This window comes from Schistocerca nitens, chromosome 3, assembly GCF_023898315.1.
Source record: "Schistocerca nitens isolate TAMUIC-IGC-003100 chromosome 3, iqSchNite1.1, whole genome shotgun sequence".
Classification (NCBI taxonomy): Eukaryota; Metazoa; Arthropoda; class Insecta; order Orthoptera; family Acrididae; genus Schistocerca; species Schistocerca nitens.
In genome coordinates this window covers 789382297-789454385 of record NC_064616.1, presented here as the reverse complement: position 1 = coordinate 789454385, position 72089 = coordinate 789382297, and positions in this window count along the sequence as shown.

Below are 72089 nucleotides of genomic sequence, written 5' to 3'. Positions count from 1 at the left end.
TAGAAAAAAAACAGAATATATTTACGCATAGGCATACATATTTACGCGAACATCCACACTCAAACGCACTCACAAGCATACACAAAGACACACATAAGCACTCACACATGCAGGCACGCCATACATCACACATGCAATATTTAAACTATAATAAAAGAGCCATATTATTAGGTACAAGCTCTCTCTCAGCCAGTTACTCACTCACTCTCTCTCATTCACACTGTTGGAGTCTCCCCCCCCCCCCCCCCTGGCGTTTCAAGTAAATAGGGTGAGTATGGGGGGCTTCGATCCTGTCATTACAAATGGCTCTTCTATCGTCATGAAGTGACTATCGGACTTTAGATTTCAGCACAGTGTGCACCTTGTGACCTCACGATAGAATACGAGTTTCCTGTACCAAATGCGGAGGCTGCGGTGGAGCCTGCAAACGCCACCGTACAGGCACTGCGAGTGGTCTTCAACCGTGAGGCCATGTGATGCCGTAAGTAGCACACCCTTAACCAGCCTCTGGAAGGCTCCATGTATTGTATGACATGCATACATTTTGGTTCTTAGACCCAAAAACTCCAAAATCAGCAATCCATCCGCCTCATCTTTCATTAAGAGGAACAATACTGTAAGGATTATTGTCTCCCTATCCTGATGTGTCAAATTCAATACCTTGACATCTAATTACTTCATATGGATCGCAGTTCTTCACCCAGTAGATGAAGCTATCTGTATACATATAAAGTAACTCTGCCTCCACGAAATGATTTTTAGCAAACTCATAGTGGAAGTGGTACATGTGGAGTTTCGAGATGTCCATACCCAAATAGATTGGTTTCGTAAACTCTACTAAGGCCTTCGACAGCTCCACAGCAACAAAGTTCTTGTTGAAAATAGTGACCCACTTAAAATTTGATCTGATGATGCAGTTTCTTATGCCACAACGCCACCCCATTTGGTCCTAACCAAAATATCGCGTTCATTTCTTACATTCTACATGTTTACCAAAAATGGAATTATTCATCAATTTGTAAAAACCTTTTTCGAAATCACTAGTCTCACCAACTGTCTTTTCGGTATTTAATTCAATATACTTCTTCAACCAGGGGAACTGATCGAAGGAGAGCCCAGGTGATTCTACCTAGTTCCATCCTTAACCTGCGACACTGCTGGATATTACAATAATCAATCGCACACCTCTGCTTGTGTCCTACAGTGGTTATCATTTTAGGAAGAGTGCTTCCTCGCAGAACTTGTTGCTATGGACATAGCGCGCAAGTCGCTTGTCATTTCATGCAAACTCTATCACACATCCTAAATCAGAATCAGCCGCCAGACCCAATATTTTTCCACCTAATCCCTCTAATTCATTTTCGGGCACCCACTGAAACCCACCAACCGGCAGTGGCTGCATTATGGTGTGACCGTGTAAGTTATTCACATCGAAATATACAACATAACTTGAATCGAGGGATGCATTGAACCCAGTACCCATATGTGGATTATTTGCCTTGGCGTGTCTATGGACACACTGCAAAGTGCTCCACGGATCCCACATTCAAAGAAAAGAAGCATATCGGCATCAGTCTAAAGTTCGATGCTAAGCCTCGTTTTCTTGAGCATTGCATCCCAGGACAACCCAGGTGCCGTGTAATAAAAGGCGGGGTCCAGAGAGTATGTGGGCACACATACACTACAGAACTTTTCAAAAACATCCGCAAGCAAGCGCGCATCGGTGTCCATGTATAGTCTTGCGTATTCACCTAAATCTGGAATGCTGAATTGCTGCCAGACATTTGCGGCATGCTCATAATCTGCACTGGTTATGGCATCACCTGTGAGAGTACCGGTAAATACAGATATGTCAGGTAGCCTGGTTTCATCGAGTTTCACCTTACTATCTAGATACTCATAAGGGAAAACTCCTTTCCTAGTCACAAACTGAAACTTTTCCTCATCGAAGATCAGGTGATATGCATATCCTCCCTAGGCAGAGTTACAACGAGTTTCTCGAGTGATGCCTGCATAAAACATAGAGTGTCAAGGAAGCGGAGAGTAATTTTTGGCGTCATCCATTTGGAGAATGAAATATACTTCTCAACAAGCTCAGGAAGGACATTGACCTGATTTTTCAGGTCGTTGAAGAAGTGTTCATGGCGTATGATTAGCTTATCATGTTCCACTGGGTGAGATATATTGAGCAAAGACGTCAATGCTTGATTTCAACCCTACTAATTTAAGAAACTCGTAGTTCGCGCGTGTTGTCACCTTGCAGCTCTGGTGCGAAGTGCTGTGTCGTGCGCTGTGAGCGCTGGTTTTATACCTTATGTAGTCGTACAGCCGGCCGGAGTGGCCGTGCGGTTCTAGGCGCTACAGTCTGGAGCCGAGCGACCGCTACGGTCGCAGGTTCGAATCCTGCCACGGGCATGGATGTGTGTGATGTCCTTAGGTTAGTTAGGTTTAATTAGTTCTAAGTTCTAGGCGACTGATGACCTCAGAAGTTAAGTCGCATAGTGCTCAGAGCCATTTGTAGTCGTACAATGATTTCCTCAGCACGAAAGTCAACAAGTTTATTATTCTGATCCACAATAGGCAGCTCCAGATAGTCCAATGTCTGAACTGTCGCTGGAAGGTATATAATGTTGGTATGAGTCTCAACAATCTTATGCTCTGTTCCAACTGATGAGGAGAATCCGTAAATTGAATGAACCAATCTGTCGTTGAGATATGAGTTCGTTGCAATGTTAGACTCAACATGGACTGTACTGACAGGAAGAATATACACTGTCTGATCAGATTTGTAAAATTTATTGGGATCTGTCTTCAAAACCTGTCTCTTTGTGGAACCCAGTAATGCGCCTATTGAACATTTCTGCTTAAAGTCAATCGATGCATTCACCGTCCTCATATCAAATTTGAGTCTACTGATGTTTAGACGGAGCTAGAGCCACACTGTTTTAAAACCTCGTTTACAGTCATCAATATATTATGCACCATATGAAACTTCCTGGCAGATTAAAACAGTGTGTCGCACCCAGACTCGAACCCGGGACCTTTGCCTTTTGCGGGCAAGTGTTCTACCAACTGAATTATCCAAGCACGATATTCCTGCCAGATGTGGACGTGCCTGTGAGGATAGGCCGTGAATCGTGCGTGGGTAGCTCAGTTGGAGCTGGCACGGTATCCCAGCGTGTTCGGTCAGAGAGGCGGTGGCCCTCTGCAATAATAATAATAAAAAAAGAACCGAGTAAAGGAATCAACGATCAACTTGAACGGATGTCATGTGACGCCCGCCCAAACGAAACGCAACGAACAAGACCGAACAAAATAAAGAAAAAAAAAGATGGTAGAGCACTTGCCCGCGGAAGGCAAAGGTCCCGAGTTCGAGTCTCGGTGCGGCACACAGTTTTAATCTTCCAGGAAGTTTCATATCAGCGCACACTCCACTGCAGTGTGAAAATCTCATTCTGCCATTATGCACCAGGTTCAATTTCTACAATTTTTGTTTCTACCATAAATTTCCAGATGCAGATAATTGATAGCCTCTGTGATATTTGGGATGGTGTTGTATGTCTCCAGCCCAATCTGCGCAATGCTCCAATCTCCAGCGCTTTAATCAACTGCTGGGAAGTAATTCGCATATACACTGCTGGCCACCGTAAATGCAACACCAAGAAAGACAAGAGGTAGCACAACAACAATTTTTTTGTAGATAACATGTTGACCAAGTATCAACTGATTACGTTTACAGACGTCTGTGACATGTGGTTCCTGCCAGAATCAGTAGCCAGAGTAGCCGCAATTGTTGGAGATCACCGCTGCCACACGTCTCGGCATTGAGTCAAAGAGACGTTGGATGTGTTCCTGGGGTACAGCAGCCCAAGCAGCTTCCACACGTTGCCAAAGATCATCTGGTGTGGCAGCTGGGGATGTAATCTGGGTCACTCGTTGAGCAACCATGGACCACATGTTTTCTATCGGCGAAAGATCCGGAGAGCGAGCCGGCCAGGGAAGCAATTCAATCTGGTTATTGACGAAGAAACTTTGGACAATGCGTGCCACGTGTGGTCGCGCATTATCCTGTTGAAATATGGCTATGGCCGAGCCCTGAAGGTAAGGAAGGACAACTGGCTCCAGCACCTCGGATATGTAGCGCCGGCTATTTAAAGTATCGGCAATGCGTACCAGAGGCGTGCGAGAGTAATATCCAATACCGCCCCATACCATAATACCCGGTGCAAGACCAGTGTGGCGGTGCATAATGCAGCTGTCCAGCATCCTCTCTCCACGGTGTCTCCACACTCGAATCCGACCATCGTGGTGCTGCAGACAGAAGCGTGCCTCGTCAGTAAAGACAACGTCATTCCATTCTGCCGTCCACATCAGTCTGTCATCACACCATTGGCGACGGAGACGTCTGTGGTTCTGCGTCAATGGTAGACGAAGCAATGGACGTCTTGCGGACAGACCACTCTGCTGTAAACGGCGTCGAATGGTACGCGCAGACACTGGATGATGCGTTACAGACGCAATGTGCTGTGCTATGGTTCAGGATGTCACTGAGCGATCCGTCACTGCCATGCGCACAATTTGCCTATCAGCATGTGCAGTGGTGCACCGAGGTGAATCCGATCGACCACGTCGGTCCGTCGTACCCTCCTGCATCCAACGGTCACATATCCGCATTACAGTTGTTTGGTTTCGTCCAACACGACTAGCGATTTCTCTGTATGATAATCCACAATCTCGGTAAACCACTATCCTTCCTCTGTCGAACTCGGATACTTGATCAAACGATGTTCGCTGTTGTCTACGAGGCATAACTGATCGTCTTGTGAAACAACCACAAGGGAAACACACGTGCCGAACGTACACTCGTCGAAATCGCCAAGCCTTAAATGGCGCTATGAGGTGGCGCCACAGGCGCGCGTGATGTGCGTCTGCGCTGAAATTCTAATCAGTTGCATATCTCATCGCTGCAAACCCATGGTGTAAATTTCACTTGATTCGGATGCTTCCTTCAGGGTGTTGCATTTACGGTGGCCAGCAGTGTAGTACAGACGATCGTTCTTTTAATATCGGAGTATACGACATTCCATCTAAACATCGACTGGTGAATAGGTTGGTTCAAATGGCTCTGAGCACTATGGGACTCAACTTCTGAGGTCATTAGTCCCCTAGAACTTAGAACTAGTTAAACCTAACTAACCTATGGACATCACAAACACCCATGCCCGAGGCAGGATTCGAACCTGCGACCGTAGCGGTCATGCGGTTCCAGACTGCAGCGCCTTTAACCGCACGGCCACTTCGGCCGGCTCGTGAATAGGTGCTTAATACCCGGCCTTATATATAATTGCTAAACGTCAGGAGGAACATGATGCATAGATGACCAGATAGGAATGTGTTAAAGTCTTGGTAGCGTCGAAAATTGTACGAGACTGCCTGTGAAACATCGTCGTAATTCTTCTGTAGGTTGTAGGTCTCCAAATGAGTCGAAATAGTAGACGTTATTGGTATTTCTTTTATTAAGATATGCTACTCAGTGAGTTCCAGGTCCTCCTCTACATCCAGATTCAGAATTCCACATTCTTCTGATTTCCACATAGTCCTCGGTAATACATACCGCATAAACACACCTCGGAATCTTAGAATATTGAATTTCTTCGTAACAAACTTAAGTAGATCTGTATTTGTAAGCGTCCTGTCTGGTAGGACTGCAATGGGGCTTTTTTTTGTTTATGAAGGGCCCTAGTCCTTTCTTGTATGGTTTCAAGTATAGCCCTTTTCCGATGGCTGCTGCCTCCATCATGCAGTTACGTCTAAGTGCCTCCTGCAGATGCTCCTGAGAGCTTTGTGTATTCTTGACTGTCCTGGCAACAGCCGCAGAACCCCCAGCCAGTGAACCCGCCGCTGAGAGTCCGGCTGCATCAGGTATGAGAAAGGGAATAATTCACCCGACGTCTTGGGTATTGGTAGAACCCTGGGTGGTTTAATCGATCTTTTTTTCTCACTCCTTTCTGCCTCAGGGTGCTTTCAGTTGCATAAAACGCTGTCAGGATACAGTTTTTCATGTTCCCTTTGGTTTTCATCTTCTTTCTTAGCGCCCTACGTGCAGCGCTCATAACTTGGGTGATCTTCAGACCCAAGCCCAACTTAATTTTACCACAGATAATTTTTTCAACTGCAAATACAGCAATGCGTTGACATATACCAATATCCCTTCTCGCACGTATAGCCTTAGCTTCATCAGCTAAAATTCGATCGGCGGTGTGACGATCTTTATTTGCTGTGTAAGCGATGTCGTGTCCCATATACGCTTCGTCGAGTAGATTTATCCCCTTATCGCCGTGTGCCGATCGTTTTTGAAGTTTTGTTACAGGTCCACAGTAGTTATATCCAGGAATGTGTAATTAGAGCGGTAGTTTGTCGAGAATACCGCTTTCTCCTCTATTGCGTCTCCTGTCACGCATATTATGCTACTGAGGTGCTTGTGGTCTGCACTCCCTATTATACAACAAATCGTAAGCGTCGATCCAGCAGTTTTGTGATGTGGGAAAACCAGGCCATTTAGCTAACGCACTATTCCCTCGACGCCGTATGACCCTCTCTACTAGATATACATCTGGTTCCGAGCTCTTCTGTAACTCTTGTGTGTAAAAGCATCCTGCAATATCGGCACCACTGCCGTCCTTCAAGAGGTAGTTTCTAGGATTCGTTCTCTGCACTTTGGAAACTGTGAATATCTCGGTTGACCAGTTCGGCATGTATGACTTCTGAAATGCTGTCTTGTGTTTCGAAATACATATGCAGGAGTTCATTGGGGTCGTCGTAATATACTGCGGGAGTCGATTTCTGTCTCTTTTATGCTGAATGTCAGTACCACCAACACAGCTATTTTTTTTTTCACCATCCAAAATATGTCTAATAGTGGATTTACATTTCACATTGTTTCGACTTTTTGCATTCTTATGCAGATCAATTAAAAGGCATATTTCAAGATACATTTCCAGATCTTTAGGTGAATAATTTACAGTTTTTGTGGTCTTAAGAAAATAAGGTTCAAAATGGTTCTTAGCACTATGGGACTTAACATCTATGGCCATCAGTCCCCTAGAACTAAGAACTACTTAAACCTAACTAAGCTAAGGACATCACACAACACCCAGTCATCACGAGGCAGAGAAAATCCCTGTCCCCGCCGGGAATCGAACCCGGGCGCGGGAAGCGAGAACGCTACCGCACGACCACGAGATGCGGACAAGAAAATAAGGCTCTGTAGGCCGGGTGTTCTTTGAAACTGTTTATCGCCGATCTGTATCGATTTTTCATTTAAAGTTAAAGGCTGTGTGCCCAACATGTATGATTTCTCACCACTGACACCGAATATTTTGTCTATCCTAGCGTCGCTGTGACGGTTAATGAAATCGACAATAGCGTCATCGTCGTCGTTGCGGAATTTCGCTGAGAGTTCATCGAGAGATTCAGTAACTGGCTTAAAGGTTTCTCGCAGTGTCTGCTACCACTTCAAATGCCCTAACCTCAGCAACCGTAATTTCTTGCGAGCGGCCTTCCGTGCCTCGATGACTTTATGCTTAGTTGACATGTCGGTGTATAACGATCGGACTTCCGAGCAGTGTGACGTTTTATATATCCGCTCTTCTTCTTCTTATGCTGCTCTCCCTTCTCGGTAACAGCTATTTCCCCTTCAGTTCAGTTGCCTATTTTCTTTTCAATCGTGTTAACCCGTTCCTGCAATGTCCCGTTCTCAATAACAGCCATCCGCCCTTCAGTTAAGCCGTTTACTTTCTTCTCGACTGCATTAACTCGATCAGTCAGTGTATTGTTCAGTCTCAGAAGGGTCTGAAAATACACTCCTGGAAATTGAAATAAGAACACCATGAATTCATTGTCCCAGGAAGGGGAAACTTTATTGACACATTCCTGGGGTCAGATACATCACATGATCACACTGACAGAACCACAGGCACATAGACACAGGCAACAGAGCATGCACTAGTACAGTGTATATCCACCTTTCGCAGCAATGCAGGCTGCTATTCTCCCATGGAGACGATCGTAGAGATGCTGGATGTAGTCCTGTGGAACGGCTTGCCATGCCATTTCCACCTGGCGCCTCAGTTGGACCAGCGTTCGTGCTGGACGTGCAGACCGCGTGAGACGACGCTTCATCCAGTCCCAAACATGCTCAATGGAGGACAGATCCGGAGATCTTGCTGGCAAGGGTAGTTGACTTACACCTTCTAGAGCACGTTGGGTGGCACGGGATACATGCGGACGTGCATTGTCCTGTTGGAACAGCAAGTTCCCTTGCCGGTCTAGGAATGGTAGAACGATGGGTTCGATGACGGTTTGGATGTACCGTGCACTATTCAGTGTCCCCTCGACGATCACCAGTGGTGTACGGCCAGTGTAGGAGATCGCTCCCCACACCCTGATGCCGGGTGTTGGCCCTGTGTGCCTCGGTCGTATGCAGTCCTGATTGTGGCGCTCACCTGCACGGCGCCAAACACGCAAACGACCATCATTGGCACCAAGGAAGAAGCGACTCTCATCGCTGAAGACGACACGTCTCCATTCGTCCCTCCATTCACGCCTGTCGCGACACCACTGGAGGCGGGCTGCACGATGTTGGGGCGTGAGCGGAAGACGGCCTAACGGTGTGCGGGACCGTAGCCCAGCTTCATGGAGACGGTTGCGAATGGTTCTCGCCGATACCCCAGGAGCAACAGTGTCCCTAATTTGCTGGGAAGTGGCGGTGCGGTCCCCTACGGCACTGCGTAGGATCCTACGGTCTTGGCGTGCATCCGTGCGTCGCTGCGGTCCGGTCCCAGGTCGACGGGCACGTGCACCTTCCGCCGACCACTGGCGACAACATCGATGTACTGTGGAGACCTCACGCCCCACGTGTTGAGCAATTCGGCGGTACGTCCACCCGGCCTCCCGCATGCCCACTATACGCCCTCGCTCAAAGTCCGTCAACTGCACATACGGTTCACGTCCACGCTGTCGCGGCATGCTACCAGTGTTAAAGACTGCGATGGAGCTCCGTATGCCACGGCAAACTGGCTGACACGGACGGCGGCGGTGCACAAATGCTGCGCAGCTAGCGCCATTCGACGGCCAACACCGCGGTTCCTGGTGTGTCCGCTGTGCCGTGCGTGTGATCATTGCTTGTACAGCCCTCTCGCAGTGTCAGGAGCAAGTATGGTGGGTCTGACACACCGGTGTCAATGTGTTCTTTTTCCATTTCCAGGAGTGTACATATCTAGTTCCTTGTGTATGCCTTCAACTTTATGTTCGAGAGTTTGAATTTTCGCGTCCACGTACAAGCGAATGTTCTGTCTATGCACACCGATCCTATCAAACTGAGTTCCCGGCATGCGTGCGAATTTATCCATGGTGATGCGTATACTGATGCACTCATCTCTTTGCATGATTAAATATATAGGAACTTCTGGAAGTTTCGTCTATATCTGCCATCGTTCAGTTTTCTTGTTTTATCAATAACGAGAAACCCATACTGTGATTGATTCCAGCGATCTGCACATATCTTTAGAAAATCGGTGAATGACATGTCGGTTCCTACATGAGCTGGTAAATGTGTTTCAATTCAGATTGTACTTTTTGAATGCTATAATTGGGTATGTATTATCCCTCACCAGCTGTTTTGGGATTCTGGAATATGTCCGACTCAGACAAAATGTATCAACATCCATATGGCGACCGAAACAGAAATATCGCCTAATTTTATTTTGGTTTTCCACAGCAACATCGTCAAATATGAACACTGTGTTTGGATTTACTTTTTCCAGTGGAGGGATATCACTGCTCTCACTGAATGTCGTCTATGTCACACCATCTACATCCTACAGTATCTCATGTAATAGTTGGTATCTGGACTGAAACAGTGTTTTTGAAAATACACATACATGCTCAAAGTGGACTCCATCCGGATATGTTAACAGCAGCCAGTCGCTGTGGCAGAGCGGTTCTAGGCGTTCCAGTCCGGAACCGCGCTTCTGCTGCGGTCGCAGGTTCGGATCCGCCCTTGGGCATGGATGTGTGTGATGTCCTTAGGTTAGTTAGGTTTAAGTAGTTCTAAGTATAGGGTACTAATGACCTCAGATGTTAAGTCCCAAAGTGCTTAGAGCCATTTGAACCATTTTTTTTTGTTAGCAGCGACATGAGATCATTTGTCTTGCCGCAATTCGATGCACCTACAATTATTGCACGTATGTAGTCGGGAAGGAGTACGCCATTCCTCTTCTTCCGATGTTCTTGCACACCGTCACAGCTCTAGTCGCTTCCAACAAAGTCTTGATGCTTCACCCACCTTGCCGTGACACCTGCTACGTCAGGTACTGGCGTGCGCAGGGTTTTTATGGAAAATAATGAACATTTTGCCTTTCCATGATATCGACCATTTCACGTACTGGCGTGCAATGGGCTTTTACGGAGTATTTAGTTAAATGGCATAATTTCTGCAGTTGCATGTTTCCAGTTGAAATACTGAGACAATAGCTTTAGTACTTGCGATATAATAAGAGGTAAGAAATAAAACACATACATGGTTATATACTCGTTTTTTATTCAGTAATCATACACAGGATGCACTACATCAACTGGTTCTTTCTTTATCTTAACCCCAGTACAGAATATAGAAAATAAAGCCTTCTTGTAAGCACAGAATTCAGCATGAATTTCTCTCAAACTTATTGGCAGTACATTAATTTTCGCCGGCACCATACTTACCCACTGCTCGAAGACGTCTACCTGCACACTGTTCATACTTGGATACTCTGCAATATATCTACACACAGCTTTAACACAAGGCAGCCATCTGTTCAGTCTTTCCAACGCTATGGAGAGCACCATCTGTAGATCGAAAAAGTTTTGAATGGTGGAGTGCCGTAGATAAATGGATGTGTCATCTGATTTCACATGGAATGCGTACATTTGCTGTAATGGATAAGGTTAGAGCAGCACAGTAAATTTCCAGAGGAGCACGGCTCGGATGATACACGGAAGTCAACTGCTGCTTGATATACGCTTTTGCATGACACAGTTTATCCCATACCACCTCCGAAAACCGCACTTGAACACTTTTAGCGGCATTCTCGATCTCTGTCACTATACGCCACTCTCTGTCTGTGGTTGCCTCTATACCAATATGTAAGCGCTTCGAAGCACTAGCAGTTAAATGATACGCTGAAGAGAAGAGTAGTGGTGGACAGGTCTTAATTGGTATCTTCTCATCCACTACATCCCCACGTTGTCCATGCAGTGTCACTGGAATATTCTGTGATGGCGCATATGAAGGAGGCCAGTACCGATCTGCTTCATGCTGATTAGGACTCCTGGTGCACTTCAGAGAGTCAGGGGCTGGCTGTGTGTCTTCATTCGACAATAACAACTGATTGTCCTGCTCCATCAAGATCACCAGGTGCGCGACAAGATCCCAGAATGCTGCCGCTGCTGCGGGTTCCGACGGGCTGGGACATGTAGCTGGTGCAGACCCCTACAGGCTGGAGGACGTCGTATCCGCTGATGAGCAAAGAAGAAAAACCATTACAAGCGATGACAGAAGCACAAAGACCCTCACACTTCAGTAAACACAGACTCTTTCGTGGCTTCTTCCTATTCTGTTGCTGCTGCAGCTGGACGGCACTGGGCGATCTTCACTAGCGCTTCATTCTGAGTGACTGACTGACCGCAGCTGAAGCTGTAGAGTTGCTAGGCCCACCTTACATCCCCGTTGTGATCGGATGCTGTGTTCCTATGTCAAGTGCGTCTGGTGGTATACTTGTGTTATGGGCAGTGCACTTGGGCTTTCCGTCTGGAAGGACCAGTGTTCGAGTCCCAGAAAGGATACTGTCAATTTTAATTTTACGCCAATTTCTGGGTGCGGGTGTGGAATGGGAGGTCAGCAAAGCCCTGGGACAAACAAATTCCCACGAAAATTCGAAATTCCCACCAGTAGGGTAGGTTGGGGAAGGGGGAGGGTGGGGAGGGGAATGGGGCTGGGGCCCACGTGCATGCTTAGAAAAACACATGACTTCATCCGGCGGTGGGGGTGGGCATGTTTGGGGTTGGGGTGGGAGATGATTAATTGATCAATTTAATTAATTTGCATATCAATTCGCTATTAAAATTGGTGTGGTGAACCCACTGCCCCACTACTAAGGTGTTTTGTACAGTAACAAACACTTCAGTCCATGTGGAACGAAATTCGACAGAAAATATGTCCATCATGGGCAAAAGGAGTGGCTGAACTGCTGTTGCAGTTTTGGGATGCATACCAGTAAGTGGTTGCGGTGCTATGTGGTAACTGGATCGTCCGTTTTCGAGTCATTACTACTGCGAAATACTGGAGAACGTAATACTTCCTTCAGTTTGTCTGAGATTTTCGAGAGGCAGAATAATCTTCCAACCTGACCATTCACCTGTCCACACAACAAACTGTGTCAAGCACTCGTTTCAAATGAGCACAGACACTGAACTCTTGGGCTGGCCTCCCAAATGTGCTGACCATAGTCTCATAGAGCACATATGGTCAGAGAGAGTGAAAATTATCAGGTATAGAAGACCAGCACCGATAAACAATCCAGCACTGTCCGAAGCAGTTCATGATGCCTCCTTCTTATGACCAATAACTCCTATTAAGCTCTACCTTTATCATCCTGCCCCGTAAGCTAGCATACACTATGCACAGATGTGTAACTATGAACATGTGTACTGACATACTACCTCATGTTACACTGAAAACAAGCAATTAGTGGAACCAAAAAATCAGAAGAGAAACACTTTTTAATCTGCTGAATCAAATATATGTAATAACTATATCATTAGCACCAAGGAGACACAGAATTCATTCTTCTGGTAAACATATAAATTCCGCGGATATTTGCTTAACAAATAACTGTCTCTTGTGCAAGTGGAATGACAGCCACTGCACGGGTTCTCTACGTAACAGTTAAGTAATCATCTTGCTGCGATGTTGCTTCTACAGTTCTGAAATATACTGACCATTGGTTATTTGAATTAACAGTCACTATACTCTAGGTCACATGTGTTTGACGTGCTGTTCAAAATGGCTCTGAGCACTATGGGACTCAACTACTGAGGTCATCAGTCCCCTAGAACTCAGAACTACTTAAACCTAACCAACCTAAGAACATCACACACATCCATGCCCGAGGCAGGATTCGAACCTGCGACCGTAGCGGTCGCGCGGTTCCAGACTGTAGCGCCTAGAACCGCTCGGCCACCAGCGACCGGCTGACGTGCTGTAGCCCCCTCACAGAACAATGACTAAGCAAAGGATGCTGTTAGAACGCCATTACACAGATAGCAAAACAAATGTTCACAAATCACTTTTTTTTCTCAGAAAACAGTTACTAATCAAATGCCATCTGAAAAATGTTCAGCCACTCCGTGACAGTCGACGGACTTCTAGTACTGGAACTAAATTATCCTACTCAGTTCACTGGATAGTTACATGTAATTTTGATGAAATTTTCTGAACAATTGGAGTGTAATACGCAACATACGTTGCAAATATTAAGTTTTGGACAGCAAGAAGGTTATTTAATGGGAAAATTACGTCTCTCATCAGTTAATTTGTAGAAACCTGCTTCTTTCTTCATTAATTGTTGGCATGCTTAATAAGTTTAGGAACCGGGATTCTGTGGATATTAAAATCAATGTCAGATTAAGCAGCGGAACAGTATAATGTTAAAACACAGCGGTAGAGGGACAACGTGGGTTCTGGGCCATGTATGACATCAACTTAGTTGTACAAATTAATTAATCGATTAATTAATTGCCCTCACCTCCTGACGATGTCATGTCTTTTCCCCAGCTGACCTCTGGGTCCCCCTCAGGGAGTTCCAGTACCCTCCCCTCCCATGATGTAGTTCAAGATGGCGGCTTGGAATATAATGGAGGGAATTTTAAATTTTAACGAGAAACTCAAATGTATTGGTGGGAATATCAAATTTTGTGTGTTCACCTTGAGGTTCGGAAACCAACTGATCTAGTTCGCAACACCACCACCACCGGAGCACACTGTTGGCCATTCTCTCAGTCCCTTCCTCTACACTCACCATCTTCAAATTGGTAAGGAAAAGGACTCAGTTTGTGCTGGGCTGTTGGGGAGGATGGACATAAGTCTTTATTATTTTCTATGCACTTTAGAATATTGTTTATTTCAACGATTTTAGTTGCCATTGATCGACCACTAGACAGTAGCCACATCCAGTTTTGTCACTAACTGCTTGGTGTGTAGTGGATATTTTCGCTCTTAGTCTAGCAGTAGACATCTGCTCCAGCCAGCCTAGCCAATAGTCCCACAAGGGAAATAATTATAGGACAGTAAGGTATCACTGAAGTACAGTTGAGTAGTCTTCTGCTGATCTATAAGTGAATAGCTGCTGCTGGGAGGAACGGAAGGACAGGTAATAACGATATTAACACAGTGACCCACTGCCCCACTACGCCTCTACCATCTTGCACCTCTATACACTTATCCTGCAGCAACATAATTTGAGAATTGAGACACACTTATACCTATTTACAAGTTGCAAGTCACATCTCAGACAACAGAAATATGGGAAATAACAAAAATATGGGAAATATACTTTTTACGAATGTAGTGCTCAGTATCTTCCCTGAACACAATGTCTCAAGACGAAAAAGAAACTGATCAATCATCTCCAGTCTAGTCCAGCGCCTTCTACCAAATGTATTGTGTTCCTGAAGAGCCCGCCAGCTGTGGTACATTGCGGTCTGACTCAGGCTAACTGCAGCCCCATCCCTGATACAGAAGCCTCAGTTTAAAAAATAAAAAACGGGGATGTTGCTTTGTCAGTACACCTCGAATTTCTCACATGAAATATAAATTACTCCAGTTTATACGAGTTATTTTCTAAGATAGAAGAAATCGGAGCGCACACACGTTTCCACGTCGCTGAAGTACCGTTACTTGTTGTGAAAATCCTGTACAACACTACGACATATTTCCTCTATGTATTCTCTCAACAGGTAGAAAAATATCATTCTTATCTGTTACGTCCTGCATCAGATGACTAGAATATTAAACTCATTTTGGTTCATGACAGTGCGCTAAGAGCATGTTCTACCGCTGTCATGGGATGCCTTCTCACTTTCGAACTCTCTCTCAAAGTAACCGAATGTCTCACCACATTTGAAGTCTGTCAAGGGAACAGCACAGAGAAGTTGGAAATATCTGGTTTATACTACATGTCACTTTACAAATTCGATGATATATGTGATTTCATTATGATGATCATCTTGCCCTGTGTAGGTTCCTTTAAAACATCTCACTACAACAACAAAACGCCTGATTAACGCTCCAACTATCCAATCATATCCATGGGACTCTCGCCCTCGCATCCATCCGTCCAGTGGCATGTCATCACATCAAATTGATAGGCTAATTAATTAATATGATCATGAGAGCCCCTTCACATGGTGAATTTTTTTTTTTTCATGCAACTGGATTACACTTGACAGGTAACTATTATGGACGCTACCCTGACGTCTCTGGAGGCTTCCCACAGGATAGGTAAACACCTCCTCTGATGCAAAATGGGTAGTAACTGTCGCCAAATAGCTGAATACATCCAGTGTTATTTGCGTTCTGTCACTTGGTTGTCTTGTCATGTTGGTGGAAGTAAGTCACTTATAATTGTGGTATACTGCTCATGAACTAATTCTGCTGAGACACCTGTCGCTCTGTGGGGCAGCAAGATGTTTCACTCTCTTCTCCACCTACAGCTTGCATTTCGACAGCTGTCCCTAGGATGTGAACCTCCACCCATGCGACAGCGCTGTAACGCTCAGACTTCTAAGTCTACATCTACATGATTACTCTATTATTCACAATAAAGTACCTGACAGAGGGTTCAATGAACCACGTTCAAGCTGTCTCTTTACCGTCCTCCAACGGCGAGCGGGAAAAACTAGCACTTCTGTGTGAGCCCTGATTTCTCTTATTTTATCGTGATGATCATTTCTCCCTATGTACGTTGGTGTCAACAGAATGTTTTCGCAATCGGAGGAGAAAACTGGAGATTTAAATTTCATGAGAAGATCCCGACGCAAAGAAAAACACTTTTGTTTTAATGATTGCCACTCCAAGTCACATATCATGTCTGTGTCACTATCTCCCCTATTTCACGATAATACAAAACGAGCCGCCCTTCTTTGTACTTTTTCGATGTCACCCGTCAGTCCCACCTGATGCGAATCCCACACCGCACAGCAATATTCCAGAATAGAGCGGACAAGTGTGGTGCAAGCAGTCTCTTTAGTAGACCTGTTGCACCTTTTAAGTGTTCTGCCAATGATTCGCAGTCTTTCGTTTGCTCTACCCGCAACATCATCTATGTGATCGTTCCAGTTTAGGTAAAACGATCCAATTAATAGTTGAGACCGCTTGTTAAGTGTAACCTCTACCCATACTACACTCCTGGAAATTGAAATAAGAACACCGTGAATTCATTGTCCCAGGAAGGGGAAACTTTATTGACACATTCCTGGGGTCAGATACACCACATGATCACACTGACAGAACCACAGGCACATAGACACAGGCAACAGAGCATGCACAATGTCGGCACTAGTACAGTGTATATCCACATTTCGCAGCAATGCAGGCTGCTATTCTCCCATGGAGACGATCGTAGAGATGCTGGATGTAGTCCTGTGGAACGGCTTGCCATGCCATTTCCACCTGGCGCCTCAGTTGGACCAGCGTTCGTGCTGGACGTGCAGACCGCGTGAGACGACGCTTCATCCAGTCCCAAACATGCTCAATGGGGGACAGATCCGGAGATCTTGCTGGCCAGGGTAGTTGACTTACACCTTCTAGAGCACGTTGGGTGGCACGGGATACATGCGGACGTGCATTGTCCTGTTGGAACAGCAAGTTCCCTTGCCGGTCTAGGAATGGTAGAACGATGGGTTCGATGACGGTTTGGATGTACCGTGCACTATTCAGTGTCCCCTCGACGATCACCAGTGGTGTACGGCCAGTGTAGGAGATCGCTCCCCACACCATGATGCCGGGTGTTGGCCCTGTGTGCCTCGGTCGTATGCAGTCCTGATTGTGGCGCTCACCTGCACGGCGCCAAACACGCATACGACCATCATTGGCACCAAGGCAGAAGCGACTCTCATCACTGAAGACGACAAGCCTCCATTCGTCCCTCCATTCACGCCTGTCGCGACACCACTGGAGGCGGGCTGCACGATGTTGGGGCGTGAGCGGAAGACGGCCTAACGGTGTGCGGGACCGTAGCCCAGCTTCATGGAGACGGTTGCGAATGGTCCTCGCCGATACCCCAGGAGCAACAGTGTCCCTAATTTGCTGGGAAGTGGCGGTGCGGTCCCCTACGGCACTGCGTAGGATCCTACGGTCTTGGCATGCATCCGTGCGTCGCTGCGGTCCGGTCCCAGGTCGACGGGCACGTGCACCTTCCGCCGACCACTGGCGACAACATCGATGTACTGTGGAGACCTCACGCCCCACGTGTTGAGCAATTCGGCGGTACGTCCACCCGGCCTCCCGCATGCCCACTATACGCCCTCGCTCAAAGTCCGTCAACTGCACATACGGTTCACGTCCACGCTGTCGCGGCATGCTACCAGTGTTAAAGACTGCGATGGAGCTCCGTATGCCACGGCAAACTGGCTGACACTGACGGCGGCGGTGCACAAATGCTGCGCAGCTAGCGCCATTCGACGGCCAACACCGCGGTTCCTGGTGTGTCCGCTGTGCCGTGCGTGTGATCATTGCTTGTACAGCCCTCTCGCAGTGTCCGGAGCAAGTATGGTGGGTCTGACACACCGGTGTCAATGTGTTCTTTTTTCCATTTCCAAGAGTGTATTTTGCAGGAATTATCTACTTCAATTTCACTAGAAAGTAAACTGGTTCTGACAGCAATAAACACTCAACCACCAACTGTATTTAATCTATCCTATCTGAACACTGTTAGATCGTTAGAAAAAATTTCGGCTGAACTTATTTCCGTCTTTAGCCAGCTTTCTGTACCTATAACTATTTGAGCTTTAGTGCTTTCTATTAGGGCTTGGAATTTTGGTTCTTTCCCAACACAGCTACGACAATTTACAACTACAATACCGATTCTTTCTACAACGAACTTACTGTGTTTTACCTGTCCCGTTTTAGACGGACGCCCTTTCTGTGGTTCCCTGAGACCCTCTAACCTAAATAACCGCCCAGTCCCTTCCACACAGCCCCCGCTACCCGTGTAGCCGCTTCCTGTGTGTAGTGGACTCCTGATCTACTAAGCAGAACCTGGAAACCCAACACTCGATGGCGCAAGTCGATGAATCTGCAGCCTACACAGTCACAGAACCGCATGAGCCTCTGATTCACACCCTCCACCTGGCTCTGCACCAAAGGACCACAGCCAGTTCTATCGACGATGCTGCAGATGGTGAGCTCCGCCTTAATCTCACAAGCAACCATTTCCGCAAGCCGCCTGAAACCAGAGAGAATCTCCTCCGATCCAAAGTGACACATGTCATTGGTACCGACATGAGCCACCACCTGCAATTGGCTGCTCCTAGTACTCTTCATGGCATCCGGAAGCAGCACCCTTTCCACATCTGGAATGTCTCCCCTCGGCATGCACATGGAGTGCACAATGGCTTCCTTACCCACCTTGGCAGCCATGTGCCTAAGGGACCACATTATGCGTCTACCAGCAAACCCACCCTCTGTGAATAACGCCTGACACCTATTCGTCAAACAAACCAGGGAGGCCCTACAATCGGCCCCTCAGAAAATTTTTCACTGCCTGGAATGATCTCCCACTCGACCACAGGTGAGTGGTCAACCCCAGTGCAGGCAGTACCCGGGGTGGCCACAGCAGTTGACCAATAGGGGGACATGGACCTGCTCAATATCCCTCGCATCCCTGAGTCTGACCCCCCACAGTGATGCCCCTTGGCAGCAACCTCAAACTGCGTGATGGAAGTCAATGCAGCCTGGAGCTGTGAGCGAAGAGCCGCCAACTGAGCTCGCATCTGTACACAGCAATCACAGTTCCTGTCCATTACTGCATTTGCTCCTGTTTGAAGCTCGTAAAAATGTGTAACAAACGAATGGTGTTCTCGGTTTATTAGCAGCAGGAATTCGAAGTGCTCTCTTACTAACGGTCTAAACAACACTAAGCTACACTAACCAAAACAAACAATAGCCTGTATGATACGAGGGTTGATAACAACAGCGGTACTGTATGCTATGCTCTTATTAAAATAAAAACTTGTGCCTAGTATGAACTCGAACGTGCAAGAAATTACGAAAACAGTCTAGTAACTACACCAACAATCTAATAACTACACCAACGATTGCTGACGCACTGCAATATTGAAGGTTATTAACTACACAGGTATCTGTAAATACTGTAAGTCACTCCTGTTGGAAGCTCGTTAATGATATACAACTGCAGAATGGATCGCTTCTTTGACCCTGTGCAAAACTGTTGAGATGTTTTTAACCCTAAGATGATTTATTTATAATGAGCTTCTCTGTACTCTCGACCAACCACAGCCATGTGCTGTGAGGTAACGAATACCTTACAGAAAAGTTGCTGTATGGTTTTTTAACAATATTCTACTGTTGCCTATTGAGGTAATAGTGATACATGCAAGTTGACTGCTGTCTTTGATGCTTTCCTGCAAAAGAGAATCATCTCCCGCTAAATGGACTTGCATCCGCGTTAAAGGAATGTAGAAAGTGGATCGAGTGATCGGTTGAGATGGGTTTGTAAACCGGTGTGACTTAATGGCAGACTGATGATGCATTCTAGAGAGAAGGAGATGTTGATGCAAGTCATTTATCGTGCATGTAACAATTTTTTTCCATTGTTGATTTGGGGTGTACCAGATGTTTGGCATAACCTGTGTTCAACTCATATACAGCTGCATCTTCTGTGTGTGACTTAGAGCACTATCTGTCTGTGATCGTAAACAGCAAACCTCGTCGTACCACAGTCAGCAGAGGATTTTCAACGCATTTGTGATGAAATGTGTCCATTGATGGAAAACATGTTTCGTCACTCTCCTCTAGACGAATGAAGATTTATGTGATGTACTCCATTCCCCTGCCACATCTTGGACGGAAATCGAGTCTTAAGTTTCAGAACTATGGTGATTCTACGTTAGTGACAGGTGTTTGTGAGGTACTGCAATCCACGTATATAATTTGCTTGACAGATGTTGTGTGTGGAAGAGGTAGTGTTCTGTTCCCAGGGTTAGAGCAGCATTGCATGTAATTTCACATGTCAAACACCACTGTTATGTGTTTGTCTGTTTCCTTGTAAGAGACATTCTCCATTGCTGATGCTAATTTTATAGGATGGATGTGAGCATAGTGCAGTGTCTGAACCATGATCGGATGTGAACGGTGGGCGCTATACACCTACGCAAAGCTATATTGTGCCTGTATCACAGAGACTCTATATTTTTGTTTGGTGTAGAAGGAAGTAGTTTTATCATCTTAAAGTTTGTCACTGTAGTGAATGGGATACAAAACTTGCAGGGTGGATGTATGTCAGATGTTAGACATATATCTCGTGCTTTAGAGTATTAAGAGCTTAGCAGACCACAAGAGTTGCATTTTGGAAACTACATGGCTCCAACATTATAGTGTCTTTAAGTGCAGAATCGTGTAGCCCTATTAGTGCATGCGTTTATCTTCTACAGTCATTTCTCTCTTACCAATATTTTTCTTGGTACTGACCCCAGACGATACTTTGGAACTGACCGCACAGCTGATTTACATAAAGTGCTTAAATCTTAGTCCGTCTGGAGCTCCATCATTCATAAACCACATGTTTCTTCTTAACCATCTATTATATCATCAGAACACCCTCATACCTGCTATGTACCGATCAAGGGTGTTAACCTCCTCGACATGCGCGCATCTGGAGAGATCATGTACACTTGGATGGATGCCATGCGTAAAATTGCTATGGAACAGTCTTCACTCAATAGTAGTTTCAGAACCGGCTTGCTCAGTTCCTTCACGAGACATGGAATATGACAGTTGTAATACCCTTCTACTTCTTGTCAGCTGGAAATTAAATTGGTGACAGTGTTGCGGGGAGGCTTGGTCAGAGACAATGTGGGGAAATCTTTCAATCTCCAGCTTCATCTAATGAATGCCAGAATTCTCGGTGACTCCCATCCACACAGGAAAGATGGGCAATCATAATCATTTATTAGCCGCTGTCGTCAAAATGGTAGCAATATATAGATAACCTAACAGTATCGGTACAGGACTTCGTCTAGCATACTTTGGTGTATATGTTCGAAAATTAGCCGTGAGTGGACGTGCTGCACATCTATCTACATTTACAATCTAGTATACGGTACACGCAAAGTAGTGGAGGGGTTGTTTAGCGATGATACAGAAATTGGAAAGCATGCTGTCATGTCACTGGTCGGCGTTTAAATTACGGGAAAAACGTGAAATTGCCAAAATTGATCACCCTACTCAACTGTGATGCTCATTACAGTGCATTGTCCCACACTGACAGTGTGTTTTCCATTCCATCCTTCCACTGGAACACTGTTGATTATCACATAATGATTGACTGATACCACTTGTTTGAGATGTAGAGAGTCTTGGTCGAAGCAACCGCTTCTGAGGTTGACCAGTACTGAAAGAGTGATCATGTACATAGCTGCAATATAAGGAATCAATCGAAATAGAACTCCGAGACATCTGCTACCCATCACTTTGGAAGATGAGATTAAATGTAGAGGTCATCACTTTCAGACAGCTGTTTGGAAACAATACAAAATGCCACAAATTATTCTATTTTCCATAGGTTGCAATGTCTACCACATTTCTTGTCAATACGAAACACCACCTCAGTCTTTCATTTCAACAATCCTGTGTCTTGTGGGTGCAGCATAGTTTACACCATGCAACGTCCAGTTTTCTGTGAGAGTCAATGGATCGAAATGGGTTAAGTTGGTTTACCACGTGACACAGACCTCGAAGTCATGCTGGAAAAACTAAGCGTATGGCAGTGTACAAAGCTGCACTGATGCACTGTTTGGATGTGGTACAGCAGAAGAAACGATGTATCAAACTGCTTATGACAGAACAATACAGAGACCCTCTCTTGTGATTGATAGTCTGTGGGATATGGTCCTCCTACAGTATGTGTGACGAAACTTGACACTGGCCTATGCAAATGACTTTGATCGCTGGCCCCGCCCACTGGCACGTTGATTACAGCGTTAATTTTTCTCTCGTCTGTCCACGATTCAGGCAATACCCTTTCGCAATTTTTAATGAAGTCGGTAGTGTGCAGTGTACCCTGTTTATTGAGGGTATCGAAACGCTCCAATGGGGCAATACTTGTCTGTTTAACAGGACCACAAGCTGTGTTCGATGTTAGCTCCCAGATTTTTTTTATTATTATTATTATTATTTTTTTTTTTTTTTTTTTTTTTTGTATATCAGAAAAGAGGGACACAGTAATATCTTATTGAGTTCTGCCCCAGGCGATGTTAGTAGAGTTTTTATAGTTCGTAGTTTTTGTCTGTTGGATGGAACAAAATAACGAGAATAGAGACAAGGTTTGGGTGACAGACATGAATTCATTCTAAAGGATGCAAATCCCCATTAGACTGTACTACCTATATATAGTTTGGAGATGCAGAGCAAGGAATTATCAAAATATTTGTCCTCCTCCAAGTTTCCGTATGGTGTCGAGTCTTCCCAGTTTTGGAAATAATAAACACCACCATAACCACTTGTACTGCCTGATCTGCTACCTTGTGCTGCAGGGGAAAGCTTTGTCTGGCGCTGGCCTTACACATATACGCAGCTGGTGACGCTATGACATGTTCTCATTTCCATCTGCAACTGTCCTTTCCTAATCGGCCTACTAGATTAAGATATAACTGACCATGATCGCGTATATGTAATGAAATTTTACAATGAGTAAGGCAATCGTTAAGAAGGAAAATAACACTGGTTAGTTGGAGGAAAGTGTACAATAGTCCATTCTGAAGGAAGAATCTATTCTAAACTTAATCTAAATGCTGATGATAATTTTAAATGGGTGGAATATATTGCAATCACTCACAAACCACACAGGGGGGAAAAGTGTACCACGTAATATTTACTACAAAAATTACTCATAATAGAAAGAAAACACTGATTAGCTAGAAAGGGGATAATTAAATGGTCACCAGCCGGCTAGGGCAATGAATCTCCAGAATCTTGACAGAAGTAATGGCAAAGAAATTTAAGCAAATAATCACTAGCATCTCAACAGAATACTGTCACACTTCTTCACAACACAACAGTTCACAAGAAAATAAATGAATCAGAAAGCGATGAGTTTGCAGTTTCTTATTCTGAAATACTAAATTTTGAAAGTAAAATTAAATGGAGTCACTGGCTAAATAAATGTAACTACAACTTTGTTATGTAAAAAAAATTACTTTCAGTATCCTCAGTGTAACGTAATGCAAAATTTAGAAAAAAAGCGCAATCTGTTTACTTCTGATTATTGAAGGATTGAATTAAATTTACTTTAAGCTAATGAACAATGGAAGTTTTATACGATATCGGCTTCTTTAATTCCGCCAGTGGACACACTGCAGCACCATTGTTGTCTTAAAAAAAGCGGCGGCCTCTTCCACACTGACAGGTACTCAGTTTTCATCGCTTTGTCGACTGCCTTTTTATCTTTAATTATTGTTACTGCAGGTGCATTACTCAGTCTGTCTTCTTTCCACCGCCGATTTATCCACCTGAATCTATCATAGCGACGTTCCCTAAGCTTTCTTCTGGGCAGCCAAGGTCTTCCCTCATCCGGTCGGCCCCAAACCATAGCGGTTAATGGTTTCTGTGATTAAGTACAACAGGCCCGTTTCTATCTGGCTGTCACAATTGCTGATTTTGTTCCTGCCTACAATCATTCTGCTGAGAACCACATACCACATTCACATGATACTGACCTCTGTCATTCCTGCTATTGTTGTTCCGACTATGACTGTTACTGTTATAGTGATGTGCATTATTATTACCATGGTGATGGTTACCATTATTGCCATGGATTTTGTTATTATAGTTGTTGCCGTTGAGATAATTGTTGCTATTACTACGACTCTTGAAGTTTTTGCGCGTATTCCGCCATTTATCTTCGTCTTAGAACTTTTCTAAGAATGCAGTAATTGTTCCGTAATTACTGCCTATATACCTCTTGGAATCATCTGGAAGCTTCTTTTACAACTCCCAGACAATCTCCGAAACAGTCCAACAGCAAATATTCTAATTTGTGGATCCAGTTCTCACAAAATTCTTTCATCGAGCCGCGAGAGTTCGTGTCGCAGGGTTTTGACACCACGAAATCGCGCCATTCACTCTCCTGCTTCTGCTCTGACAAATACTCTTTCAAGAACGTATTCTTAAATTCTTGAAAGCTCAAATTCACAATATCAAGGTTTAGGCTTCATCCCTTAGCCCCGCCCACTGGCACGTTGATTATAGCGTTAATTTTTCTCTCGTCTGTCCACGATTCAGGCAATACCCTTTCGCAATTTTTAATGAAGTCGGTAGTGTCCAATCTACCCTGTTTCTTGAGGGTATAGAAACGCTCCTCCTTCGCTAAGATTTCAGTGTTATGTTCATGACATGACAGATAGTGCTACTTTTCGTCTAATTTCCTTTCTAGTTCGATTACTTTTCTATCTTCTTGGCAAGTGGTCGTCGCTAATGTTTCCACTCCCCTTTTTCCTTATTGCATGTGGTCACTTGTTTCTTCACTGTAGTAACTATGTCTGATACTATAGTTTGCAAATTCGTAACCTTTTCTATATAGTTTTTTCGTGCTCATTCTACGTTTTATTTTCAATAATGGGATCAACAGTCTGTTCCAGTTTCTGTTCAAGACTCAGTACTTCTGTCTCAGGACGACTATTTTGCTTTCTATTTATGACTGTACCTCTCTCATGTCATGTTTGAGATTACCGATTTTGGCATTCATTACAATTATTTCTTTTTTGATTTCATCTACTTTCGTATTAACAACTCCAATATTATTGATCGCAGTCTTGATTGCTTTCGATTGAGCATAAATTTATTTGGATTGAGCATCAATTTTAGCAGTAACTTATTCGGACTAAGCTTCAATTGTACTGATCAACATGCTGAACAAATCGTTTATATTTCCAACTATCACTAGTTTTGACTCTAACTGTGGCTCATTCTTAACATTTCCCTCATATCCACCGTCAATGGATTAGGTTTTGACTTTTTTTCTGAGTTCTTTACCATCTGTCAAAGCCAGAAATTCCATTTTCCTCTGTTCCTGTATTTCAGGGACAGCGACAGTGATGCTAGTCGCTGGATCTTCAACAATGGGTTCTGTTGCCAGTGTTCCCTTTGTTCTACCGATTGTTCCCCATTACGTACAATCATTATCAGTTGCTTTTGTGCTCCTCATGTCACTTGTTTTACTGATTAACACAAAATTAGAAATTTTGAGGCATATTTCCACCACTAACTACTGTCTTGCGTGAGTAACTTCATTAGTAGCGGAAGGGTTTAATTCGCTATGAAATTGCACAATGAAATATTCGAGCCAAGAACAATAGCAAACTGGTACTGTCCTGTCACTAGGGATGCCACATGTAACCTTCCCCTTCCTAATCGGCCTATTGGGCTGTGATGTAACTGAACATGGTAGTAGTGGAACAAAGACGTTTGTGGCACATTTTGTTAGTGTTAGTTGCCTACATCAGGGGCAGGTATGCACACATGGGCAAACCTATTGCTCTCCTTTGATTGGCAGGTACTTAACCTATTGTTCTGCTAAAAGGACCCTTCCTTCTGATTGACAGGCACTTAACCAATGTCCCCCCCCCCCCCCAACTCCACTCATCCTGCAGGAAACTTCCCCCTTGCTGCTACAGGTACACTTTCAGGTCTGAGTTGTTGGAATAGCCTCTCTCATTCTCATCCATTTGATTGACTACTTAATTAAAATCATCAATTAATTAACCTCTCCCTCCTGGTAAACCCCTCCTCTACCACCCTTCCTCCCAGAAATCGACGGAAAAAAGACTCAGTTGATTGGTCATTTGGAGGGAATTCCATCCTAGTGTATGGAAAATTGTTTAAACAATTTAGACAATGTGTGAAATATTGTTTATTTAAACAATTTAGGAGATTCAAGGCAGTGTATGGAATATATGGAAATTGGTGGAGAGGAAGGATCTCACAACAGGAAATTCAAGGGTATAGGGATTATTTATAAGGAATTCAGTTTGTGGGGTTGGATTTCTCTTGCTCCTCATTCTACGCTATTGGGAAACATGTATGTCTTGTAAGAAGTAATTACATGGGGCAAACATGTTGCATAACCTACTGTTTGGCACTGTACTCTGGCCATCTGAACCTAATGTTTGGCCCTTTGTTGGCACTTAACCTATGGTTCTGTTAAGTGGTTTTCCGTGCCATTTCCTTAAACTATTGTACCGCCTTTGATACAAAATTAAGTAATCAGTTACGTCCTCCCACCATTTTCTGGTACACCTTTCGAATTTCACATGCTTTTGATCGCCATTTCTGGCGCTTTCTTCTTTTTCACCCATGCCAAACTATTGTACTGTGTTTTACATAAAAATTATAGAAATTAGCCTAGTTTTCCGCACTTAACCTGCTGTTCTGCTCAATGTCACCAACTCACACTCACCCTCCCCTCAACTATTGAACTGCTAACGCCACATCGATATAAAAACTTTATGCAAATTAATTTTACCAATATACTTCACATGTTGGTCAGTGAAATCGATGGAATACAGTTTAAACAAAAGATCACTAATAAAAACACATCCTGCCACCTGACACTCGACGCTGACGCCGCCAACTCTGCATGCACCCCCAGGAGCCAGGTGCCCCAGTGCTCCTGCGAAGTGACAATTTGCCTGTCAGCTGCCAAGCCACACACAGGTGTCCGTTCAGGTCCCGCAAGCATGAGGTGGGTGCAGCCCTTTCATACTCGACACCTGAGAAATTCCTGTCGAAATACGTGTTCACCTAGGCACTGTTGCTGGCGCGATGACACATAGCTGTGGTGCGGGTCCAGCGGCGAGAGATGTTTGCATAGCAGCTAAAAGATTCTCAGTGTTATACCGACGTCACATATTTTTGTAAATGAGAGCCAAGTCCCCCTCTGGATACGCTATAGAAATCTGTTGCAAAGCTGCCCAGAATAACACAGCCTACATTGTTCCTAGAGATCGGAATGGGACATGCAAGATGCGTCTACCCCCACACGCAAAACCTGTCGATTGATTGATTTGATTTGATTTTAAGAGGGAAGATAAAACAGCTTAGGTCTAACTCACCACTGCCCACACCGAAACTAAGTTTATTGTGCGACCTTGCTCTCTGTATATCTAGTAAAGGTAACCAATGCACTTGAATAGTGGAAGAGATCCATTTACCTGTTTTTTGTTAGACACTATTTCTTCAGGTCTAGTTGTCCCAATGATTCTATATCTTTTGCTCTCCAAGGCCATGCATTCGAAGAAAAGGTGTGATGCAGTTTCTTCATCCTCATCACAGATCTTCTTCCACTATACCCACTGTGTGTAGGTGTTTTTTGAAATTACCATGGCCTGTCATCAGTCCAGTCATGAGTTTGATATCTTTCCTGTTCTATCCCAGGATTACAGAGCTTCTTTTAAAGCATGGCTTGGGCATCATTACATTACCATATCTCTGTTGGTGGACCTTGGTCCAATATTCTACGTGATGTTTCCTAAGCCAGTTCCGTAGTTCAAGTTTGATAACAGCCTTGGTAATTGTCAGGACAGGTTACGGCCCAATAAATGGAGTCATTGCCCCCATTCTGGCCAATCTGTCGGCTTGTTTATTGCCACAGGTCCCTGAGTGGCCAGGGACCCACACTAGGTTTAGGCTATTGCTTCCCCCTAGCTCCAACAGAGCCCTGTAGTATTCTGTAACAATGTCAGATCTTCTTGCAGGAGCAGCCAATGATTTGAGGGCGGCCTGGCTGTCTGAATAGATGTATATGGTACGGTCATTGTTGCATCTATGCATATTCTCCTCCACACATGCCCTGATTGCTGTAATTTCAGCTTGGTATACAGAGGCTAGTTTTCCTAGAGAGATGGTGCCCTCCAGTCTTGGCTGAACCCCATATAGCCCTGCCCCAACTCTTTGGCCTGTTTTCGACACATCGGTGAACCAAACGATGTTCCCCATATGGTGTCGAACTGTTTTTTCCCACCGCTTCCTGATTCCAATTGTCATATTGTAAGGCTTGTTGAAGCAGTTGGGAGTTATTATATAGTCGACAGGCATTTCCCCAACCATTCCTATATTTACCTCACTCACTATGTTAGTGAGTGAGTCTGGATATCCGAATGAGACCCAGTTCTTACCAGTTTTAAGGCTATATGACCCAGCTGCTGCCTCCATCTTTAACCAAAGGTGTAGTGGAGGTATGTCCAGCATGGCTTCCATTCCAGCGGCTAGTGTGCTGTTAATTCCGCCTGTTAGGGCTAAGCAGGCCAGTCTCTGCACCTTAGCAAGCTCCTTAGCTGCAACCCGCTGTTCTACCTTCTTCCACCACACTACGGCTCCATAGGAAATCCTAGGTCTAACCACTGTGGTGTATATCCAGTGCACACCCCTAAGGCTTAGGGCCCAGTTTTTGCCACAAGCCCTTCTGGTACTCACTAGAGTACTTCTTTGCCTTGGGGCAGATGCTCTTAATGTGAGGGGTCCACATTAGTTCCTATTCTAAGGTTACTCCTAGATATTTCAATATCCCCTTCACCGGTAGGGTTTCATCAAACAGCTTTAGACTCCAGCTTGAGTGTTGGATATGCCTCTTCGTAAGTGGCACCATAACAGTCTTCTTAGGATTAACCCTCAGATCGTGTTTGATGCACCAATTTTGCACAATGTTCAATCATCCTTGTGCCATATTTCTAACCGTGTCAGTAAATTTGCCAAGTTCAAAAATGGCTCTGAGCACTATGGGACTCAACTGCTGAGGTCATTAGTCCCCTAGAACTTAGAACTAGTTAAACCTAACTAACCTAAGGACATCACAAACATCCATGCCCGAGGCAGGATTCGAACCTGCGACCGTAGCGGTCTTGCGGTTCCAGACTGCAGCGCCTTTAACCGCACGGCCACTTCGGCCGGCAAATTTGCCAAGTATTACTATGACATGGTCATCTGCATATCCTTAGCAGAAGCATTGTCTGGAATTTAGTTCCTCAGTGATTTCGTTCACCACTAAATTCCACAATAAAGGGGACAGAACTCCGCCTTATGGACAGCCTCTAGTGGTGTTAATTACCATCTTTTCATTCATCGTGGTAGCCTCTACCTTCCTTCCACTAGGCATGGTCCTGGTCCACCTACATATAGTGGTAATCCACCTCTGCTGCCCTTATCATGGAATCGAAGGTCGTGTTACTGAAGGCCCCCTTGATATCCAGGAAGACGCACAGGGCTATTTCTTGGAAGTGAAGTGCTTTCTCCACCCTCCTAATGAGTTGATGGAGAGCTGTCTTACATGATTTATCTGGTTGATATGCATGTTGGTTTGAATGTAGAGGGGCCATAATTAGCCTCCTCTCCGCAACGTATAAATTAACCAGTTTTTCCATCTTTTGAGAATGAAGGAGGACAGACTGATTGCTCTCATATCCTTGGCCTTGGTATGATCATTTCTCCCTGCCTTTAGATTGGAGACAACCTTCACTTCCCTCCAAGCATTGGGAATGATTCCTACTGCTAGACTAACCCTGAATAACCTGCATAGGACTCTTATGAGCTTCTCTCCTGCCTGTTGCAGGAGAGCTGGAAAAATTCCATCTCGGCCAGGTGAATTGAACGGTTGGAATGTTCCCACCGCTCATTGGATTTTATTGAAGTCCACACACTACTTGGCCGATTCCCGGTCCTCATTTCGAGTGCCTGAGAACCATTGTCTCTCCGGGATCACTTTCTGGTCTGTGTTGTCTGGCAGAGCGTATTGAGGAAAGTGAGTTTTGAGGAGCAGTTCCAGTGTCTCATGTCCTGTCTTTGTAAATTCCCCATCCTCCTTCCTCAACATACCTCCTGAATTGGTTGGTACTCTAGTGAGATTCTGTGCAGTCTGCCTTGAGCAGCCGTGCTCTCCATTTCCTCACAGAATGCCCTCCAGGATGCCTTCTTTGCTTGTCTGATTGCAAGGTTGTAATTGAAAAGGGCCTCACGATATTCAGCCCATTGTCCTTTATGTCTTGCAATGTTAAACAGTGACCATACCTGTTTTCTTTACATTTCCAAGTTATTATTCCTCCATGGCACATTCCTATTTGTGCACTTCTTGGTGACTGTGCAGTTGTCCTGATATGAGGTCACTATGGCAGAGGTAACAGCATCCGCTACTTCCTCAAACTCTACTAGATTCCTTATCAAGATTTTAATTTCTGGTAAGCTTAAGTCAGGGTCCCTCCTATATGTCTCCCAGTCTCTTTTCCTGGGATTCCTGTAGGTCATGGTATGTCTGATTCCCATTTCAAACTTGAATTTAATGTACATGGGGTCTGATGAGGATACTGTGGATACTGATGTCGCAGGTCGCACTACAGAAATCTGTTCCAGAATAACATCGACTGCGTTCTCTCCCTCGTGATCTGAACGGGTCATGCAAAATGTGTCTAGACCGCGCGTGAGAAGCCTGTGGGTACTAATGTCACAGAAATCTCTTCCTGCATAACATCGACTGCTTTCTCTCCCTCACGATTCTAACAGGACATCTTCAGAAAATAGCCCAGTATAACACCTATTGCATTCTTCCTGATGGTGCTAACAGGGCATCACGTGTTACCCTTCCCAGAAATCGTAATATCCTGCTTTAAACATATGTCTCAGAAACAGCAAACTTCTCACCACTAAAAGCCTTCATCATGTATGGGCACGCTTGTGAAAACACAATTAATCATAAAAGCATTCTTGTTGTTCGGAAAGAGAGCACTGTCTAAGCACAGACGGGGTGAAATCAGAACAATTACGGAAACAGAATTCGAAGCACTCGCTTACAGAAGAGAAAAATGTCGGGAATTTCCGACATCCTACAGCAACTGGTCTGGAGGTGTCCTAATGCCACAGTGGTAGATGAGTGACAACATCCCCACCAGAGATGGATGGTATGCTTCAAATTTGTCTTTGAACACTTGCTTTCTCAGAACTTTCTGTAGATACCTTGCAAACATCGTGTTTGATTCAGCTTGTAAATGTCCGAAAGAACAGACACCATATCCATATAAGTATATCGTTCTGGCAATGCCAACCATGACTTTCTTCTTCTGTGTGGATGCACACATATTCCCCAAACTCTTACAGAACTTGGTAAGAATGTCTTCCACGAATAATGAGTGTGTTGGGTTGGGACACTACGAATGTAGTGTGTGCACATATAAGGTGAGAATGTGGATCTTGCGGTAGGGGTGAGCGGGATAGTCCCTGCAGTCGCACTCTCCTCTGTGTCCTCAGTGGCTCAGATGGATAGAGCATCTGCGATGTATGTAGGAGATCCTGGGTTCGAGTCCCGGTCAGACCACAAATTTTCACCTGTCCCCCTTGATCTACATCAGAGCCCGTAAGCAGCTGAAGGTATTAATATAATTCTAATTTCGGATAAGTTTCTAGTTACTCAGTGGTTTACAGCACGATCCACCTGGCTACAGTTTTGGGTTTGTAGGAAAATAATTTCCAGTCTATATCTTTGGAATTATGTTGCGTGAGCGATCGGTAGGGTACTGCTATGCGCTTGTTATCGAGAAGTATAGCGTAAACTGTGTAATAGTCTGGCAAACCATGTGAAAATACGTGTATTCTTGTAATCTCAGAGTCTGAAGATGTGCTGTAGAAAAGCAAGAAGCAAGCAGGTCAGGTCCAGAAGGAGTAACGCGTTTGTTCACTTGGGAGCCGACCCCGAATTTGTTGAACAGTTCTGAGAGCTACTTTGATCCACTGAGGGCATACTGGTCATGCGTTGGGAGTGGATTACTTGTGACCATTGGCTGCGGGAAAATATCTAGTGCTGCAAGGAGTATATATGGTGATGTTTGTCATCGCAGCATATGTACGAGTATCTATCAGTCGATAGCTATACAATTGATGTATGTATTTTGTATGGTGCAGGATACGAATTGTATGTTTATTACATAGTACGCGGTGATATATTGCCGGGTTGGAGATCGGTTACATGCTCTAATATTCAAGCCACCCATTCTCAGTGGCAGAGCAGAGTAATTGAGTAAGAGTCTTCCCATATTTGACGATTTGTAGGCCACTTTGCAGGATTTAATTGTCAGTGCAATATGGTGATCTGTACAGAATAGTTTTTGCCGCTGACAGTCTCGTCTGCAGAAAGGAAAAAAAAAAAACAGGCAGACAGTGCTCCCACACTGGTGGTATCAGTAATTCTGCGGGTAAATTCAAAAAGTGACAATCTACAAACAGATTCGAATATGATGGATGCAAGGTATCTACAGAAAGTTCTGATAAAACAAGTGTTCAAAGAAAAATTGAAGCAGACCATCCACCTCTGGTGGGGATGCCGTCACTCATCTACCACTGTGGCATTAGGACATCTCCAGACCAGTTGCTGTAGGATGTCGGAAATTTCTGACATTTTTCTCTTCTGTAAGAGAGTGCTTCGAATTCTGTTTGCGTAGTTGTTCTGATTTCACCATGTCTGTGCTTAGACAGTGCTCTCTTTCTGAACAACAAGAATGATTTTATGATTAATTGTGTTTTCGCAAACATGCCCATACATGATGAAGGCTTTTAGTGGTGAGAAGTTTACTGTTTCTGAGACATACGTTGAAAGCAGGATATTACGATTTCTGGGAAGGGTAACACGTGATGCCCTGTTAGCACCATCAGGAAGAATGCAATAGATGTTATACTGGGCTATTTTCTGAAGAGGTCCTGTTAGAATCGTGAGGGAGAGAAAGCAGTCGATGTTATGCAGAAACAGATTTCTATAGCTTGACCTGTGAGGTTAGTATACACAGGTTTTGCACACGTGGGCTAGACGTATCTCGCATGTCCTGTTAGGAATGCTACGAACTATGCAGGTTGTGTCATTCAGGGAAGCATTGCAACAGATTTCTATAGCGCGTTCAGAGGGGGACTTGGCTGTTACTTACAGTGATATGTGATGTCGGTATAACACTGAGAACCTTTTAGCTGCTATGCAAACATTTCTCGCCACTGGAGCCACACCACAGCTATGTTTCATCGCACCAGCAACAGTGCCTAGGTGAACACGTATTTCGACAAAATTTCTCAGGTGTCAAGTATGAAATGGCTGCATCCGTCTCATGCTTGCGGGGCAAAAATGGACATCTGTGCATGGCTCAGCAGCTAACGGGCACATCGTCACTTTGCTGGGGCCGCCGGTGCACCCCAACTCCTGTGTTGGGTGTCAGGTGGCAGGATATTTTCTTTAAACTATATTCCATAGATTTCACCTACCAATAGGATGGTATGAATTAAAAAAAACTACCCCATACATGTGAAGAATATCAATTTAATTAATATGCATAAATTTTTTACATCAACATGGTGTTAGTGGTAAAATAGTTAAGAGGAGGGTGAGCGTGAGTGACATGGTGCAGCACAGCAGATTAGGTGCAGAACACTAGGTTAATGTGCATAATTTTTATGTAAAACACAGCACAATAGTTTAAGGGCGTGGGTGAAAAGAAGAAAGTGCCAGAAATGGCTTTCAAAAACATGTGAAATTCGAAAAGCGTACCAGAAAATGGTGGGAGGACATAACTGATTACTTAATTTTGTATCAAAGGCGGCAACAGTTTAAGGAAATGGGGGTGACATGGGAAACCACTTAAAAGAACCATAGGTTAAGTGCCAACAAAGGGCTGACCATTAGGTTCAGACAGCCAGAGTACAGTGCTGAACAGTAGGTTATGCAACATGTTTGCCCCATGTAACAACTTCTTACAAGACCTACATGTTTCCAAACAGCATAGTACAATGATCAAGAGAAATCCAACTCCACAAACTGAAAGTTTTGTAAATAAACCCTATACCCTTGAATTCCCTGTTGAGAGATCCTATCTCTCCACCAATTTCCATATATTCCATACACTGCCTTGAATCCCCTAAATTGTTTAAATAAACAATATTTCACACATTGTCTAAATTCTTTAAACAGTTTTTTCGTACACTTCGATCGAATTCCCTCCAAATGACCGATCAAATGAGTCTTTTTCCCGCCACTTTCTGGGAGGGATTATGTGAGGATAGGGGTTTACCAAAAGGGGACAGGTTCCAGGTTCATTAATTGATCAATTTAATTAAGTAGTCAGTCAAATTGATAAGAGTTAGAGGGGCTATTCCACAACTCACCTGAAAGTGTACCTGTAGCAGTGAGGGGGAGGTGTCCTGATGGGTAGGGGTGTGTGGGGGGAAATTTGGTTAAGTGCCTGTCAGTCAAAAGGAAGGATCCTTTTAGCAGAACAATAGGTTAAGTACCTGTCAATCAAAGGAGAACAATAGGTTTGCGCATGAGTGCATACCTACCCCTGATGTAAGCAAACCACACTAACAAACTGGGTCACAAACGGCTTTGTTCCACTACTCGTGATTGCATATATGTAATGAAATTTTACAGTGAGTAGGGCAATCATTATCGAAGGATAATGACACCAATTATTTGGAGGAAATTGTACAACATACCATTCTGAATGAAGAATCTATTCTAAACATAATCTAAATACTGATGATAATTTTAAATGGGTGGAATACACTGCAATCACTCACGAACTACACAGGGGAGAAAAGTATACCATGTAATATTTACTAAAACAATGACTGATAATAGGAAGAAAACACTGATTAGCTAAAAAGGGGATAATTAAATGGTCTCCAGCTGGATAAGGCAATGAATCTCCAGAATCTTTACAAAGGTTATGGCAAAGAAATTTAAGCAAATAGTCATTGGCGTGGAAACAGAATACTGTCACGCTTTTCCGCAACACAACAGTTCACGAAAGAATAAATGACCAGAAACCAGTGAGTCTGCAATTTCTTATTCTGAAATACTAAATTTTGAATGTAAAGTTAATTGGAGTTACTGGTTAAATAAATGTAACTTACCATGGTGATGGTTACGATTATTGCCATTGTTTTTGTTATTACAGTTGTTATTATTACTATTATTCTTAAAATTTTCGCGGTTATTCTGCCAATTGTCTTGATCTTAGAGCTTTTACATGAATGCACTAATTGTTCTGTAGTTACTGCCTACATATCTATTAGAATCATCCTTAAGCTTCTTCCACAACTCCCAGACAATCTCTGATACTGTCAGTCGATCATGCAAATATTCTAATTTGCAGATCCAACTGTCACAAAATTCTTTCATCGAGCTGCGAGAGTTCATGTTGCAGGGTTTTGACACCACGAAGTCACGCCATTCACTCTCCTGCTTCTACTCTGACCAGTATTCTTTCGAGAACGTATTTTTAAATTCTTGAATGCTCAGATTCACAATATCAAGGTTTATGCCGCATCCCTTAGCCCTACTGGCACACCGATTACAGCATAATTTTTCTCTCGTCTGTCCACGATTCAGGTAATACCCTTTCACAACTTTTAATGAAGTCGGTAGCATGCAATCCACCCTGTTTTTTGAGAGGATCTAAACGCTGCGCCTTTGCTAAGATTTCAGTGTTATCTTCATGACATGACCGATAGTGCAGCTTTTCGTCAAATTTCTTGTCTAGGTCGGTTGCTTTTGTAACTTCTTGGCAAGTGTGTGGACAGATGGAGGAAGCTGCAGTTATAACTCTTGCCTGTCCCGTAGTTATCTGTGGCTCTAGAGAGGACTCGGGGTTCTCAAACAGCAGCAGCAGCAACAGCGGCAACTCAGCATTGTCGATGGCTACGAATCAGGCACGTTCACACTGGCGTGAATATAGATGCACATCGCGTCTGCTTCCTCTCTGCTTGCAACGCGACAAAGACTCTTAATACGCAAAGGTAAACAACGGCAGAGCTACTGCCATTTTTTCGTTGCTATCGCTACATTTAAATAAAGTTTCCTTGGATATTAGCCAGAAATTTACAATATTTTCACCATACAAAGGGCGTTCAAAAAGTTTTGCACAGTCGTCTCTAATTTTTTATTTTTTACAGGAAGAGATTGAAATCTTTTGTGAACATGCTTGAAACATTTAGCTATACATTGAGCCTACTCAATATAGCCTCCATCAGCTATGACGCATCTGGCCCAACGTTATTTCCATTTGGTAAAATTCTGGGGATTGACTTTTATACCATCGCTTGACACAGGAAATAAGGTCTTTCTCACTATCAAATGTTTTACCGCGCAGGTGGGCCTTCAGACGACCAAAGAGATAAAAATCAGACAGAGCCAAGTCCGGACTGTAGGGAGCATGAGGAAAAATTTTCCAACCATTTTCCTGATTTTCTCCTGCGTCATAAGGGCTGTATGATGTTTGGCATTGTCACGGTGTTGTTAAATGAGCTGACCCTGAAGCTGTGGTCAGTGGGTCTTGATGGCACGTTGCAGCTTGTCCAGCGACAAACAGTAACAGGCCCGGTTAATTGTGGAGCCAGGTTCTAAAAAGTCAATGAAAATGATGCCACACTGATGCCAGAAGAAGGTGGCCGTCACCTTTCGGCCAGCTGTTCGTGAAAGTCTTGGTTTCTTCTTCCGAGGGGAACCCAGATGACGCCACTCCATGGATTGGGTTTTGTTCTTAAGTTCAGACAAAAACAATCATGTTTCATACTGGGTAATGAGTCCGTCAAAATACTGTTTCCACTCTTCAGTAAAGGTCTTCATGAGACCCTCGCACACATTCTTTTTCATCGTTTTCATTTCTCTTGTCAATAATCTAGGCACCCAACGTGCACAGATTTCTCAGTACCCTAGTGACACCACACTGTCCAATGGCAAACGACTCATTTCAGCAAGCTGTAGTGTCATCACACTTTGGATAATTTGATCAATGGTCTCCTTATTCACATCACTCACTGCCTTCGATTGTCTACCGCATTGTCCATTGTCCAGTAGAGAGAAATCACCTTCTTTAAACCTCTGCAACCACCGCTGGATACTGCTGCGACCCACTGTGTCCTCCCCATAAACAGGGAGCAACTTCCTGTGAATCGATGTGGCAGAGTCATCGCCGGTCTTGAAAAGGAACTCCATCATCGACCGTTGTAGCAACCTGACATCTACTTCACGGTCCATTATGGCTCACCTGTAAATAAGAGAAAATAATTTTGTATACCAACTTAAAGCTAAATGTTTCAAGTACGTGCACAAAAAATTTCATTCTCCTCCTGCAAAAAATTAAAAAAAAATAGAGGCGACTGTGCAAAACTTGTTGAACGCCCTTTGTAATTACAATTACTTATATACAGTCAGAAATGAATACACTATCACATTGATTACGTACTAACTATAGTTTCTGTAATAAAGTTTGCAGATTGAGAATCAGAAGTCCTGTTATCAACGGATATTAAACGGCGAAAATTTTGGATGGTGCAGAAGCTATTTTATCTGTGAACACAGTCCTGTCACAATAGATGAACTGACCCTGTTTCTCCACGGGTTGCAGAATGTGGTTGATATAGAACTCTCTGACTTCTGCTCAGTTCTGACTTAAATTAGAACGATGACATTGATGAAGCTGCAGGGAGGGCAGGACAGAGACTGAGTATCAGTTGCAAGCTGCAGAGAGACTGTCTAAAACCACGCTGGATTTCTCCTGTTTGGTCTCCTTAATGGGTAGGATTGAAAGAGGGGACTCATTTCGATATACGAGAGTACCACAGATATGATCCACCAGTGGTTGTAATGATTGAAAGGCATCTCCATAGGATCCAACGCAAGTGTGCGGCTGAATGGAGAGACATTCCAAATTGCAGATAGCATTTCTACCAGAAAGCGAAACACTACAGATCTGAAAACCAGTGTATTGGTAATATGATGTTGTACATTAGATAGTCGATATGGTCTTCCTCCAGTACAGGCAACAAAACTTTACACAGGTCTGTGGAAGCGAGTTCGATCACTGATCGCCTGCTCCAGTGGACCAATACATGTATATTTAATGAGATCACCACATATGTTTGATGCCATCATGCAGACGGTACTTGTTTCCGAATATATCGGAAGAGAGAAACTCAGTTAAATTTCATTGAGTTCTCTAGAGATGCGGTAAAATTTTACTGAGCTCTCTACCAGGTGACGATAGTGAAGTTTTCATAACTTGTAGTTTAATTCAGTTGTGTATTTAAAAAAAGAGGAGAGAGACACTGTGCTGTCAGCGAAGATTATACGATAAAGGATATCAGGTAATGTACTGGAAGGATATATATATATATATATATATATATATATATATATATATATATATATATATATATATATATATATACTCATTAATCGATATCGATGAGTTGTAGGTGTTTTCCTTTTGAATTTCTTTGTGCAGTCTATGTACATTCTGCAGGGTTATCAATTTCCTCCTGTATATTAGTGTTCTGTTTTCCACATTATGATAGGTCTCTACCCATTAGCCTTCAAACTAATGGAACAGTTCTGTCGAAACGTGATGGGATTTCAAGAGAATTAGCGGAGGTCAGTAACATGGCTGAGGATATTTCTTACTCGTCCAAATCATATGCATTCAAATGCTATACTTCGAAGGCTGGATGATTCGCAAGAATACGGTAGGTAAGCTTCACTGTGACGACTGGGAATGTTGAGAGGTGAGCTATACGCCGTTTCTTTTATGTATTACGAGCAAACATATTACAGCCTCTCACATATGTCTCACAAAGTGACTGAAATGAGAAAACTAGGGGCTAATACGAAGGTTTTCTACAGAGAGACAACCAGCAGCACAAGTTTTCTCTTTTGTTTTCTCGATAAATAAGATACAACGTTCTTCTGTGTGTTTTGTATGCCTATAAATGAATGGACTGAAATCTTAATAGGTAGACTAAATTTACATATATATGCTTACTTAGTAAGCCATCGTATGGTATGTGGCGGAGGGTATCCTGTAGCACTACTAATCATACCCTTTCCTATTTCACTCGCAAATACAGCGAGGGAAAAATACTACCTGTATGTATCCCTATGAGCGCTAATTTCCCGTATCTTATCTTCGTGGTCCTTGCGCGAAATGGACTTTGGCGGCAGCAAGATACTTCTGCAGTCAGTTTCAAATGCCAGTTCTCAATAGTGCTCCTCGAAAGAACATCGTCTTCCCTCCATGGATTCCTATCCGAGTTATCGAATCATCTGGCCATTAATTTGGGGGGAGACATTCTGAGGGAAACTTAGGTCTGCGGACTTGTACACATTTGGGATGTGGTGCACTGGTATTTTATTATTGCTCATTGTGTCAGCCTTTCTGGGATATTTCGAGAATACAGCTCAGAACGTTTCAATTTGCAGGAGGGATGAGAGTAAGCATATTGTTCGACATACTGGTATTTACCCGAGCGACATATAAGCTCCCAGTCCTGGTAAGAATAAGACAACTTTTGCGAGTCTGGAATCATTAACATCTGTCTGGCACGGCGAGCGATACAGCTCTGACTCACGGGCAGTGGTACACAGCCCAGTGACATCTGTTCACAAGGCATCTAGATTTGGAGAAGAGACTGAAATATCCTACTGCCGCATACACCGACAAGTGTCTCAGCAGGATTAGTTCAGGAGCAGTATAATAGAATGCTAAGTGACTTATTTCCACCAGCATCACAACTGAGAGACAGAATGCAAATAGCACTGGATGTCTTCAGCTATATGACTATGGTTACCACCCATTTTTGTATCAGAGGAAGTGTTTACCTAGCCTGTGGGAAGAAGCATCCAGAGGCGTCACAGATGCATCTGCAATTGTTACCTGGCGAGTTTAATCTGATTACGGGGAAGAAAAATACCCACCATGCAAAGGGGCTCATGATCAAATTAATTAATGAGCCTATCACTTTGACATCAGTGATGTGCTGCCGGGCAGATGGATGCGCGCTACAGTCACAGGTTCGAATCCTGCCTCGGGCATGGATGTGTGTGATGTCTTTAAGTTAGTTAGGTTTAAGTAGTTCTAAGTTATAGGGGATTGATGACCTCAGAGGTTAAGTCCTATAGTGCTCAGAGCCATTTGAACCATTTTTGATGGATGCGAGGGCGAGAGTACAACAGATATGATTCGATAGCTGGAGCATTTACATGCGTTTTTTCATTGCAGTGTGATCTTGTCATGGAACCTACACAGGGCGAGATTATCATCGTAATAAAATCAGATATACTATGGAATTTATAAAGTGATGTGTATCATAGTACAAACCCCATATTATAACTTTTCTGTGCTGTTACCTCGAGAGACTTTGTGACGAGATATTTGGTTACTTTAAGAGAGAGTGAGAAAGTGATGAGCCATCCCATGACAGAGGTAGAGCATGCTTTAGCGTACCATTATGAGCCAAAATGAGTGTAACATTCTAGTCCAGTGACGCAGGTCGTAACAGATAAGAAATGATATTTTTGTACCATATGAGACAATACTTAGAGGAAATATAGCCTATGTTGTAGTGTTGTACAGGATTTTCACAAAAAATAATGGTACTTTAACGATGTTAAAACGGATGTATGTTTCGATTTATACTATCTTTTTTTCCTTCTTTATAGTGATTTCATTCCCCTGCCCATATGGGCAGGCGAGGGCTGGCAGCGGCACAATCCGCCGCTCTTCAGCCGAGTAAGGTACACAGTGGGCGATGTGTGTAGCACACACTGAAGTCACACACACGTTAAAAGGTGTCCACAACATTGCAGAACGACGACACTTAAAAGCCACTGTATGAGATGTACCACGCACGACGAAGAGTAAAACCTGCCGGAAGGGGCCTGTCAAGCAGGGGAGGCCTGAGAGGAGAGAAAAAGAGGGGAGAGGAAGGGGCAGTGGGGGAGAGGTTCTCGATGGGGTGGGATGAAAAGAAAGGGGGGTCGGAAGGCGCACCAAGGGTCGGGAGACGGGTGGGGTGGAAGATAGAGAGGGAAGGCAAGTCAGAAGTGAACACAGGGACACAGAAGGGGTGTTCTCGAAAGGGAGAGGGTGGAGGAGGGAGGAAAAAATCACTCAGAGGAAGGACTGACTGCGGAGCTTTGGTACAGGGCCGAGTGGAGGGTCTGAATCAGAGACTGAGACGGTTCTGCGACCGTGTGGGCTGCAGATTCCTCGACTTGCGCAATAGGGTGGTGGGGTTTCGGGTTCCGCTGGATAGGTCAGGAGTCCACTGCACGCAGCAAGCGGCTACACGGGTAGCAGGGGTTGTGTGGCGTGGACTGGGCGGTTTTTTAGGTTAGATGGCCTCGGGCAAGTACAGAAAGGGCAACTGTCTCAAAGGGTGCGGGGCAAAGTCAGGACATGCAATCGGTATTGTAATTGTAAACTGTCGAAGCTGCATTGGTAAAATACCGGAACTTCAAGCGCTGATAGAAAGCACCGAAGCTGAAATCGTTATAGGTACAGAAAGCTGGCTGAAGCCAGAGATAAATTCTGCCGAAATTTTTATAAAGGCACAGACAGTGTTTAGAAAGGATAGATTGCATGCGACCGGTGGTGGCGTGTTTGTCGCTGTTAGTAGTAGTTTATCCTGTAGTGAAGTAGAAGTGGATAGTTCCTGTGAATTATTATGGGTGGAGGTTACACTCAACAACCGAGCTAGGTTAATAATTGATTCCTTTTACCGACCTCCCGACTCAGCAGCATTAGTGGCAGAACAACTGAGAGAAAATTTGGAATACATTTCACATACATTTTCTCAGCATGTTATAGTCTTAGGTGGAGATTTCAATTTACCAGATATAGACTGGGACACTCAGATGTTTAGGACGGGTGGTAGGGACAGAGCATCGAGTGACATTATACAGAGTGCTCTATCCGAAAATTACCTCGAGCAATTAAACAGAGAACTGATTCGTGGAGATAACATCTTGGACCTACTGATAACAAACAGACCTGAACTTTTCTACTCTGTAAGTGCAGAACAGGGAATCAGTGATCATAAGGCCATTGCAGCATCCCTGAATATGGAAGTTAATAGGAATATAAAAAAAGGGAGGAAGGTTTATCTGTTTAGCAAGAGTAATAGAAGGCAGATTTCAGACTACCTAATAGATCAAAACGAAAATTTCTGTTCCGACACTGACAATGTTGAGTGTTTATGGAAAAAGTTCAAGGCAATCGTAAAATGCGTTTTAGACAGGTGAGTAAAACTGTGAGGGACGGGAAAAACCCACCGTGGTTCAACAAAAAAGTTAGGAAACTACTGCGAAAGCAAAGAGAGCTTCACTGCAAGTTTAAACGCAGCAAAACCTCTCAAACAAACAGAAGCTAAACGTCGTCAAAGTTAGCGTAAGGAGGGCTATGCGTGAAGCGTTCAGTGAATTCGAAAGTAAAATTTTCCATGTACCGACTTGACAGAAAACTCTAGGAAGTTCTGGTCTTACGTTAAATCAGTAAGTGGCTCGAAACAGCATATCCAGACACTCCGGGATGATGATGGCATTGAAACAGAGGATGACACGCGTAAAGCTGAAATACTAAACACCTTTTTCCAAAGCTGTTTCACAGAGGAAGACCGCACTGCAGTTCTTTCTCTAAATCCTCGCACAAACGAAAAAATGGCATCGAAATAAGTGTCCAAGGAATAGAAAAGCAACTGGAATCACTCAACAGAGGAAAGTCCACTGGACCTGACGGGATACAATTTCGATTCTACACAGAGTACGCGAAAGAACTTGCCCCCCCTTCTAACAGCCGTGTACTGCAAGTCTCTAGAGGAGGAGAAGGTTCCAAATGATTGGAAAAGAGCACAGGTAGTCCCAGTTTTCAAGAAGGGTCGTCGAGCAGATGCGCAAAACTATAGACCTATATCTCTGACATCGATCTGTTGTAGAATTTTAGAACATGTTTTTTGCTCGAGTATCATGTCGTTTTTGGAAACCCAGAATCTACTCTGTAGGAATCAACATGGATTCCGGAAACAGCGATCGTGTGAGACCCAACTCGCTTTATTTGTTCATGAGACCCAGAAAATATTAGATACAGGCTCCCAGGTAGATGCTATTTTCCTTGACTTCTGGAAGGCGTTCGATACAGTTCCGCACTGTCGCCTGATAAACAAAGTAAGAGCCTACGGAATATCAGACCAGCTGTGTGGCTGGATTGAAGAATTTTTAGCAAACAGAACACAGCATGTTGTTATCAATGGAGAGACGTCTACAGACGTTCAAGTAACCTCTGGCGTGCCACAGGGGAGTGTTATGGGACCATTACTTTTCACAATACATATAAATGACCTAGTAGATAGTGTCGGAAGTTCCATGCGGCTTTTCGCGGATGATGCTGTAGTATACAGAGAAGTTGCAGCATTAGAAAATTGTAGCGAAATGCAGGAAGATCTGCAGCGGATAGGCACTTGCTGCAGGGAGTGGCAACTGACCCTTAACATAGATAAATGTAATGTATTGCGAATACATAGAAAGAAGGATCCTTTATTGTATCATTACATGATAGCGGAACAAACACTGGTAGCAGTTACTTCTGTAAAATGTCTGGGAGTATGCGTGCGGAACGATTTGAAGTGGAATGATCATATAAAATTAATTGTTAGTAAGGCGGGTACCAGGTTGAGATTCATTGGGAGAGTCCTTAGAAAATGTAGTCCATCAACAAAGGAGGTGGCTTACAAAACACTCGTTCGACCTATACTTGAGTATTGCTCATCAGTGTGGGATCCGTACCAGATCGGGTTGACGGAAGAGATAGAGAAGATCCAAAGAAGAGCGGCGCGTTTCGTCACAGGATTATTTGGTAACCGTGATAGCGTTATGGAGATGTTTAATATGGTTCAAATGGCTCTGAGCACTATGGGACTTAACATCTATGGTCATCAGTCCCCTAGAACTTAGAACTACTTAAACCTAACTAACCTAAGGACATCACACAACACCCAGCCATCACGAGGCAGAGAAAATTCCTGACCCCGCCGGGAATCGAACCCGGGAACCCGGGCATGGGAAGCGAGAACGCTACCGCACGACCACGAGATGCGGGCGGAGATGTTTAATAAACTCAAGTGGCAGACTCTGCAAGAGAGGCGCTCTGCATCGTGGTGTAGCTTGCCGCCAGGTTTCGAGAGGGTGCGTTTCTGGATGAGGTATCGAATATATTGCTTCCCCCTACTTATACCTCCCGAGGAGATCACGAATGTAAAATTAGAGAGATTCGAGCGCGCACGGACGCTTTCAGACACTCGTTCTTCCCGCGAACCATACGCGACTGGAACAGAAAAGGGAGGTAATGACAGTGGCACGTAAAGTGCCCTCCGCCACACGCCGTTGGGTGGTTTGCGGAGTATAAATGTAGATGTAGATGTAGAAGAGGAGGGGAGAGGGAGCCCTGAGGAGCGGAAGAGGGGAAGGTTGGGTTAGAGTTGGTAGGAGGGGTAGATATTAGGGCTAAGCTCATCATCCAGGAGGGGTAGGTACTGGAGGTTGTGTTGGGAAAGAAGTTGGAGGATGCAGAGATGGAGAGAGGGCGAAACACCATGGTAGAGGCGCAGCAATCGGCTTGGGTTAGAAAGGATGGAAGACACCAGGGAATGAGGGGGATCGAGTCTGCAGGTGATGTATAGGGTGCAGATGTGTTTGAGGAAAAGGAGAAGATGTGGGAAAAGGATGAGGTGATAGATGATCTGCATGGGGGACAGGAGGTGGATACAGAAGCTGAGGTGGAATGCATGGCTTTCAAGGATTTGGATTGCTTTATAAGATGCTGGGAGAGCGGGAATCCAAGTAACTATGGCATAACAAAGGATGTGGCAGATCAAGGATTTGTAGGTGTGAAGGATGGTGGAACGATGCAGTCCCCATGTCCAGCCAGACAGGAGTTTCAGGAGGCAGACTCTGTTTTGGGCTTTGTGTTGGAGATGGGAGTGTAGGTAAGGTGACAGTTGAGGGTGAGGCTGAGGTATTTCAGGATAGGAGTGAGGTGTATAGGGCAACCATAAATGGTGATGTAAAAATCATAGAGCCAATAGGAGCGGCTGGTACGACCTATGATGATTGCTTGGGTCTTGGAAGGGTTGATGCCGGCCGCGGTGGTCTAGCGGTTCTGGCGCTGCAGTCCGGAACCGCGGGACTGCTATGGTCGCAGGTTCGAATCCTGCCTCGGGCATGGGTGTGTGTGATGTCCTTAGGTTAGGTAGGTTTAAGTAGTTCTAAGTTCTAGGGGACTTATGACCTAAGACGTTGAGTCCCACAGTGCTCAGAGCCATTTGGAAGGGTTGATGCAAAGAAGCCACTGGTTGCACCAGGCAGTGAATTGGTTGAGGTGGGTTTGAAAGGTACATTGGGACTGTTGAAGGGTAGGATAAAGGGCAAGGAAGGCGGTGTCATCAGCAAATTGGAGGAGGTGAACAGACAGGGGAGGTTTGGGCATATCTGTAGTACACAGGAGATAGAGAGGAAAGGACAGAGCCTTGGGGCATGCCGGCGGCGGGATAGAATGTATGGGAGTTGGTATTGTGGATAGTGACATAGGGGGGACGACAGCAGAGGATGAAGCAACAAGATGGACGAAACTGATGGATAGAACGTAGGTCTGGAGTTTGAAGAGGAGCCCAGGATACTAGACACTGTCAAAGGCGTTCTGGAGGCCGAGGGAAACAAAAATAGTGGAGTGACAGGAGTTAATTTGGAGGGAAAGAAGATTGGTAAGGTTAATGTGCTGGTCGTCGGCTGAGAAGGTGGGCCAGAAGCAACACTTGGTAAGGGGAAAGAGGTGATGGTGGTTAAGGTGGTAATGAATATTGCGGGAGAGGATGGACTCGAAGACCTTACTGAACACGAAGGTGAGGCAGATGGGACGATAGAAGAGGTGTCAGAGGGGGGTTTGTGGCTTTAGGAGACAGCAGGATGCAGAAAGTCTTCCACAGGTCAGGGTAAAAGCCAGAGGAGAGGAGGGGTGTATACAGGGTCGCAAGGACAGTCAGGAAGGAGGGGGAGCATTCCTTGAGGTGGTTGTAGGTGACACTGATGTGACCAGGTGCAGTGTTGCGTTTGGAACGGAGTTTGATGTTGTGTGCAGTAATGGGAGAGTTTATGTCTGAGGGGGTTAACTAATACAAGTACCAGAAACTGGAGGCGAGGGGCAGCATAGAGGTATTGGTGCATTCAAGGACTGTGGGGAAGAGGGAGTTATCAAAATGGGGATAGTTGGGAATGGAGAAGACCGCAGAGAGGTGGGAAGCAAAGTGATTAGCCTTACTGAGGTTGTCAGGGATGGGGCATTTGTTGTGGCGAAGGGGATAATGCAGGGCAGGATGGCTACCGGTAAGGTGGTGGAAGGAAGACCTGTACTTGGAGGAGTTGACAGGTAGGATGGAGTTGAAGCATGTACGTGTCTGGCTCCAGTCCCAGCGTTTTTGCTGTTACGAAGTTTCGAGTGTGTCGTTGTAATTGCCTGTGATGGAGGAGTGTATCCCAGTCACAGGTGCAGAGGAAGGAGCAGTAGAGCCTGAGGGATTCACAGAAAAGAAGGACAGCCTGAAGAGGAAGGGTACAGTAGTGAGGCTGGATAAGTTTGGTAGTGATGTGGGCCTCTACGGCGTCAGTGATGGTCTTCTGGAGGAAGGATGAGGCACTGGTAATGTCAGTGGGATGGTGTAATGTAAGTGGGTGGTTTTCGACTTGTGATGTAATGTATTCCTGGTAGGCGTCCCAGTCAGCGTGGGGGTAGTCATGGACCAAGGGGCACCAGGGTGGAGGGCAGGAGGTAGTGATGGGCTGAGGAGATGGTGAGAAGGACTGGGAGGTGAGCACTACTAATGGCGTCCAGGACGTCCACATTCATATGACCAATGAGATTTCTACATTTTAATAACTTTTTCATGAAAGTCTTTTGAAGTTACCTTTTTTTCTTCACTGTTTTATTTAAATGCGCTGTGATTTGTGTCCCTCCAAATGGACCTACCTTAGCCCAAGCAAATCACTATAGTCATCACCTACATTTCCCAGGTTTTTGATTATGGCACTTTTGCATTGTAGCATCTATAACATTCCTCCATTCTCCACATATTTGTCCTTCCAGGGTTTACATGCAACTTTGTCCCTGAACTCATACTTCTGTCTAAGACATCTTTCTTTATACACATCCTAATTCACAATCATTTATTATTACAAGAAATTATTTAGAAATTTTATATTTCGTTTATCATGATTTCAAATAAAAGTAAATCAACCGAGTATTACTTTTCTTCTTCTTTTAGTTAGCAAGACTAAATGAGATTTTTTAAAGTGGTTACTATTGAAAGTAAAACTTAAAATTTTTCTTTACTTTAACTCAACTGGAGAAAATTTAGCATATAAGAAAATTTAACTGTGAAAACATATTTTACACAAAGCAATTATTTACAAACATTTTATAATATGTAGTTACCATTTTTATGCAGTCTCTTTGCCTCACTTCTTCTTCATATTTTTTGACACTATTGAACAGAAATCAAACATTTTTATTTACAATATATATATATATATATATATATATATATATATATATATATATATATATATATATTCCTTTCATAATAAATGTTCTTCAGCTTCACCAAGGTATATTTTTAGTCATTTTTGTTAAACTTCATTTACCTGTGTGGCCACTGTATATCCCTTTTCATCATTACAACTCGCCTTTTCCCGTTCACCACACTTTAGTGTTCATCATCAGAATTTCCTCTATTAACTGCCCTTTCCCGTCCAGTTACTTTCATTTCCATACATTAAAATACGTATGTCGTCACTTCACTCCATTACAATTTGATCCCCATTTCTCTCACCATAAAACTTATTTCGCCATATGATACCATAACGCTCTCTGAGGCTCTCAAACACTTTACCTACACCGATAGAGAAGAAAATTAAAGATGATAGATTCAGCTCAGAATGACAGAAGAGGAAGACTGACAATACGAAAAGAAAAATGGTTCAAATGGCTCTCAGCACTATGGGACTTAACTTCTAAGGTCATCAGTCCCCTAGAACTACTTAAACCTTACTAACCTAAGGACATCACACACATCCATGCCCGAGGCAGGATTCGAACCTGCGACCGTAGCGGTCGCTCGGCTCCAGCCTGTAGCGCCTAGAACCGCTCAGCCACCCCAGCCGGCAATACGAAAAGAAACTGAAATAGCATTGTCAATAACTCAAGCACCTGGTGTTCATCAAACACCTAGCATTGCACAGGTTGCAATGCCCTCTGAGTACTCCCTATTTTTTCTTGTATCACATTCATTTCCTCAGGGTCCACCCCCACATCATCCCCATACTCATTGTAGCCTTCTAAAGCTTCCATCCTTCTACAGCACCTAATTGGTATACTGACTACTTCTTCTTTGGTCAAATTATATTTTCGAAAAACTGGTACCACCACATCTTTCCCGTTTACTTCAAAAATTACTACATTTAAAAAAAAATTTAATTTCCTTTTGTATTGGTTAAAGAAATCTACGCCAATTAGCATTTTATACATAGATCATGGATTATAAGTAAGTTATGGAGTACTCGCACAGCATTTATTTTTACTGGTAACAGAACTTCGTGTTTAACAGGTTTTTTTAACTTTTCCTGAAGCTACCATTATCTGCACCCCCATTACTGGCTTTATTACAAGTTCATTTCTATTTGGCAACAATTATAACCAACTTTTACTCACAGCACATTAATCACTGCCACTATCTGCTCAACGCTGTACTTCTTTGTTACACTTGCAGACCAATTACTGGCTGACTCAACACCTTCCTTCCATTCCTACTGTCAGAACCTTCCTGCAGCAAATCGTTCACAAGCTCCCTTCTATCAAAACCTTCCCTGTTTTCAGAAATTACACAAATTTTTGCAGAATTACCCACATTACTTTTCTCCTCCATACTAACTCTTCTGTCCACTAATGACAGCTCAAAATTTTTCTGGCGTTCCGCCATTCTTCCTTTTCTATCTCTCTTCCTTTTTTTCACAATTTGTTGCCTGGCCCCCATTTTGGTCACCATTTTCCTGCCTTTCCCTTATAGCCTCACAAACGCGTTATTTATAGACGCTAGTATTTCTTCTATACTGACATCCTAATCTCCTGTAATTCTGCAGCTTCTGTACTTCCTACTTCCCCAGAACATGACTCGACTTCAACCTCATTGCTAAAGACTTTCTGGCGATTAGGTTTTGTCACATTTTCCGCAAATACATCACCCATTTCGTCTGCAATACAGTCCTTATTTTGTTTATGTCTGTCCAAAAACTCCCCTAAACCTCCATTAAATGTACAGATTTTTTTGTAGCTCGCTTTGTCTGTTGTTACTATCTTCTTCTGCTCCTCACTTATAATCCCTGTCTGTTTCGTTCTAACACATACAAAGGGTTTTGCTAGCGGGTTCAAATTACTACTTCCCCTCTTGTAAACGCTAGTCCTTTCACAGACGGCATTTACCCTAATGGATTCTGGGATTCTGTACCATTTCGTACGTTTCCCCCATTTGCTGTCACCTAGGCGCAACATCATCCTCTCGCACCGGAGAATACGATTGATAATTGTGCACCTGCTCCCCATTCTTTCGCCTATCATTTACTGGATAGCGCCACAACCGGGCACACCTGCGTCATCCCTCAGAGCTCCTATAATTTTGTTCCGCCAGTTCATGGGCAGTTTACCTTCCAGGACAATAACAATTTGTTCTGGCTTGATTTTATTATTTAAATATGACAAATTTGTCATCCACTTTAACACAAACTTTCTTACGCTTTCCTTTCTGAGATTAAACTTTTCCCCAACCCAGAAGCTATTTAGCAACTCCATTTGTTTTTGCTTACTCCACTATTCTTTAAAAAAAACGCTGTTTTACATTTATCTAGAGTATCGTATTGTTCAGTAGCGATAATTCCCCAAATTCTAACCTCTTCCAACCAAGAATTTAGACGCAATAAACCCAATTTTTTTGTCTGTATGACCACAAACTAGGTAGAACACTTTCAAAGTCATTCCAAAATTCTTTTTGATGTACATTTCCTGTTGGATCAAAACGTAAAAACTGCCTGTTAGCGACATATGATATTTCAGACGATTTTGCTACAAAACTATACCCACTACCGTTAGTTCCATGTCTGAGTTAAGTTTCAACTTGGCTTAATCTACTGGTATGCTCATGCAACTTATTTTCAACCCCTTCCACCTGCTTGGTCAACTGAAGAACATTTTCTTCAGACACACCCACTCAGTCAGACACACTTTTTACTTCATTCATACATTTGGCATATTCAGAACTGATTTTACTGTCTAACAATTTCTCATCATTTACACATATAGGCTCTACCGCCACTATTTTGACCTCTACTTTCTGCACACTTTCTCTTATCAAATCTTGTTTGTTTCCAACAGTAACCTTTCTCAAGGCATCTGTTAACTTAGTTTTTACAGTTTTAATGGATTGTTAGCAGTTATTTTCAAGTTAAGAAATTTTACCATCCACTTTACTTTCTAACAAATGGTTCAAATGGCTCTGAGCACTATGGGACTCAACTGCTGTGGTCATAAGTCCCCTAGAACTTAGAACTAATTAAACGTAACTAACCTAAGGACATCACACACATCCATGCCCGAGGTAGGATTCGAACCTGCGACCGTAGCAGTCGCACGGTTCCGGACTGCGCGCCTAGAACCGCGAGACCACCGCGGCCGGCTTACTTTCTAACAACTTCAAATCATTTTTCTGCATTTCTTTTAAAGGCAGAGTCTGCTTTTCAAGTTTTTCAGTAAAATCACTAGTTTGCTTTTCGAGTTTCTCATCAAGTTTACTGATTTTCTGATCAATTGTTTCAGCCATATTAGCATGTTGTTTGTTTGCATCTTTTGTTAGCACCTATTAATGCTGCAAACATTTCTTGTGTAATTTCAGGTTCTATTTTCTGCATTACTGTTTTCTGTTTATCTCGTTCCATCGGTACTATGCCAAATTTGGTATTCACATGTCACATATTTGATTCAGTAACACCACCAACACTGTCAATACACAATTGGTTGTTACCGATTTCATGCCTAATGTCACTTTCAGGATCTATATCATCTCCACTAGTTACATTAACAGAAATACTTGAAACAGATTCTACTCCACTGTCCGTAAATAACAATGAAATGTCGTCAAAAACCTCCTCTTTTACTTTAATATCTACTCCTCTTTTTTTTTCTTTATTGTGATTTCATTCCCCTGCCCCATATGGGTAGGGGAGGGCTGGCAGCGGCACAATCCGCCGCTCTTCAGCTGAGTGACATGACAGTTAATAAATTGAGAAAATTATACATATAAATGCGATAAAAACAGAGTAAGGGGAGACAATGGAGGGAAAATATACACTGACATGGAGACGTTCATGGAGGGACAGTTAAAAAAGTCTACATAAAGTTAAAGAACACAGTTGTTGATTCGTAGAGCACAAAAAAGACACTGAAGTCACAGTCACAGGTTAAAAGTTGGCCACAGGATTCAAACACTCCAGAAGAAAGACACCTTAAAACCACTGTAAGAGATGAAGCACACATGACAAAGAAAAAAACGTGCCACGAGGGATCTGCCGAGAGAGAGGCCTGAGGGGATGGAAAAAGAGGGGAGAGCAAGGTGCAAAGGGGCAGGGGGTTGGATGAAAGGAATAGGGGGATCAAGGGGTTACTAAGAGACAGGAGACAGGTGGGGTGGGAGATGAAGAGGGAAGACAAGGCAGGTGGGAATGCAGAGACACTGAAGGGAAGCACAGGACAGGGAGGGGGTGTAGGAGTGGGTAAGCCGCTCAGGAGAAGGGAGGCAGAGGAGAGAGAGTCATGAGGAGGAGGCAGGAAGAAGATGGGGTTAGATTTGGTAGGAGGGGTAGACGCAGGGCGAAGTTCATCATCTGGGAGGGGTAGAGGCTGAAAGTTGGAGGGCGGGACACAACGGTAAAAGCGCGGTAACGGACTGGGGCTGGAGAGGAAGGGGGACATCTGCTCCTCCTCTCTGTTCAGGCATGCTAGTTTGTGAAGCACTTACACTGAATGAGAGTCCTTCCTCTTTATTCGTATTTTCCAAATCTTTATCACTTTCCATGTTACTCAGTCTTTCAGCACACACAAACAGCAAATGTAACAAACTTAACTTATCTTTCGTTGAATGCTGCACCCTTGGTGTGCTGAAACTGCGAGTCTGACCTCCTTCGTCTGCCTTACCAGTTTCAGGGTCCCCACTAGTCGTGTAAGTTGGCAGCCCTGCACTGCCGTACTGCTGCTTGTTGATACCGGTATGACGTGGTCTGCTGCTTCGATGCTTCCTTGTTGTTATTGTGACTTTCTTGTTAGCCTCTTTTCCGACTCGAAATTCCGCGTGTACCGATTTACTAAATTTTTCGTTATCATTCACTATTCGATCTTTCACAAAATTTCTCTCAACCACGGATCCAATATACTATAGCTTTTTAACTGTTTTCCCGGCACAGATGCACCATGTGCGGGGGCGCTGTTCCTTTCTGGGATTAAACCAGTAAACTCGTCACAGCAGATCGCCAGTAAGAAAGCCGAGCAGAAACCTACTGTACTGCGATACGCACCAGGCTACATACAACATAACTATTCTAAAAATTTGGAAAAGGTCTTAATTTTGAATGAAACGTGGAAATGCTGGCAAAACTTCGGTATATTCTGAAGTTAAGAATTATAAGTTCACTGCTAAGTCCGTGTTAATCCTAACACAGAGCCGGCCAAGGTGGCCGAGCGGTTCTAGGCGTTACAGTCTGGAACCGCGCGACCGCTACAGTCGCAGGTTCGAATCCTACCTCGGGCATGGATGTATGTGATGTCCTTGGGTTAGTTAGGTTTAAGTAGTTCTAAGTTCTAGGGGACTGATGACCTCAGAAGTTAAGTCCCATAGTGCTCAGAGCCATTTGAACCATTTTGAACCTAACACAGACATGCACAAACCCTTTCATTCACGTTAGCAAGTTTATGGTAAGGTATTTCCCGAAATCTGAACAGCTTCTAAATGCGGATTGTTCTTCAATGAAAATGCTGGCCACACTGTTAAGTTTATCTGTGTCTAATGCACTCAAGTTGTTGGGCACCGATCTGCTCAGTATGCCACGCGGAATTACTGTCTTTACAAAATTACTTAAAAAATTCTTAACTTCTAAAAAAAAAAACACCGGAATTAATATGACTTAACTTTAAAGCACTTTTGATTCATATAGCACAACTAAAAAACCGGCAAACTATAACTTCCTTCCGACCGTACTATCGAAAGACTGGGCTCTGACTACTTTAGACTGCCGTAAGCATTCTCTGTCTCCAAGAGAAAAGACGCGCGAAGAATACTCCGTTCTGATTGGTCAGTTTTCTTTAAGGCCAATAGAAAATTATTATTCTCCCGCGTCAGTCCTCGCTTTTTCTGACTAACCAATCAACAAATGACACACTTTCGAATTGTACTTTTTTACAGAATAAATATTTTACTAATACTTTACATTATTAACTATTTTCATTTGCACTCGAATTAGTTTTCCTTTTACCATAAACGTACTTAAAATATTATGATACAAAATTCCCCGTCGTCTGCATTCACATTGTCTTAAAAATTTCTCACGCTAGTTCGTACAGCGTTTGTCAGTATAACAATGATCTACATATTTACTTTAGACGACGTTCGCGCATCATTCACACTATTAAAAACATATAAAAACTGTACAAACATAAATAAACAAAGAAGACTTCATGAAATAAACAGAACATTCCACAATAGCATTCTCTTGACCTGTTCCTTGAATGTCTCTGTCCGCTACTGTACTCTGGTGGCTGAAAATTAGAACTACATTCTCGACTGAACCCGCTTAAGACCATCTGTCACTGTGCACGCATGAGTTCAAAAAATGGCTCTGAGCACTATGGGACTCAACTGCTGTGGTCATAAGTCCCCTAGAACTTAGAACTACTTAAACCTAAGGACATCACACACATCCATGCCCGAGGCAGGATTCGAACCTGCGACCGTAGCAGTCGCACGGTTCCGGACTGCGCGCCTAGAACCGCGAGACCACCGCGGCCGGCTCTGTGACGGGTGATTAGGAACAATGAATGCACCTACTTGACTGCTGTTGCCCATGGCACTGGGGGCTAGCGAAGTTACAAGTCTGGTGGGGGAGTTTCGCTAGAAGCGGATGTGTGTGTTACGTGGGAAGATTCGTAATTATGGGTGTTTGCACTGAATGATTAGTCCCTTCCATGTAATTTGATCTGTTGGCTGCTTGGTGACAGTCTCTCCGATGTCTGAGCGTTCGGTAGGGGAGGCATGTGGATGCCAGGGGATGGGCTTGTAGCTGCTGGCATAGCCGATATGTGTGCTGGTCTCTTCTGACCGGATCCTGCAAGACGATGCGATGTCGCTGTCGGCAGTGGAAGGCGAGACGGCGGCTGCTGGCAGTTGGCAGTCGGCGCAGTCTTCGGGATCACAAGTATGTGTGACTGTTTAGTGGAAACATTGCGGTGGAAGAAGGTGCTTGGGTTCTCAAAGGTCGTTACATAAAGACCGCGGATATATTTAGTGCTACGATGTATTTGTTTCGGTAATTTCATTACTTGATCTGCATAATGTTTGCTCCTGATACTCAGAGATTGAAAATATGTTTTTATTGTGAAGAAGGAACATTGTAAGGTGGAGGTGAGTGTTTCAAGCGATCTGTTTGACTCCTGTAAATTTGATAGCGTAGTGCAAATGGACTATTTCCCTCTATTTTTGATATCCAAAATGTGTCACCTGTTCCTGTGTCCTCGCATTCGGGAGGACGACGGTTCAATCCCGTGTCCGGCCATTCTGATTTAGGTTTTCCGTGATTTACCTAATGCGCTCCAGGCAAATGCCGGGATGGCTCCTTTGAAAGGGCACGGCCGACTTCCTTACCCGTCCTTCCCTAATTCGATGATACCGATGACCTCGATGTTTGGTCTCTTCCCCCAAACAATCCAGTCCCTGTGTCCCCAGCATTAGCCAATAGGGACACAGTATTCTGATTAGAGATGGACACCTCCATCTGCATATTTGGAGATGTCAGTTCACACACACAAACAGGAAGTAGCGTTTTCAAATGGTTCAAATGGCTCTGAGCACTATGGGACTCAACTGCTGAGGTCATTAGTCCCCTAGAACTTAGAACTAGTTAAACCTAACTAACCTAAGGACATCACAAACATCCATGCCCGAGGCAGGATTCGAACCTGCGACCGTAGTGGCCTTGCGGGTCCAGACTGCAGCGCCTTTAACCGCACGGCCACTTCGGCCGGCTAAGTAGCGTTTTGATAGGGACAAAGGTAAGAAGTCAGTTTGGAATACCCTGATCAACAGATCCTTGTTTTGGGGTCACAAGATCAAATGTGGCTGATATCCGGTGCATAGTCGGTGATATTTAATATCGTGAACTGTAATTGGGACACTGGTCCGTTTTTGGCCTTCGTGGCAGTCACCGGATGATAGACACACACATGGAAGATCCCAAATGGTGGTGGTGGGAGGGGGGGGGGGTGCAGATGTGAGCTCTACCGAAGTGGGAAAGCCCTGTCGGCCACAAACTAATTAAAGAATATTCATCAGTATATTATTGACAAAAAAAATGGTTCAAATGGCTCTGAGAACTATGGGACTTAACATCTGTGGTCATCAGTCCCCTAGAACTTAGAACTACTTAAACCTAACTATCCTAAGGATATCACACACACCCATGCCCGAGGCAGGATTCGAAGAACCTGCGACCGTAGCAGTCGCGCGTTTCCGGACTGAGCGCCGAGAACCGCGAGATCACCGCGGCCGGCTTATTATTGACACTGATTTGAATTTCGTTTTGTGAAATACTTCCTTTACAGCACAGATTGCGTCTTTTTCCTGCCAGTTTTTTTTTGGGGGGGGGGGATGGGGGAGAGAGTGAGGGGTTGGCGGTGGGACGTCCTCTGGTGGTGTCACTGTACACTGGCTCTGTCGACCCCTGCATGCCAAGGTGAGTACACACCGAAAATTTTCCACCGAGACAACACCACCAATCTGCAGCAATGTAATTAGTAATTACTACATGTAGTTGCTGGATGTGAGCTTTTTATGCCAAATAAAGAGATCCAATCCCAAAAAATGTGCCGGACCACAGTCTGCCATCCTAATGTTGGTATCTTAGGCAGTAGGTCCCTGCCCTCCTGCTGTGAGCTGATTCTCTTCTTGCCTGAGCAAGGAGCTCTGTTGGTTGTGCTTCTTTCAAGATGGTTGCTCCACCATCTCGTTGCAGTGGTATGTGGCACACCATACCTTCTACAAGCTACCCTGATGGAACATCCATCTTCTTCAATAACAGTGAGACGACTCTATCTTGAGCTCATCTCTCCCAGTGAGCCATTGCAATAAATGGCCTAATGTGTATTTCTACTTGCCGATCTTGTACTGATGCCAGGAGAGGAAGTAAACAAATTTTTCTCAAAAGAAGCGTCAGAGGCAGAGCGACGTGCAGAGGCCGTGCTGACCCGTTTTTGGCCCACCATCGCCAGCTCGCTCGCTTCAAATGGCTCAAATGGCTCTGAGCACCTTGGCACTTCACATCTTAGGTCATCAGTCCCACAGAACTTAGAACTACTTAAACCTAACTAACCTAAGGACATCACACACTTCCATGCCCGAGGCAGGATTCAAACATGCAACCGTAGCGGTCGCACGGTTCCAGGCTGAAGCGCCTAGAACCGCGCGGCCACACCGGCCGCCTCGCTCGCTTCGGTCTCGCCTCAGCACCAGGCTGTAGCTGGCTGACCAGCCCATCAGCCGTCCAACCTGTCTGGCCTGTAGCTAGTGAGCTGCAGCTAGTAGAGGCCCAGCCCGCAAAGTCACGCTCAGCCCTTGAAGAATCAAACATTTCATATACACTACTCAAGACTGTGGTATGATCTAACGCAACAAGAGTTATTTTGCTGTAACATGAGGAGGTACTTTTGACGTTTCATTCAGATATATAACGAAAAATACACTACTGGCCATTAAAATTGCTGCACCAAGAAGAAATGCAGATGATAAACGGGTATTCATTGGACAAATATATTATACTAGAACTGACATGTGATTACATTTTCACGCAATTTGGGTACATAGATCCTGAGAAATCAGTGCCCAGAACAACCACCTCTGGCCGTAATAACGGCCTTCATACGCCTGGGCATTGAGTCAAACAGAGCTTCGATGGCGTGTACAGGTACAGCTGCCCATGCAGCTTCAACACGATACCACAGTTCATCAAGAGTCGTGACTAGCGTATTGTGACGAACCAGTTGCTCAGCCACCATTGACCAGACGTTTTCAATTGGTGAGAGATCTGGAGAATGTGCTGGCCAGGGCAGCAGTCGAACATTTTCTCTATCCAGAAAGGCCCGTACAGGACCTGCAACATGCGGTCGTGCATTATCCTTCTGACATGTAGGGATTCGCAGGGATCGAATGAAGGATAGAGCCACGGGTCGTAAAACACCTGAAATGTAATGTCCTCTGTTCAAAGTGCCGTCAGTGTGAACGAGAGGTGTCCTAGACGTGTAAACAATGGCACCCCATACCATCACGCCGGGTGATATGCCAGTATGGCGATGACGAATACACGTTTCCAATGCGCATTCACCGTGATGTCGCCAAACACGGATGCGACCATCATGATGCTGTAAACAGAACCTGGTTCAAATGGCTCTGAGCACTATGGGACTTAACTGCTGAGGTCATCAGTCCCCTAGAACTTAGAACTACTTAAGCCTAACTAACCTAAGGACATCACACACATCCATGCACGAGGCAGGATTCGAACCTGCGATCGTAGCCGTCGCGCGGTTCTAGACTGTAGCGCCTAGAACCGCTCGGCCACCTCGGCCGGCGCTAAACAGAACCTGGATTCATCCGAAAAAATGACGTTTTGCCATTCGTGCACCCAGGTTCGTCGTTGAGTACACCATCGTAGGCGCTCCTGTCTGTGATGCAGCGTCAAGGGTAACCGCAGCCATGGTCTCCGAGCTGATAGTCCGTGCTGCTGCAAACGTCGTCGAACTGTTCATGCAGATGGTTGTTGTCTTGCAAACGTCCCCATCTGTTGACTCAGGGATCGAGACGTGGCTGCACGATCCGTTACAGCCATGGGGATAAGATGCCTGTCATCTCGACTGCTAGTGATACGAGGCCGTTGGGATCCAGTACGGCGTTCCGTATTACCCTCCTGAACCCACCGATTCCATATTCCGCTAGCAGTCATTGGATCTCGTCAACGCGAGCAGCAATGTCGCGATACGATAAACCGCAATCGCGATAGGCTACAATCCGACCTTTATCAAAGTCGGAAACGTGATGGTCCGCATTTCTCCTCCTTACACGAGGCATCAGAACAACGTTTCACCAGGCAACGGCGGTCAACTGCTGTTTGTGTATGAGAAATCGGTCGGAAACTTTCCTCTTGTCAGCACGTGGAAGGTGTCGCCACCGGCGCCAACCTTGTTTGAATGCTCTGAAAAGCTGTACATTTTCATATCACAGCAACTTCTTCCTCTCGGTTAAATTTCGCGTCTGTAGCACCTCATCTTCGTGGTGTAGCAATTTTAATGGCCAGTAGTGTAAGTTAAAGAATACACTCATGAGAAACGTAGCTACCAAAAGATATTTCAACTGGCTAGCAATCGCAAGATGCAGGAAACTATCCTTTCGTCCAAGTACTCTGCATTAGATATCGCCTTAAGAAAATCTACATCTACATCCATACTCCGCAAGCCACTTGACGGTGTGTATTCTACCAAGATAACTAAGCAGATTGTAAAATTAAAGAGTGTTCATGGCAACCTTGCCAAATACTCTTGCATACATAGTATATCATTCTTATTCTGAGCTCTTAAAAAAGAGTACTCAATGTCTCTGAAACAATAAGTGCTGCACGATGGAAATTAAGTACTGCTGAGGCACTTCATTTACACCGCAGTGACTCACAGTTATTCTACTCACAGTTAAGTGTTACGTAATGGGTTCACAGAATCGCTTCGATTTATCACCCGTTCTACTCACGTATGAAGGTCAAGAGAAACGAATCTTTATGTGCGAGTTCTAATTTCTTTTATGTTATTACAGCTGTAATATCATTCTCTGTACGTCGGTGATAAAAAAAACTGTTTGCATTCGGAGGAGAAAGATGGTTGTTGAAGTGCCGTGGAAATAACTTACCGCAGTAAAAAGCGTTTGTTTTAATATTGTGTCCCTAACTCATCCCCCTGTCTCCTCCTCCATCCAACCTCAAGGAAAAAAAAGAACAACATTCGCTACACTCTCTCCCTCAATTCGTTGTACTACAAAATCAGTTGCCTTTTTTCAGCGTTTTCGATCTCCTCCATCAATCCCGTCAGGTAACGATCACACAGCGCTCAGCAATATCCCAGAAAAGATCGAACAACCATAGAGCCGGCAGTCTCCTTCTTCTAAGGGTTGTGTCGACAACCCAACATTTGCTTCACCTTCGCCCAAACACGTGATATTTCCCGGTTACGTTGTTTACATTTGTAACCCCTAGGGCTAGGGCTCTCGTTAGATCTATAACCTTCAAATTTGTTTTACTTATCGATTTTCCGGAGCTTGACGAAACCTTCTTAGTATTCATATGGCAAGCCTCATACATTTTATTGTTTAGGCTGAATTGTAACGTTTTGCACCGTAAGGATTTATTTTAAACGTCATTTTGAAATTCACTTTGCTCTTCTGAGGAGTTTACTAGCATTAGCTGCCACAAATTTAATCAAAATGTTCTGATTATCTGCTAAATAGCTTATTTATATTACAAATACCAGGAAATGTATATCACTTGACATCTTCAACTTTTGTTTTCCCGTCTTCCTCAGTTGCGTGTAATGTTACAGTATATTGATAATTTTTACTTTTGGACCGTCTATCTACAACGAATAAAACACAATTTTCGTGCCATACGCGTTTCGTCTTTATTCTCTGCAAGCCATCTTCAGTGGTCTGGAATATGTACATATTTTTATTATTTAATTTACATTTTGATGCAATGTACCTATAAGTTATAAACTGTTCTGGTGGTTGTTTTTTTCTGTGATGTATTAATATAGTAAATTCTACTTACAAGTTGCGTGGACGATTTTCTACATATTATATTTCTGTTTCATTTTTGGTGCTGTTCCTCTTCTTGCAATTGCCACTTGGGGTTTTTGTTTTCCACATTTCACAGCATTAGGAACTGAACACTTGGTATGATACCATATTTTGGTTTGTGTTGCCGACTGTCGGATGTTATTGCCAAAGATCGCATGTTACTGCCAACTTTCGAGTGTAATTTTTTGAGATATCTGCGATCAGTTTGTGTATGCATGTGTGTGTGTGTGTGTGTGTGTGTATGTGTGTGTGTGTGTGTGTGTGTGTGTGTGTGTGTGTGTGTGTGTCTAGAAAGAAATAAAAGGCATAGTAAAACAAACATAGCAGACACACAATATGGACAACCGAACAGAAGCAGCCACCATGAAACCGTTAAAACAAAAGTTAATAAACAACAACATAGTAATAACCAGAGCAGTCAAGCGAAATGTAAAAGTACTTATGGACAAAGAGTAATACTTCAGAAGAACCAAGGAAAACATAACTACCAACACCATACGAAAAGTGCAGTCAGACCAAACTACACGATTCCAGACAAACCTGAAATGAACACTGAAAAACTTTGAACACACAGTCACAGACAAGCAGAAATAGTAAATAACACAGAAAAACCAACAAACACCAACACTTCGCAACCGACCAAAGATACATATAGATGTAATGTCAATGAGAGCAGTTATTAACTCCAGGAAAACCCCAACTTACCACATAGAAAAACATCTCCAAAAGTTAATTACAGAACACTGTAAAAGAGAACAAAACAGAACAGTGATAAACACAGGAAACCTAATAGAACACATCCAGAACATATAGGTATCACACGCAGCATCACTGATTTCATTTGACATGGAAAATATATATACCTCTATTCCTATCAGAGAAACAATATAAGTCATAGAACAAATCTCACATCACACAGCAACCTCACCACAGAAGTAATAAAAGAAGTAACAGGCATGCTCAGACTGACAACGGAACAAAACTACTTTCAGTTCGAGAATGAATATTACCTACAAGGTGATAGACTGCCCATGGCATCTCCAATATCAGGAATATAAACAAAAATTTTTATAAGTATCTAAAATCATATATTGGTACAGATATGTGGATGTTATTATATGTCTGGTAGACGAGCCAAGTGAAAAAATAGATGATCTCCACTCAGAAATCAAGATTGAGTGGTCATCCAGTAAGGAATTTTTACATTTTGTCTCATGCCATGTGTTTTAAGGCGACTAGACCACATCTAAGTTTTCTAATAGTAGTAGTAAATACACTCCTGGAAATTGAAATAAGAACACCGTGAATTCATTGTCCCAGGAAGGGGAAACTTTATTGACACATTCCTGGGGTCAGATACATCACATGATCACACTGACAGAACCACAGGCACATAGACACAGGCAACAGAGCATGCACAATGTCGGCACCGGTACAGTGTATATCCACCTTTCGCAGCAATGCAGGCTGCTATTCTCCCATGGAGACGATCGTAGAGATGCTGGATGTAGTCCTGTGGAACGGCTTGCCATGCCATTTCCACCTGGCGCCTCAGTTGGACCAGCGTTCGTGCTGGACGTGCAGACCGCGTGAGACGACGCTTCATCCAGTCCCAAACATGCTCAATGGGGGACAGATCCGGAGATCTTGCTGGCCAGGGTAGTTGACTTACACCTTCTAGAGCACGTTGGGTGGCACGGGATACATGCGGACGTGCATTGTCCTGTTGGAACAGCAAGTTCCCTTGCCGGTCTAGGAATGGTAGAACGATGGGTTCGATGACGGTTTGGATGTACCGTGCACTATTCAGTGTCCCCTCGACGATCACCAGTGGTGTACGGCCAGTGTAGGAGATCGCTCCCCACACCATGATGCCGGGTGTTGGCCCTGTGTGCCTCGGTCGTATGCAGTCCTGATTGTGGCGCTCACCTGCACGGCGCCAAACACGCATACGACCATCATTGGCACCAAGGCAGAAGCGACTCTCATCGCTGAAGACGACACGTCTCCATTCGTCCCTCCATTCACGCCTGTCGCGACACCACTGGAGGCGGGCTGCACGATGTTGGGGCGTGAGCGGAAGACGGCCTAACGGTGTGCGGGACCGTAGCCCAGCTTCATGGAGACGGTTGCGAATGGTCCTCGCCGATACCCCAGGAGCAACAGTGTCCCTAATTTGCTGGGAAGTGGCGGTGCGGTCCCCTACGGCACTGCGTAGGATCCTACGGTCTTGGCGTGCATCCGTGCGTCGCTGCGGTCCGGTCCCAGGTCGACGGGCACGTGCACCTTCCGCCGACCACTGGCGACAACATCGATGTACTGTGGAGACCTCACGCCCCACGTGTTGAGCAATTCGGCGGTACGTCCACCCGGCCTCCCGCATGCCCACTATATGCCCTCGCTCAAAGTCCGTCAACTGCACATACGGTTCACGTCCACGCTGTCGCGGTATGCTACCAGTGTTAAAGACTGCGATGGAGCTCCGTATGCCACGGCAAACTGGCTGACACTGACGGCGGCGGTGCACAAATGCTGCGCAGCTAGCGCCATTCGACGGCCAACACCGCGGTTCCTGGTGTGTCCGCTGTGCCGTGCGTGTGATCATTGCTTGTACAGCCCTCTCGCAGTGTCCGGAGCAAGTATGGTGGGTCTGACACACCGGTGTCAATGTGTTCTTTTTTCCATTTCCAGGAGTGTATGTCGTCATAAGTATGTGCCGACCCAAACAAGTTTAAGAGTAGTTAGGGGACGACCGGGGGGCTGGGTCTTTACGAAGGGAGGAATAATGTAGCGGCACCACCGTTTAAGATGGGAAAAGGTTAGCTTCGGTGCAATATTTCTGTGCACACAAGTTACAGCCAGACGCGGGCCTGTTGACAGTAAGTTATGCTACCAGCGGTTGCGAAGTATAATGGAGGCCACAGGGCTGAAAAGAGTAAGCACAGCGGTTTGCATGGCGCAAGTTACAGACATAAGAGGCCCACTAGCCCAACCCAGGTATTATGAGTACATGACTCGGAGCGGCGCATTAGGAAAACAGAGGCTCACAGCCACGTATAAATAGGCGTTGGTTCACTAACAAGGCATTCAAGTGTGACAGCTCACCTGGATTCTGGTGCGTGTCACACCACCACCTACATGCAGCAGCAGATGTGGCGCAAGCATTCCAGTCCACGGCAGGTCGCTGGTTCGACCCTCTGAGGCCAACACAGGGTCCGCAGCCAACCAGCCGCTTGCCACGCCACGGCTCACTACTGCGGGCAGCCTTGTTGGCTCTCAATACACGCCGGAGGCATCACGAGGTGAGGGCCACAGATTCGGACTCCGGATTGCGGGCGCTTGTTGTCGCTGGGATCTTAGTCACACCGGCACGGAAGCATGCTGTGGGCTCCTTGCATCCCAACACTGATGCAGCAGGGGCGAAGACCGCTATGTTGACTGCAGATGCATCCTGACGTCGTCACAACCCCGCGGCCATACAAGGCCGACACACAGCACGGTGCTGCACGGGTAGCTGAGGCAGCCATTCGCGCCAAGCTGTTTCGCAGACAGTGAAGTGGTGTCATTAGCATTGCGGGATCCGGTGACGCAGAACGTGAGGAACTGGGGCACTATAGCTGGAAATAATAAATCACTTGGGAAACTCGGACGAGTTTTAATACGGCGCATCCTGGCAGTTACTGTCCTTGTCCATCATTCCAGCTACACTTGGTACCGTCCTGTCAGTTACTATGAACTGCGACCCTGCAGACAGGGAATCAAGAGTCCAGTCGTACAACTAACACTATAGTCCACAGGAAAGCAATGTGATTGGAAGCTGCTTGTGAGGAATGATATCAAACGACTTTTAGTAACTCTATAAATACGAAATAAATTTGGGAGCACCTGCATGCAGTACATTATGCGAATAACGCGCCACCTGTGTCTTACAAGAGTGATGCTTTCCAAATCTATGCTGGTTTGATGCCACTAGGTAATATATTTCGGGGTATTTCGTAACAGTGGAATAAGGTATTTGTTCACACATTCTGCTACATCTAAATGTCAATGAAATGGGTCTCTAATTCAGTGGATAACGTTTATTTTCTTTCGCATGTATTGTGGTGTTCTCTGAAACTTTCCGTTCTTCTCCCTCACCATAAGTACTAGAATACTCCTTAAGACGTCATATGAAAGATAATTAAGCTGCTCCATCGTTGATACTAAGATGCGCTCCTAAATTGTTAACCCACTCAAGAAAGACATTGCCTGTAGAAACATAATCCACCTGCTGCGACTATGAAAGGGTGATGACAACATAGTGGAACATGTCTGGTTACGCTGTGATAGTTTTGTTACTTCCTGGAATGACAGTGAATTAACTAGCAAATACACTTGATGTATTCGCGGAATACCATTCAAATATTCTGAATGAGTTCCACTTTAGTGTGACATCGACCTATCAAATATATGTTTACAGATAGGAGAGACTACTTTCACACAGCAACTACAACTAATCTCGTTGTCCACATTGCGAATTATCTGTATCAGCCATCACAAGGGCAATGAGGAGGCGACGAACTAAGACAACCATTCTTATATGGTGTTATGATGAGACACCAGTTGCGTTAATGTAGTACATATTAACAGCGTCTGCCGTTAGATTACTGAACAAAATAGACACAAATATCAGAGAAACTGTCAACAATGCATTCCATTCCATCTCGTTATCGAAAACCGTATGATGATGGATCCCATGCATGTAGCGACTTGCTGATTATGAGTTAAGCCACGGTTAAAGCACAGTCGCAAAAAAAAAAAAAGAGGAGAGAGAGAGAGAGAAAACAAAAACTCGCTTTCTTGGTGGTTGACCGATAAGGGGCGAGAAAGGTAAACACATTCGGGTGCCACATTAGAAGACGTGCGGTAGGCGTGTTTGTCAATCAAGCTTCTTGGTGCTGTCTTCAAGGTCACATTTCTTACTCTGGGACTGCAAGGCATCTCATTTGGGCAATGAAGTCAACTGCGAAGGCCACATCCCTGTGAAGCATTTAGTAACAAAAAACACTTTCTTTGCGCCAATAGATGTATACCAATAAAAATATATTTTGTGGATGTATACAGGCCATCGTTAAAGATAATATTTGTTATGGCTTATCTGCTATTTCCTCCTTATAAAGTTACCATAAAACACTTCAAATCGCCATCAGGCCGCACTGATTTAGGTTTACAGTGACATCCGTAAATCTATTACGGCAAATGTCAGGATCACAGCTACTACCTTCCCCATAGTTCCCAGTTCGAGATTCTGCTTCGCGTCTCATCTCGTTTTCGACGAGATGTTGTACCGTAACCCTTCTCTTTTTCTTTTAACCTCAATATGACTACCGAAAGCAAGTTTCACAAGAGGGTTAACTGGTCGTCACACTTCTCAGTTACCGGATACACTGCCATTGACCATAGTAGCAAATCGCAGAAACGTCCTTCATCAACACCTCCTTGTCTTCTTAAATGCGGTGATTAATTTATCTCAAAACGATCGTACTTGACACGATACATCTTGACTTTTCTCGATAACAATTACTCCACAAAGGACACAGGTGTTTCGAATTGCCTCCACTGCTTTCATCCTTTTATTGAACAGAAACAGTACACAATACCACAAATGTTACACTTTACTCATTTTTAGACTCAGTTTTCGAATGCATAAGCGACGCTCCCCATAACGTCATATATGAGAAATATTCAAGTTGTCATGGCACGAGCTATGCTACAAACTTATACAAAATACGACCATAGTCAAATACACTTACAGCAACTTGTCATACAAAATCGTCAGGAATCATACTTAAACATGGTATTATATCATGCGCAACATTGCATAATGTTATACTTGCTAATTCGAGATCAGAAAAGTCACTGGAGAGCGTAGGCTCTATGCCCGATGCGTCGCTAGTACTTGAGCGGACGCCAGTCTGTGTCAAGCCGCCGCTGGCTGTTATGCCGAAACTGGTCTTACCACGACAGACACCCGTGAGCCCTTTCACAAACATGTTTCCGCAAGATGTTTCTATTAACGAAAAGTGTGAGGTCATCCACATAAGTGCTAAAAATAACTCGTTAAACTTCGGCTACACGATAAATCAGTCTAATCTAAAAGCCGTAAATTCAACTAAATACCTAGGTATTACAATTACGAACAACTTAAATTGGAAGGAACACAAGGAAAATGTTGTGGGGAAGGCTAACTAAAGACTGCGTTTTATTGGCAGGACGCTTAGAAAATGTAACAGACCTACTGAGGAGACTGCCTACACTACGCTTGTCCGTCGTCTTTTAGAATACTCCTGCGCGTTGTGAGATCCTTACCAGATAGGACTGACGGAGTACATCGAAAAAGTTCAAAGAAAGGCATCACGTTTTGTATTATTGCGAAATATGGGAGAGAATGTCACAGAAATGATACAGGATTTGGGATGGACATCATTAAAAGAAAGGCGTTTTTCGTTGCGACGGAATCTTCTCACGAAATTCCAGTCACCAACTTTCTCCTCCGAATGTGAAAATATTTTGTTGACACCAACCTACACACGGAGGAACAATCACCACGATAAAATAAGGGAAATCAGAGCTCTTACGGAAAGATATAGGTGTTTGTTCTCTCCGCGCGCTATGCGAGTTTGGAATAATAGAGAATTGTGAAGGTGGTTCGACGAACCCTCTGCCAGGCACTTACATGTGATTTGCAGAGTATCCATGTAGATGTGGATGTAGATGGCTGGTTAGAAAATGAAGGAAACTGTCTCTGATCTTCTATCAGATTGATGCTCTTAGCAGGTGGACGGAATATCTCCCCCATCCCCCCACCCAAAACAAAGGCAAAAGATGGGTCTGATATCACGGCTTTGCTTTCACACTGCATAACGGGGACTGCTAGACCACGAATAGGTCATTCAAAACAACAGCTCAAGTGGAAGTCAACACTTCTCTATCGTGCGCTGCGTAACCCATTATGAAAAAAGCATGATGGTAACACACGTCAAATTGGGTGCTTGGTTGGACTGTGGTTAGCTTGTAAGGGCTGAGGTCTGGATTTGATTCCCGCTGCGGGTAACAGTTTTTCACAGCCACAAATATACCCTCTTCACCTTCAGTAACGCCAAGCAAAGAACTCGGAACTGTGTCGTGGCTCCAAATCAACATTAAACATGACCAATCGCTACTCACTGGAACAGAGTAGGATTAGTTTTGACTGTCAGAGGCGGCAGCCACTGCTTGCAGAAACTCTGTCTCTAGTTAGCTTTCTTACAGTAGTAATGTTATTTTAGTACACGAACTAATCGCCATGTAAGGTCGTAGGGCCTTAATTTGCTGTTTTAAGTAACCTTGAGATTTTTAAAGTATTGGCACTGGACAGGGATTCGAGCTCCGATTCCAATTTTTCTCTGGATTTAAACCTTCCGAGACGATACTGTTCCATCATTTCAATGGTTCCTCTCGATGCCAAATTCCTCCAGGTCGTTGGCGAACGGTGCTATCCTAACTGCTAATGAAAGGGGTTTTGACAGTCGACACTGTTCGTGTGATGTGAACAACTACGATAAGCGGGGTTGGAGTCACAGGTAGCACAGAGTTAATCGTTGCGTTACCTCTAGCCGAACATTTGCACTTCTCGCTTCTGGTGAAGAAACAACATACTACATTTCATTTCCATTGGTAGCTATACGGCTGTAGCGAAATGGGCCGAGTTAGAATCTCTGACAGGCAAAAATCGTTTGTATTGTCGTTCAGGTTCCAATATCACGCTACTGGAGAACATAGTTAATGCCTTACATCTGATTATGCTAAGTTAACAATTAATATACGGTAGGTACTGGGTTCTGCCCCCAATCCAGCAACACAATTTATTTCAAGACGTTTCACACTTGTGCGTTGCACTTTGTTATATACCTTTACTACATACCATTACTTCTCATGGGCAATATAAGCTTCATGGTATTCCCTGTACAATGCTAAACGCATCGTCATTTATTTCCAGGTTCGGACATTCGGCTTTGTTAACTGGTTCTGGTTTAAGTTTCGATATTTTATATCTCTTTATGCTTAGTCGAGTCCCGATAAGACACATAAGCTTTGTCTGATTAACAGAGGGTTCAAATTCAGATCACGAACAACAACTCGTCATGTCATTTAATGAGTGCGATAAGTCTTATGTTGTGTCACTTGTTGTAATGAAGTTTAATTCACAAGCGTTAAGAACTGCCTCATCTATAATAACGTGATTTCTAATATTTCTTGTATGACGGTATTGGTTTACATCAGAAATGACTGCCATAAATAGCAGTGATCTCTAAGATTCTCTTATGGCACCCGTTGTATTTAGCTATTAACGACTATACTGCGGGGGGCTTAGAGGACCTGCGATACAGCTGTGCTATGTTGGTTGCATACAGTCAGGTGCGGCCTACACATTGGAATTCAGGGATGGCCTGATTTTTTATGTTGTCGAGAGTACACACTTAGCCTGTCTCTGGGTGGCACCTGCATTAATGTGGAATACAGATTTTTCGATCTGAGCCCAAAAACCCACAATCCACGAACCACTCTTTTTGTATTTCATTATGCCGAATACCTTTTTGTTTTAAAGTGTTATTCTGTAAGCCCCCCCCCCCCCATGAACCATGGACCTTGCCGTTGGTGGGGAGGCATGCGTGCCTCAGCGATACAGATAGCCGTACCGTAGGTACAACCACAACGGAGGGGTATCTGTTGAGAGGCCAGACAAACGTGTGGTTCCTGAAGAGGGGCAGCAGCCTTTTCAGTAGTTGCAAGGGCAACAGTCTGGATGATTGACTGATCTGGCCTTGTAACAATAACCAAAACGGCCTTGCTGTGCTGGTACTGCGAACGGCTGAAAGCAAGGGGAAACTACAGCCGTAATTTTTCCCGAGGGCATGCAGCTTTACTGTATGATTAAATGATGATGGCGTCCTCTTGGGTAAAATATTCCGGAGGTAAAATAGTCCCCCATTCGGATCTCCGGGCGGGGACTACTCAAGAGGATGTCGTTATCAGGAGAAAGAAAACTGGCGTTCTACGGATCGGAGCGTGGAATGTCAGATCCCTTAATCGGGCAGGTAGGTTAGAAAATTTAAAAAGGAAAATGGATAGGTTAAAGTTAGATATAGTGGGAATTAGTGAAGTTCGGTGGCAGGAGGAACAAGACTTCTGGTCAGGTGACTACAGGGTTATCAACACAAAGTCAAATAGGGGTAATGCAGGAGTAGGTTTAATAATAAATAGGAAAATAGGAATGCGGGTAAGCTACTACAAACAGCATAGTGAACGTATTATTGTGGCCAAGATAGATACGAAGCCCACACCTACTACAGTAGCACAAGTTTATATGCCAACTAGCTCTGCAGATGACGAAGAAATTGAAGAAATGTATGATGAAATAAAAGAAATTATTCAGATAGTGAAGGGAGACGAAAATTTAATAGTCATGGGTGACTGGAATTCGAGTGTAGGAAAAGGGAGAGAAGGAAACGTAGTAGGTGAATATGGATTGGGGCTAAGAAATGAAAGAGGAAGCCGCCTGGTAGAATTTTGCACAGAGCACAACTTAATCATAGCTAACACTTGGTTTAAGAATCATGATAGAAGGTTGTATACATGGAAGAACCCTGGAGATACTAAAAGGTATCAGATAGATTATATAATGGTAAGACAGAGATTTAGGAACCAGGTTTTAAATTGTAAGACATTTCCAGGGGCAGATGTGGACTCTGACCACAATCTATTGGTTATGACCTGTAGATTAAAACTGAAGAAACTGCAAAAAGGTGGGAATTTAAGGAGATGGGACCTGGATAAACTGAAAGAACCAGAGGTTGTACAGAGTTTCAGGGAGAGCATAAGGGAACAATTGACAGGAATGGGGGAAAGAAATACAGTAGAAGAGGAATGGGTAGCTTTGAGGGATGAAGTAGTGAAGGCAGCAGAGGATCAAATAGGTAAAAAGACGAGGGCTAATAGAAATCCTTGGGTAACAGAAGAAATATTGAATTTAATTGATGAAAGGAGAAAATATAAAAATGCAGTAAATGAAGCAGGCAAAAAGTAATACAAACGTCTCAAAAATGGGATCGACAGGAAGTGCAAAATGGCTAAGCAGGGATGGCTAGAGGACAAATGTAAGGATGTAGAGGCTTTTCTCACTAGGGGTAAGATAGATACTGCCTACAGGAAAATTAAAGAGACCTTTGGAGAAAAGAGAACCACTTGTATGAACATCAAGAGCTCAGATGGAAACCCAGTTCTAAGCAAAGAAGGGAAAGCAGAAAGGTGGAAGGAGTATATAGAGGGTCTATACAAGAGCGATGTACTTGAGGACAATATTATGGAAATGGAAGAGGATGTAGATGAAGATGAAATGGGAGATACGATACTGCGTGAAGAGTTTGACAGAGCACTGAAAGACCTGAGTCGAAACAAGGCCCCCGTAGTAGACAACATTCCATTGGAACTACTGACGGCCTTGGGAGAGCCAGTCCTGACAAAACTCTACCATCTGGTGAGCAAGATGTATGAAACAGGTGAAATACCCTCAGACTTCAAGAAGAATATAATAATTCCAATTCCAAAGAAAGCAGGTGTTGACAGATGTGAAAATTACCGGACAATCAGTTTAATAAGCCACAGCTGCAAAATACTAACACGAATTCTTTACAGACGAATGGAAAAACTAGTAGAAGCCGGTCTCGGGGAAGATCAGTTTGGATTCCGTAGAAATACTGGAACACGTGAGGCAATACTGACCTTACGACTTACCTTAGAAGAAAGATTAAGGAAAGGCAAACCTACGTTTCTAGCATTTGTACACTTAGAGAAAGCTTTTGACAATGTTGACTGGAATACTCTCTTTCAAATTCTAAAGGTGGCAGGGGTAAAATACAGGGAGCGAAAGGCTATTTACAATTTATACAGAAACCAGATGGCAGTTGTAAGAGTCGAGGGACATGAAAGGGAAGCAGCGGTTGGGAAGGGAGTAAGACAGGGTTGTAGCCTGTCCCCGATGTTATTCAATCTGTATATTGAGCAAGCAGTAAAGGAAACAAAAGAAAAATTCGGAGTAGGTATTAAAATCCATGGAGAAGAAATAAAAACTTTGAGGTTCGCCGATGACATTGTAATTCTGTCAGAGACAGCAAAGGACTTGGAAGAGTAGTTGAACGGAATGGATGGTGTCTTGAAGGGAGGATATAAGATGAACATCAACAAAAGCAAAACGAGGATAATGGAATGCAGTCGAATTAAGTCGGGTGATGTTGAGGGTATTAGATTAGGAAATGAGACACTTAAAGTAGTAAAGGAGTTTTGCTATTTGGGGAGCAAAATAACCGATGATGGTCGAAGTAGAGAGGATATAAAATGTAGACTGGCAATGGCAAGGAAAGCGTTTCTGAAGAAGAGAAATTTGTTAACATCGAGTATAGATTTAAGTGTCAGGAAATCATTTCTGAAAGTATTTGTATGGAGTGTAGCCATGTATGGAAGTGAAACATGGACGGTAAATAGTTTGGACAAGAAGAGAATAGAAGCTTTCGAAATGTGGTGCTACAGAAGAATGCTGAAGATTAGATGGGTAGATCACATAACTAATGAGGAGGTATTGAATAGGATT